A 60,948-nucleotide genomic window follows, 5' to 3' on the forward strand; every position below is an offset into this window, starting at 1 on the left:
GGAACATTGTTGAACTAACTCAGCAAGATTGTGGCGCAGGGCCATAAGCTTTCAGAGGAAAACTAACAGTTTAAACTGGATGCAGCTGGCCACAGGAAGCCAGTGAAGTTGGTTGAGGATGAGTGATGGACAGATTTTATCCAGGAATGACAGCCAAGGTGGCAACAACCAGCTCAACCCTACTTTACGCGGTCGCAACTCCTTTTAGAATCCTATGGGTCAGTCATCACGGCCATTTTTCTTCTTTACAGTCTAGTGTTGCAACAGGCCTAAACCTACAAATGACTGGAGCAAAATACCAGTCCCCACACAGGCCAGTAATAAAAGCCATTTTGTGGAGCATATTTGAACAGTCAAATCATGCAACGTGGCTAGATATGTTTAGTATTGTGCCAATAAAGACAAGACACAAACCTATAAAGAGCATATTTTATTAAATTATACTGCACTTCCAGTTACTTTTTGGCCATAGTCCTTAACATTGATGGGGCCGACAGATGCCTTTTCCCATCGTAGATCTGAGAAGAAACAAAGGGTTCGTGAGAACTAAAGCCATGAAAGCGACAAGAAAAAGTTAGAGTTAGTCCATACCCGTAAGCAGCCGATCACTTCCACTTCTGACGCTACAAGTGGAGTCACAGCAGCCGCACACCTGGTCAGAGTCATCTGCGGACACCCAACTGACAAGAAACACCCTCAGGTAAGTTGATGGCAACCAGTTTACCTGTACACCCATCTAGCAGGCAACATACCCATTAGCAGAGAATGAACAAGCTTTTTGCTCAAAACTTGGGGTTGCTGCAGCCGCCTTCAAAACACATGTGATGTAGACCTGCAAAGACAGTTATTAGTACACCATGGTAGCAGATCATACAAAGAGTTGCACAACTAACACATACCAGTCCACTGTCTGCTTGCTGGAACCTGAACGCCTCTAATTGAAACCGCAGCTTATCACCTTGAGTCCGAGGCATAAAGTGAGATGTGGAGCCTGTGAGCTTGGCATCAACCAGGCACCTGTAAACCAAACCCAGTTAGAAGACCTGCAACCTTACTGGAAGCCAGTATACGCGAGGTAGCGCCTCTTACCCATTATTCTCAATAAAGGAGTATCTGGGGACAGAAGCAACATCAGGGACAGCAGTAGCCACGCAGCTGTCCACAAACACACGGACGGGAACATGGCTGTACAAACGCACTGATGCTTCAAGATTTATCACGTCACCCAGGAAGTACTGGTTAGAAGGTCGCTCAAACAGCCAGTCATCTGCAAAGAAAGGGTCTTAGCACAGGTTCACAAGCATGTTACAAATGTGTTTGGGATACACCAACCAGTCATGAGCCTGAGGGAGAAGACAAAGATGTCCTCCGCAACCTTAGTTGAGGCATATGGGATCCAAGTGGGCAATAAGGCGTCGCTGCTCACATTATGTGCTCTGTAGGAGTTAAACAAGCAGTCATTTAGTGTCCATAAATGTGGGATCAGCAGATCCAGCGGGTCTCAAATCATTTAATCCTCACCTTGGATAATGACACTCGATACCAACCACTGCACTACGGCCCCTGACAATAGGAACACCATTAACTGCTTGTGGGGTGTAGATAATGTTGAACGAATAGACAAGCTCATCCCCAGTCACCTAAAAAGAAAGGTTAATGGAATCAATCACGGATATTTTCTGTGAGTAACACCAAAATAAAATATTACCATTGATGTGCTGCTACATCCATGCAGTTCAGACTCAAAGATGAGCACTTGAGCAGAAGGATCCTCTCCAGTTGCAGTGCAGCCTCCCAGTGTAAAAGCAGAGGACGACAGTGGGTGTCCAGTCCCAAAGAAGTCCTTCATCACTTCCACATATACTGAATTCTCTCCACACTGAGCAGCTACACTGTTGGCAGGGACAGGACGCGGCAACTCAAAAGGAACGGCGGGTGGCTGCGGTTCCTCTGGTAGACTTGGAAAGCTCCACGTCAGTTTTGCTACTGGACCCTGCAACAGCTCTTTTGACTGAACACCCATGAAATCTTGAGATTGCTTTCCGATGTCAGTCCTGACTGGTGTCTGGAGAGGAAACTGAGCGGGGAATGTTTGTGGCGCAAACACAGGTTTACTGGAAACCACAGACATCCTGGAATCAGCCTGTTGAGAAGCTTGAGCTAATGCCCTAGGCCTAAGCTCACTTGGACTGCGATTATGGGCTGCTCTTGCTCGCCATTGTGCATCAGAAAATCCAAGAGCAAGAATAACCACCAATCCAACTCCAACCTGCCAAAACCCCATTATTGCCAAGCTTGTTTCAACAACACTTTAGGGTGCTACCATCCAAATTTATACAGATGTAAATCAGCATGGCTCCTCCTTTCTCATGAGGAGCATATTTTTTCTCTGCACCTGCCAATTTACTCAATCAATATGTCACAGGTGAAAATCATTAATTCTTCATTACTCGGGATTGCATGAAGTACCAAATAAGAGCAGGTTATTGGTAGCTAACCAAAAGCTATCTAAAACTCCGGTTATAAAAATACCCCGTGTTCCGTGTGGACTAGGCCTCAAATAATAAAGTTGAGTATGTTGATAGTCAGGGCCCGTATTTATCATGCCTCTGAGAATTCCTCACAAGAACACTGCTAAAGTCACGTTCACACCAACGCGAATAGAGCGTCTGAAGTGAATGATTTCCATGTTAAGTCAATGGAAAGGAGCGTTGACGCGTGTCTGGAGGTCCTGTGGCGAGATGGATGCGTTTGGCGCGATGGACGCGAATGACGCAAATTTGCCGCGAACTGAGCGTCTTGCGCGATGCGCACGTTTTGCGCGAGTGTTGTGTTTTGTGCATTCACGCGTTTGAAGCGAATTCGCGTCTGATGCCCAGAGTCGAAAAATCTGAACTTTGGCATCAATTTGGCGGCGAGTTAACCAATCTGGAGCCTGCTTGCTGCTGTCACGTGGTAAAGTGACGTGATCAGAAACCCTGCATCATTTAAAAATACTATATTTTTGTCACTAAAATGTAGTTTTAATGCTTCTCAGTTGATAATGTAGTTGTTTAAAGCTAAAATATGTGATTTATTTAAAGAGAGCTCCTATTTAAAAAAAAAAAAAAAAAAAAAAAATCTTGCGTTTTTGGAGTTGTGAGATCAGTTCCAAAACTCAGCGCTCGTTAACCCCGGCGAGAGCAGCCTTTCCTCAGCCAGTCCTTCTGGCGTTTGCCGCTGGCTCGGATGTCTCTGTAGTGGTTAAACACGAGATATAATCTGTCTTGTGAACATCTAATGGGCGATCTTTGGTCCAATTAATCTATTGTTGCCTACCAAATCATTTCGACTGAGGGCAAAGGGAAGTTTCTTAACGTTATTTTTTTTTAAGGATATGCACGAAGTGAAGATATTTCCAGGTAGTGCGTTGGCTGAACCAAATTTGTGTGGCTGTTAATGCTTAATATATATATTTTTTTTTGAAAATGAAAAGAGGCAGAGTGGTGTTTTAGGACAGATTTCTCCTGGAACGCCTTCGACGCGCATCTATTTCGCTTCAAATGCTCGATTTCTACGCGCGTCCAAATAGCTGCAAATGGATTCAAAATGTTCACGCGTCAAACTACACGTGGTAGAAGTGATTTTAATGCTCAATTTGCGTGTGGTGTGAACGTAGCGTAAGGCCTTTAGCCCCACTCTACCCTACGTCTAATTTTGCCCTTCATGACAACTGTGAGGGGGTGAATCTTTTTATAACTCATTCACTTACATTAAAGCCTTGAAGTTCGGCATAATTAAGGGCATGGCCACTTGGAGTGACAGGTGAATTGTTGTTTGTCTGTTAGGCCCCATTTACACTGCATGGTTCAAGTGACCCAATTACGATTTTTTTCCTCTCATGTGGCACAGATCGGATATGACATGTGAACTTGTAAGCAGTAAAAAAACGGATGAATTCCAATATCCTCAGATCGAATTCATATGTGGTAATAAATCCGATATGATTCGGATGCGTGCATTAGCGTCTGCCATGTAAGCGGTCAAATCGGATATTCCCCAGTAAATGCGAGTCGTACGTCATTGAAAAAAGGACGGAGGCGAATGACGTCAACTCAGGTGGACACAAACTGCGATCCAGTGTTGCCAAGTCTGCGGTTTTCATGCAGAATTGGGCTACTTTAACACAGTTTTGATTTGCAATTGGGCAGCTTTTGTTGTGAAAACCTGGCAACCCCGTCAAGGGCTCTCCTCTTTTTCTCCGCATTAAGAGAGAAATGTTTTGCCAAACTAGGATGTGTGGAACAGTGCAGAGAGCAAAACATTGTGCAATCATTTTGTCTGCGTCCATTGCATATTGCGCTGTTTTACTTCCTTTCACCGATTAAGAACGTCTTGGGCTGTTTTGCCAGTGTACAGTGTAAATGCAAATATCGGATACGGGTCGCTTTTGAAAAGATGATGTAAGCGGGTCTTCAAAAAAAATCAGATATAGTCACCAAATGGGAATTGTGCCTCAAGACCTGCAATGTAATTGCAGCCTTAGTCATCACATTAGCTCCACCCACATCCTGCCTTTTTGCCCATTTTCAGTCTAAATAAAAGTTTGTTTTTTAATAGTACATTTCAAGAACCCACAGTCACTTTACAATGGAATTCAAGAGTACAATCAAAAGACAGTCAGCCTGCTCATTATAACAAACAACTCCAGATAGACGTTATACAGTCAAAGAGAAGAATAAACAGCAACTAGTCATGTAGCATGACAGAGGTGAGAGATCACTTGAAGGCAGTGGCAGTACAAGAAACATTTACTGCCCAGAGAAAATGAGTGAGTTTTGGGATCTATAAAGCATCTGAAGTGTTGGTGCATTACGGATAGCCAAGAGCAGCTTATTCCATAATTTTAGGGCCAGTGACACTAAGCCCTTCCTGCCATAGTAGAGCATTTAAACTTGGGTACAAGCAGATTGTCACTGCTGGACCTGAGGGTCTGGGCAGGAACATTGTTGAACTAACTCAGCAAGATTGTGGCGCAGGGCCATAAGCTTTCAGAGGAAAACTAACAGTTTAAACTGGATGCAGCTGGCCACAGGAAGCCAGTGAAGTTGGTTGAGGAGGAGTGATGGACAGATTTTATCCAGGAATGACAGCCAAGGTGGCAACAACCAGCTCAACCCTACTTTACGCGGTCGCAACTCCTTTTAGAATCCTATGGGTCAGTCATCACGGCCATTTTTCTTCTTTACAGTCTAGTGTTGCAACAGGCCTAAACCTACAAATGACTGGAGCAAAATACCAGTCCCCACACAGGCCAGTAATAAAAGCCATTTTGTGGAGCATATTTGAACAGTCAAATCATGCAACGTGGCTAGATATGTTTAGTATTGTGCCAATAAAGACAAGACACAAACCTATAAAGAGCATATTTTATTAAATTATACTGCACTTCCAGTTACTTTTTGGCCATAGTCCTTAACATTGATGGGGCCGACAGATGCCTTTTCCCATCGTAGATCTGAGAAGAAACAAAGGGTTCGTGAGAACTAAAGCCATGAAAGCGACAAGAAAAAGTTAGAGTTAGTCCATACCCGTAAGCAGCCGATCACTTCCACTTCTGACGCTACAAGTGGAGTCACAGCAGCCGCACACCTGGTCAGAGTCATCTGCGGACACCCAACTGACAAGAAACACCCTCAGGTAAGTTGATGGCAACCAGTTTACCTGTACACCCATCTAGCAGGCAACATACCCATTAGCAGAGAATGAACAAGCTTTTTGCTCAAAACTTGGGGTTGCTGCAGCCGCCTTCAAAACACATGTGATGTAGACCTGCAAAGACAGTTATTAGTACACCATGGTAGCAGATCATACAAAGAGTTGCACAACTAACACATACCAGTCCACTGTCTGCTTGCTGGAACCTGAACGCCTCTAATTGAAACCGCAGCTTATCACCTTGAGTCCGAGGCATAAAGTGAGATGTGGAGCCTGTGAGCTTGGCATCAACCAGGCACCTGTAAACCAAACCCAGTTAGAAGACCTGCAACCTTACTGGAAGCCAGTATACGCGAGGTAGCGCCTCTTACCCATTATTCTCAATAAAGGAGTATCTGGGGACAGAAGCAACATCAGGGACAGCAGTAGCCACGCAGCTGTCCACAAACACACGGACGGGAACATGGCTGTACAAACGCACTGATGCTTCAAGATTTATCACGTCACCCAGGAAGTACTGGTTAGAAGGTCGCTCAAACAGCCAGTCATCTGCAAAGAAAGGGTCTTAGCACAGGTTCACAAGCATGTTACAAATGTGTTTGGGATACACCAACCAGTCATGAGCCTGAGGGAGAAGACAAAGATGTCCTCCGCAACCTTAGTTGAGGCATATGGGATCCAAGTGGGCAATAAGGCGTCGCTGCTCACATTATGTGCTCTGTAGGAGTTAAACAAGCAGTCATTTAGTGTCCATAAATGTGGGATCAGCAGATCCAGCGGGTCTCAAATCATTTAATCCTCACCTTGGATAATGACACTCGATACCAACCACTGCACTACGGCTCCTGACAATAGGAACACCATTAACTGCTTGTGGGGTGTAGATAATGTTGAACGAATAGACAAGCTCATCCCCAGTCACCTAAAAAGAAAGGTTAATGGAATCAATCACGGATATTTTCTGTGAGTAACACCAAAATAAAATCTTACCATTGATGTGCTGCTACATCCATGCAGTTCAGACTCAAAGATGAGCACTTGAGCAGAAGGATCCTCTCCAGTTGCAGTGCAGCCTCCCAGTGTAAAAGCAGAGGACGACAGTGGGTGTCCAGTCCCAAAGAAGTCCTTCATCACTTCCACATATACTGAATTCTCTCCACACTGAGCAGCTACACTGTTGGCAGGGACAGGACGCGGCAACTCAAAAGGAACGGCGGGTGGCTGCGGTTCCTCTGGTAGACTTGGAAAGCTCCACGTCAGTTTTGCTACTGGACCCTGCAACAGCTCTTTTGACTGAACACCCATGAAATCTTGAGATTGCTTTCCGATGTCAGTCCTGACTGGTGTCTGGAGAGGAAACTGAGCGGGGAATGTTTGTGGCGCAAACACAGGTTTACTGGAAACCACAGACATCCTGGAATCAGCCTGTTGAGAAGCTTGAGCTAATGCCCTAGGCCTAAGCTCACTTGGACTGCGATTATGGGCTGCTCTTGCTCGCCATTGTGCATCAGAAAATCCAAGAGCAAGAATAACCACCAATCCAACTCCAACCTGCCAAAACCCCATTATTGCCAAGCTTGTTTCAACAACACTTTAGGGTGCTACCATCCAAATTTATACAGATGTAAATCAGCATGGCTCCTCCTTTCTCATGAGGAGCATATTTTTTCTCTGCACCTGCCAATTTACTCAATCAATATGTCACAGGTGAAAATCATTAATTCTTCATTACTCGGGATTGCATGAAGTACCAAATAAGAGCAGGTTATTGGTAGCTAAACCAAAAGCTATCTAAAACTCCGGTTATAAAAATACCCCGTGTTCCGTGTGGACTAGGCCTCAAATAATAAAGTTGAGTATGTTGATAGTCAGGGCCCGTATTTATCATGCCTCTGAGAATTCCTCACAAGAACACTGCTAAAGTCACGTTCACACCAACGCGAATAGAGCGTCTGAAGTGAATGATTTCCATGTTAAGTCAATGGAAAGGAGCGTTGACGCGTGTCTGGAGGTCCTGTGGCGAGATGGATGCGTTTGGCGCGATGGACGCGAATGACGCAAATTTGCCGCGAACTGAGCGTCTTGCGCGATGCGCACATTTTGCGCGAGTGTTGTGTTTTGTGCATTCACGCGTTTGAAGCGAATTCGCGTCTGATGCCCAGAGTCGAAAAATCTGAACTTTGGCATCAATTTGGCGGCGAGTTAACCAATCTGGAGCCTGCTTGCTGCTGTCACGTGGTAAAGTGACGTGATCAGAAACCCTGCATCATTTAAAAATACTATATTTTTGTCACTAAAATGTAGTTTTAATGCTTCTCAGTTGATAATGTAGTTGTTTAAAGCTAAAATATGTGATTTATTTAAAGAGAGCTCCTATTTAAAAAAAAAAAAAAATCTTGCGTTTTTGGAGTTGTGAGATCAGCTCCAAAACTCAGCGCTCGTTAACCCCGGCGAGAGCAGCCTTTCCTCAGCCAGTCCTTCTGGCGTTTGCCGCTGGCTCGGATGTCTCTGTAGTGGTTAAACACGAGATATAATCTGTCTTGTGAACATCTAATGGGCGATCTTTGGTCCAATTAATCTATTGTTGCCTACCAAATCATTTCGACTGAGGGCAAAGGGAAGTTTCTTAACGTTATTTTTTTTTAAGGATATGCACGAAGTGAAGATATTTCCAGGTAGTGCGTTGGCTGAACCAAATTTGTGTGGCTGTTAATGCTTAATATATATATATTTTTTTGAAAATGAAAAGAGGCAGAGTGGTGTTTTAGGACAGATTTCTCCTGGAACGCCTTCGACGCGCATCTATTTCGCTTCAAATGCTCGATTTCTACGCGCGTCCAAATAGCTGCAAATGGATTCAAAATGTTCACGCGTCAAACTACACGTGGTAGAAGTGATTTTAATGCTCAATTTGCGTGTGGTGTGAACGTAGCGTAAGGCCTTTAGCCCCACTCTACCCTACGTCTAATTTTGCCCTTCATGACAACTGTGAGGGGGTGAATCTTTTTATAACTCATTCACTTACATTAAAGCCTTGAAGTTCGGCATAATTAAGGGCATGGCCACTTGGAGTGACAGGTGAATTGTTGTTTGTCTGTTAGGCCCCATTTACACTGCATGGTTCAAGTGACCCAATTACGATTTTTTTCCTCTCATGTGGCACAGATCGGATATGACATGTGAACTTGTAAGCAGTAAAAAAACGGATGAATTCCAATATCCTCAGATCGAATTCATATGTGGTAATAAATCCGATATGATTCGGATGCGTGCATTAGCGTCTGCCATGTAAGCGGTCAAATCGGATATTCCCCAGTAAATGCGAGTCGTACGTCATTGAAAAAAGGACGGAGGCGAATGACGTCAACTCAGGTGGACACAAACTGCGATCCAGTGTTGCCAAGTCTGCGGTTTTCATGCAGAATTGGGCTACTTTAACACAGTTTTGATTTGCAATTGGGCAGCTTTTGTTGTGAAAACCTGGCAACCCCGTCAAGGGCTCTCCTCTTTTTCTCCGCATTAAGAGAGAAATGTTTTGCCAAACTAGGATGTGTGGAACAGTGCAGAGAGCAAAACATTGTGCAATCATTTTGTCTGCGTCCATTGCATATTGCGCTGTTTTACTTCCTTTCACCGATTAAGAACGTCTTGGGCTGTTTTGCCAGTGTACAGTGTAAATGCAAATATCGGATACGGGTCGCTTTTGAAAAGATGATGTAAGCGGGTCTTCAAAAAAAATCAGATATAGTCACCAAATGGGAATTGTGCCTCAAGACCTGCAATGTAATTGCAGCCTTAGTCATCACATTAGCTCCACCCACATCCTGCCTTTTTGCCCATTTTCAGTCTAAATAAAAGTTTGTTTTTTAATAGTACATTTCAAGAACCCACAGTCACTTTACAATGGAATTCAAGAGTACAATCAAAAGACAGTCAGCCTGCTCATTATAACAAACAACTCCAGATAGACGTTATACAGTCAAAGAGAAGAATAAACAGCAACTAGTCATGTAGCATGACAGAGGTGAGAGATCACTTGAAGGCAGTGGCAGTACAAGAAACATTTACTGCCCAGAGAAAATGAGTGAGTTTTGGGATCTATAAAGCATCTGAAGTGTTGGTGCATTATGGATAGCCAAGAGCAGCTTATTCCATAATTTTAGGGCCAGTGACACTAAGCCCTTCCTGCCATAGTAGAGCATTTAAACTTGGGTACAAGCAGATTGTCACTGCTGGACCTGAGGGTCTGGGCAGGAACATTGTTGAACTAACTCAGCAAGATTGTGGCGCAGGGCCATAAGCTTTCAAAGGAAAACTAACAGTTTAAACTGGATGCAGCTGGCCACAGGAAGCCAGTGAAGTTGGTTGAGGATGAGTGATGGACAGATTTTATCCAGGAATGACAGCCAAGGTGGCAACAACCAGCTCAACCCTACTTTACGCGGTCGCAACTCCTTTTAGAATCCTATGGGTCAGTCATCACGGCCATTTTTCTTCTTTACAGTCTAGTGTTGCAACAGGCCTAAACCTACAAATGACTGGAGCAAAATACCAGTCCCCACACAGGCCAGTAATAAAAGCCATTTTGTGGAGCATATTTGAACAGTCAAATCATGCAACGTGGCTAGATATGTTTAGTATTGTGCCAATAAAGACAAGACACAAACCTATAAAGAGCATATTTTATTAAATTATACTGCACTTCCAGTTACTTTTTGGCCATAGTCCTTAACATTGATGGGGCCGACAGATGCCTTTTCCCATCGTAGATCTGAGAAGAAACAAAGGGTTCGTGAGAACTAAAGCCATGAAAGCGACAAGAAAAAGTTAGAGTTAGTCCATACCCGTAAGCAGCCGATCACTTCCACTTCTGACGCTACAAGTGGAGTCACAGCAGCCGCACACCTGGTCAGAGTCATCTGCGGACACCCAACTGACAAGAAACACCCTCAGGTAAGTTGATGGCAACCAGTTTACCTGTACACCCATCTAGCAGGCAACATACCCATTAGCAGAGAATGAACAAGCTTTTTGCTCAAAACTTGGGGTTGCTGCAGCCGCCTTCAAAACACATGTGATGTAGACCTGCAAAGACAGTTATTAGTACACCATGGTAGCAGATCATACAAAGAGTTGCACAACTAACACATACCAGTCCACTGTCTGCTTGCTGGAACCTGAACGCCTCTAATTGAAACCGCAGCTTATCACCTTGAGTCCGAGGCATAAAGTGAGATGTGGAGCCTGTGAGCTTGGCATCAACCAGGCACCTGTAAACCAAACCCAGTTAGAAGACCTGCAACCTTACTGGAAGCCAGTATACGCGAGGTAGCGCCTCTTACCCATTATTCTCAATAAAGGAGTATCTGGGGACAGAAGCAACATCAGGGACAGCAGTAGCCACGCAGCTGTCCACAAACACACGGACGGGAACATGGCTGTACAAACGCACTGATGCTTCAAGATTTATCACGTCACCCAGGAAGTACTGGTTAGAAGGTCGCTCAAACAGCCAGTCATCTGCAAAGAAAGGGTCTTAGCACAGGTTCACAAGCATGTTACAAATGTGTTTGGGATACACCAACCAGTCATGAGCCTGAGGGAGAAGACAAAGATGTCCTCCGCAACCTTAGTTGAGGCATATGGGATCCAAGTGGGCAATAAGGCGTCGCTGCTCACATTATGTGCTCTGTAGGAGTTAAACAAGCAGTCATTTAGTGTCCATAAATGTGGGATCAGCAGATCCAGCGGGTCTCAAATCATTTAATCCTCACCTTGGATAATGACACTCGATACCAACCACTGCACTACGGCTCCTGACAATAGGAACACCATTAACTGCTTGTGGGGTGTAGATAATGTTGAACGAATAGACAAGCTCATCCCCAGTCACCTAAAAAGAAAGGTTAATGGAATCAATCACGGATATTTTCTGTGAGTAACACCAAAATAAAATCTTACCATTGATGTGCTGCTACATCCATGCAGTTCAGACTCAAAGATGAGCACTTGAGCAGAAGGATCCTCTCCAGTTGCAGTGCAGCCTCCCAGTGTAAAAGCAGAGGACGACAGTGGGTGTCCAGTCCCAAAGAAGTCCTTCATCACTTCCACATATACTGAATTCTCTCCACACTGAGCAGCTACACTGTTGGCAGGGACAGGACGCGGCAACTCAAAAGGAACGGCGGGTGGCTGCGGTTCCTCTGGTAGACTTGGAAAGCTCCACGTCAGTTTTGCTACTGGACCCTGCAACAGCTCTTTTGACTGAACACCCATGAAATCTTGAGATTGCTTTCCGATGTCAGTCCTGACTGGTGTCTGGAGAGGAAACTGAGCGGGGAATGTTTGTGGCGCAAACACAGGTTTACTGGAAACCACAGACATCCTGGAATCAGCCTGTTGAGAAGCTTGAGCTAATGCCCTAGGCCTAAGCTCACTTGGACTGCGATTATGGGCTGCTCTTGCTCGCCATTGTGCATCAGAAAATCCAAGAGCAAGAATAACCACCAATCCAACTCCAACCTGCCAAAACCCCATTATTGCCAAGCTTGTTTCAACAACACTTTAGGGTGCTACCATCCAAATTTATACAGATGTAAATCAGCATGGCTCCTCCTTTCTCATGAGGAGCATATTTTTTCTCTGCACCTGCCAATTTACTCAATCAATATGTCACAGGTGAAAATCATTAATTCTTCATTACTCGGGATTGCATGAAGTACCAAATAAGAGCAGGTTATTGGTAGCTAAACCAAAAGCTATCTAAAACTCCGGTTATAAAAATACCCCGTGTTCCGTGTGGACTAGGCCTCAAATAATAAAGTTGAGTATGTTGATAGTCAGGGCCCGTATTTATCATGCCTCTGAGAATTCCTCACAAGAACACTGCTAAAGTCACGTTCACACCAACGCGAATAGAGCGTCTGAAGTGAATGATTTCCATGTTAAGTCAATGGAAAGGAGCGTTGACGCGTGTCTGGAGGTCCTGTGGCGAGATGGATGCGTTTGGCGCGATGGACGCGAATGACGCAAATTTGCCGCGAACTGAGCGTCTTGCGCGATGCGCACGTTTTGCGCGAGTGTTGTGTTTTGTGCATTCACGCGTTTGAAGCGAATTCGCGTCTGATGCCCAGAGTCGAAAAATCTGAACTTTGGCATCAATTTGGCGGCGAGTTAACCAATCTGGAGCCTGCTTGCTGCTGTCACGTGGTAAAGTGACGTGATCAGAAACCCTGCATCATTTAAAAATACTATATTTTTGTCACTAAAATGTAGTTTTAATGCTTCTCAGTTGATAATGTAGTTGTTTAAAGCTAAAATATGTGATTTATTTAAAGAGAGCTCCTATTTAAAAAAAAAAAAAAAAAAAAAAAATCTTGCGTTTTTGGAGTTGTGAGATCAGCTCCAAAACTCAGCGCTCGTTAACCCCGGCGAGAGCAGCCTTTCCTCAGCCAGTCCTTCTGGCGTTTGCCGCTGGCTCGGATGTCTCTGTAGTGGTTAAACACGAGATATAATCTGTCTTGTGAACATCTAATGGGCGATCTTTGGTCCAATTAATCTATTGTTGCCTACCAAATCATTTCGACTGAGGGCAAAGGGAAGTTTCTTAACGTTATTTTTTTTTAAGGATATGCACGAAGTGAAGATATTTCCAGGTAGTGCGTTGGCTGAACCAAATTTGTGTGGCTGTTAATGCTTAATATATATATATTTTTTTGAAAATGAAAAGAGGCAGAGTGGTGTTTTAGGACAGATTTCTCCTGGAACGCCTTCGACGCGCATCTATTTCGCTTCAAATGCTCGATTTCTACGCGCGTCCAAATAGCTGCAAATGGATTCAAAATGTTCACGCGTCAAACTACACGTGGTAGAAGTGATTTTAATGCTCAATTTGCGTGTGGTGTGAACGTAGCGTAAGGCCTTTAGCCCCACTCTACCCTACGTCTAATTTTGCCCTTCATGACAACTGTGAGGGGGTGAATCTTTTTATAACTCATTCACTTACATTAAAGCCTTGAAGTTCGGCATAATTAAGGGCATGGCCACTTGGAGTGACAGGTGAATTGTTGTTTGTCTGTTATGCCCCATTTACACTGCATGGTTCAAGTGACCCAATTACGATTTTTTTCCTCTCATGTGGCACAGATCGGATATGACATGTGAACTTGTAAGCAGTAAAAAAACGGATGAATTCCAATATCCTCAGATCGAATTCATATGTGGTAATAAATCCGATATGATTCGGATGCGTGCATTAGCGTCTGCCATGTAAGCGGTCAAATCGGATATTCCCCAGTAAATGCGAGTCGTACGTCATTGAAAAAAGGACGGAGGCGAATGACGTCAACTCAGGTGGACACAAACTGCGATCCAGTGTTGCCAAGTCTGCGGTTTTCATGCAGAATTGGGCTACTTTAACACAGTTTTGATTTGCAATTGGGCAGCTTTTGTTGTGAAAACCTGGCAACCCCGTCAAGGGCTCTCCTCTTTTTCTCCGCATTAAGAGAGAAATGTTTTGCCAAACTAGGATGTGTGGAACAGTGCAGAGAGCAAAACATTGTGCAATCATTTTGTCTGCGTCCATTGCATATTGCGCTGTTTTACTTCCTTTCACCGATTAAGAACGTCTTGGGCTGTTTTGCCAGCGTACAGTGTAAATGCAAATATCGGATACGGGTCGCTTTTGAAAAGATGATGTAAGCGGGTCTTCAAAAAAATCTGATATAGTCACCAAATGGGAATTGTGCCTCAAGACCTGCAATGTAAATGCAGCCTTAGTCATCACATTAGCTCCACCCACATCCTGCCTTTTTGCCCATTTTCAGTCTAAATAAAAGTTTGTTTTTTAATAGTACATTTCAAGAACCCACAGTCACTTTACAATGGAATTCAAGAGTACAATCAAAAGACAGTCAGCCTGCTCATTATAACAAACAACTCCAGATAGACGTTATACAGTCAAAGAGAAGAATAAACAGCAACTAGTCATGTAGCATGACAGAGGTGAGAGATCACTTGAAGGCAGTGGCAGTACAAGAAACATTTACTGCCCAGAGAAAATGAGTGAGTTTTGGGATCTATAAAGCATCTGAAGTGTTGGTGCATTACGGATAGCCAAGAGCAGCTTATTCCATAATTTTAGGGCCAGTGACACTAAGCCCTTCCTGCCATAGTAGAGCATTTAAACTTGGGTACAAGCAGATTGTCACTGCTGGACCTGAGGGTCTGGGCAGGAACATTGTTGAACTAACTCAGCAAGATTGTGGCGCAGGGCCATAAGCTTTCAGAGGAAAACTAACAGTTTAAACTGGATGCAGCTGGCCACAGGAAGCCAGTGAAGTTGGTTGAGGATGAGTGATGGACAGATTTTATCCAGGAATGACAGCCAAGGTGGCAACAACCAGCTCAACCCTACTTTACGCGGTCTCAACTCCTTTTAGAATCCTATGGGTCAGTCATCACGGCCATTTTTCTTCTTTACAGTCTAGTGTTGCAACAGGCCTAAACCTACAAATGACTGGAGCAAAATACCAGTCCCCACACAGGCCAGTAATAAAAGCCATTTTGTGGAGCATATTTGAACAGTCAAATCATGCAACGTGGCTAGATATGTTTAGTATTGTGCCAATAAAGACAAGACACAAACCTATAAAGAGCATATTTTATTAAATTATACTGCACTTCCAGTTACTTTTTGGCCATAGTCCTTAACATTGATGGGGCCGACAGATGCCTTTTCCCATCGTAGATCTGAGAAGAAACAAAGGGTTCGTGAGAACTAAAGCCATGAAAGCGACAAGAAAAAGTTAGAGTTAGTCCATACCCGTAAGCAGCCGATCACTTCCACTTCTGACGCTACAAGTGGAGTCACAGCAGCCGCACACCTGGTCAGAGTCATCTGCGGACACCCAACTGACAAGAAACACCCTCAGGTAAGTTGATGGCAACCAGTTTACCTGTACACCCATCTAGCAGGCAACATACCCATTAGCAGAGAATGAACAAGCTTTTTGCTCAAAACTTGGGGTTGCTGCAGCCGCCTTCAAAACACATGTGATGTAGACCTGCAAAGACAGTTATTAGTACACCATGGTAGCAGATCATACAAAGAGTTGCACAACTAACACATACCAGTCCACTGTCTGCTTGCTGGAACCTGAACGCCTCTAATTGAAACCGCAGCTTATCACCTTGAGTCCGAGGCATAAAGTGAGATGTGGAGCCTGTGAGCTTGGCATCAACCAGGCACCTGTAAACCAAACCCAGTTAGAAGACCTGCAACCTTACTGGAAGCCAGTATACGCGAGGTAGCGGCTCTTACCCATTATTCTCAATAAAGGAGTATCTGGGGACAGAAGCAACATCAGGGACAGCAGTAGCCACGCAGCTGTCCACAAACACACGGACGGGAACATGGCTGTACAAACGCACTGATGCTTCAAGATTTATCACGTCACCCAGGAAGTACTGGTTAGAAGGTCGCTCAAACAGCCAGTCATCTGCAAAGAAAGGGTCTTAGCACAGGTTCACAAGCATGTTACAAATGTGTTTGGGATACACCAACCAGTCATGAGCCTGAGGGAGAAGACAAAGATGTCCTCCGCAACCTTAGTTGAGGCATATGGGATCCAAGTGGGCAATAAGGCGTCGCTGCTCACATTATGTGCTCTGTAGGAGTTAAACAAGCAGTCATTTAGTGTCCATAAATGTGGGATCAGCAGATCCAGCGGGTCTCAAATCATTTAATCCTCACCTTGGATAATGACACTCGATACCAACCACTGCACTACGGCTCCTGACAATAGGAACACCATTAACTGCTTGTGGGGTGTAGATAATGTTGAACGAATAGACAAGCTCATCCCCAGTCACCTAAAAAGAAAGGTTAATGGAATCAATCACGGATATTTTCTGTGAGTAACACCAAAATAAAATCTTACCATTGATGTGCTGCTACATCCATGCAGTTCAGACTCAAAGATGAGCACTTGAGCAGAAGGATCCTCTCCAGTTGCAGTGCAGCCTCCCAGTGTAAAAGCAGAGGACGACAGTGGGTGTCCAGTCCCAAAGAAGTCCTTCATCACTTCCACATATACTGAATTCTCTCCACACTGAGCAGCTACACTGTTGGCAGGGACAGGACGCGGCAACTCAAAAGGAACGGCGGGTGGCTGCGGTTCCTCTGGTAGACTTGGAAAGCTCCACGTCAGTTTTGCTACTTGACCCTGCAACAGCTCTTTTGACTGAACACCCATGAAATCTTGAGATTGCTTTCCGATGTCAGTCCTGACTGGTGTCTGGAGAGGAAACTGAGCGGGGAATGTTTGTGGCGCAAACACAGGTTTACTGGAAACCACAGACATCCTGGAATCAGCCTGTTGAGAAGCTTGAGCTAATGCCCTAGGCCTAAGCTCACTTGGACTGCGATTATGGGCTGCTCTTGCTCGCCATTGTGCATCAGAAAATCCAAGAGCAAGAATAACCACCAATCCAACTCCAACCTGCCAAAACCCCATTATTGCCAAGCTTGTTTCAACAACACTTTAGGGTGCTACCATCCAAATTTATACAGATGTAAATCAGCATGGCTCCTCCTTTCTCATGAGGAGCATATTTTTTCTCTGCACCTGCCAATTTACTCAATCAATATGTCACAGGTGAAAATCATTAATTCTTCATTACTCGGGATTGCATGAAGTACCAAATAAGAGCAGGTTATTGGTAGCTAAACCAAAAGCTATCTAAAACTCCGGTTATAAAAATACCCCGTGTTCCGTGTGGACTAGGCCTCAAATAATAAAGTTGAGTATGTTGATAGTCAGGGCCCGTATTTATCATGCCTCTGAGAATTCCTCACAAGAACACTGCTAAAGTCACGTTCACACCAACGCGAATAGAGCGTCTGAAGTGAATGATTTCCATGTTAAGTCAATGGAAAGGAGCGTTGACGCGTGTCTGGAGGTCCTGTGGCGAGATGGATGCGTTTGGCGCGATGGACGCGAATGACGCAAATTTGCCGCGAACTGAGCGTCTTGCGCGATGCGCACGTTTTGCGCGAGTGTTGTGTTTTGTGCATTCACGCGTTTGAAGCGAATTCGCGTCTGATGCCCAGAGTCGAAAAATCTGAACTTTGGCATCAATTTGGCGGCGAGTTAACCAATCTGGAGCCTGCTTGCTGCTGTCACGTGGTAAAGTGACGTGATCAGAAACCCTGCATCATTTAAAAATACTATATTTTTGTCACTAAAATGTAGTTTTAATGCTTCTCAGTTGATAATGTAGTTGTTTAAAGCTAAAATATGTGATTTATTTAAAGAGAGCTCCTATTTAAAAAAAAAAAAAAAAAAAATATAGCTGCAAGCAGCCATTATCGGGGCCAAGCGCAAAGAAGAAGACAAGACATGCCAGCATGGCTGGAAGTCTCAAGCCAACTGCAACAATGAGCCATTAAGGACCTATTAAGTTGATTTTAGGCAAAATAGCAGTCAAATTTTAAATACAGTCAATAATAATGGTTTAATGGTTTATCACTTTCGACCAATAGGTGTCACTGTTACGAAACTGATGTGGTTTAGTCAGATTGAGATGACAATGACACATGCAAAGTTTGGTGTCAATATGTCAAAGCATTGCAGAGATACAGCCTCAAGAGTAATTTTTGCATCATGGCTCAACTCTGTTGCAGTGGTATATGAAAACTGTTTTGTCTATCAATCCGAAATCCATAAGTATTTGTCAGCATGGTCTGAAGACGATACGGATCAATTTTGGTGAAAATCGGACAAACGGTCTAGGATGAGTTTGAAAAAGTAGGTTTTTAACAAATAACAAGACGGAGGACAGATAGGTTTGCAAAATATGGCACAATTGGTATCCATGTTCTCGGCATGAGCCATTGACTGTATTATGACCAGTTTCATTACAATGGGTTAATTTAATCAAAAGTTATTCGCATTTCTGTACATTTTATTACAACTTTTGACCACAAGGTGGCGCTACCCCGAAACTTTTTGAGTATCTTCAGGACATGGAGCGGAAGACACATACCGAGTTTTGTAACGATACGCTAATGCATTCTTAAATTATAGCATTAGCATTTTAAACCATAATACTGCATTGAAGTCAATGGGAATTTCATGTTTTGTTTTATTATAGCGCCACCAAGAGGCACAATCCCACCAATTTTTTTATGTGTCCTCATAGTGAGCCCATACATATGTGTGTCAAGTTTGGTGAAAAAATCTCATTTTGTTTTGGAGTTATAGACATTTATATGAAAAAACACGTAAAAAAGGACTGACACCTGACTTTGATTGGATTTTACTACCCCTTACTATCAATATTTTGAGATTTGGGCATTAGCGTATAGCTATCGACCTATGTTTCCGAACTTCTGAGGCTGGTTTCGTCTCGATCGGACTAGCGGTTTCGAAGATATCAGCAAATGTTTTTTAAGCACTAAATTACAACTCTGCGCAAACCATATGCCGAAACCTGGCAAGTCTGGTATCGTTGGAGTCGGCAAGGATTCAGGAGACCAAAAAACACACTCCCATCAAAATATGTCAACCACACCCAAAGTTATAAGCGTTTGAAAAAAAAAATTCTCCACTAGGTGGCGCTGTTTCGAAACTTCTCAGGCTACTTCAGGGCATCGTGGTGATGACCCATACCAAGTTTCATAACAATCTGTTCATGCGTTCATAAAATACAGCATTTTTGCACATAATTCAAAATGGCCGACATCCAAAATGGCCGACATGGTAAAATTGGATATCAGTCGACTCGGCATGACGCCCTGAATCTAATGAGACCAATTTTATGATTTTTGGATAAACGGTTCAGAAGTTATAAGCCAAAATAGGCATTTTTCGTATCTCCGGACAGGTAGGTGGCGCTGCGCCGAAACGCTGCATGTTGCTTCAAGTCATGCTTGTGATGACATGTACCAAGGTTGGTTTGAATACGATAAAGCGTTGCGGAGATATAGCCTTTAGTGTGTTTTTGCAACCTCCACGTAAAATTTGTTTGTGCGTTTATTGAAAACGATTGGACGAATCAACTTGAATTCCATAACTTTTTGTCAACATGCTCTGAAGATGATCTGTTTCAATTTTCGTGAAAATCGGAGCAACGGCCTAGGAGGAGTTCGAAAAAGTAGGTTTTTCAGAAAATTCAAAATGGCGGGAAAATTTGCATACCGGAAAATGACATCATAGGGTGAAATCGAATCGGCTTGAGCCAAGGAATCCGATGAAAAAAGAATTTTGTTTCTAGCCCTTAGGGGTCAAAAGTTATAAGCATAAATATGAGTGAAACTTTGGACAGGTGGTGGCGCTAGAGGGATTGAGTTAGAGGCACCAAATTTGCTATAGTGACAGCTCAGACTGGCCTCTATGAGTGTGCCAAATTTCACAACTTTTTACCATACGGTTCTATGGGCTGCCAGAGACTCCTATGGCGGAAGAAGAAGAAGAAGAAGAAGAAGAAGAAGAAGAAGAAGAAGAAGAAGAAGAAGCAGAATAATAATAATAGGAACACTAACGATTTCAATAGGTGCCTCCGCACCTTCGGTGCTTGGCCCCTAAAAATCTTGCGTTTTTGGAGTTGTGAGATCAGCTCCAAAACTCAGCGCTCGTTAACCCCGGCGAGAGCAGCCTTTCCTCAGCCAGTCCTTCTGGCGTTTGCCGCTGGCTCGGATGTCTCTGTAGTGGTTAAACACGAGATATAATCTGTCTTGTGAACATCTAATGGGCGATCTTTGGTCCAATTAATCTATTGTTGCCTACCAAATCATTTCGACTGAGGGCAAAGGGAAGTTTCTTAACGTTATTTTTTTTTAAGGATATGCACGAAGTGAAGATATTTCCAGGTAGTGCGTTGGCTGAACCAAATTTGTGTGGCTGTTAATGCTTAATATATATATTTTTTTGAAAATGAAAAGAGGCAGAGTGGTGTTTTAGGACAGATTTCTCCTGGAACGCCTTCGACGCGCATCTATTTCGCTTCAAATGCTCGATTTCTACGCGCGTCCAAATAGCTGCAAATGGATTCAAAATGTTCACGCGTCAAACTACACGTGGTAGAAGTGATTTTAATGCTCAATTTGCGTGTGGTGTGAACGTAGCGTAAGGCCTTTAGCCCCACTCTACCCTACGTCTAATTTTGCCCTTCATGACAACTGTGAGGGGGTGAATCTTTTTATAACTCATTCACTTACATTAAAGCCTTGAAGTTCGGCATAATTAAGGGCATGGCCACTTGGAGTGACAGGTGAATTGTTGTTTGTCTGTTAGGCCCCATTTACACTGCATGGTTCAAGTGACCCAATTACGATTTTTTTCCTCTCATGTGGCACAGATCGGATATGACATGTGAACTTGTAAGCAGTAAAAAAACGGATGAATTCCAATATCCTCAGATCGAATTCATATGTGGTAATAAATCCGATATGATTCGGATGCGTGCATTAGCGTCTGCCATGTAAGCGGTCAAATCGGATATTCCCCAGTAAATGCGAGTCGTACGTCATTGAAAAAAGGACGGAGGCGAATGACGTCAACTCAGGTGGACACAAACTGCGATCCAGTGTTGCACAGTCTGCGGTTTTCATGCAGAATTGGGCTACTTTAACACAGTTTTGATTTGCAATTGGGCAGCTTTTGTTGTGAAAACCTGGCAACCCCGTCAAGGGCTCTCCTCTTTTTCTCCGCATTAAGAGAGAAATGTTTTGCCAAACTAGGATGTGTGGAACAGTGCAGAGAGCAAAACATTGTGCAATCATTTTGTCTGCGTCCATTGCATATTGCGCTGTTTTACTTCCTTTCACCGATTAAGAACGTCTTGGGCTGTTTTGCCAGTGTACAGTGTAAATGCAAATATCGGATACGGGTCGCTTTTGAAAAGATGATGTAAGCGGGTCTTCAAAAAAAATCAGATATAGTCACCAAATCGGAATTGTGCCTCAAGACCTGCAATGTAATTGCAGCCTTAGTCATCACATTAGCTCCACCCACATCCTGCCTTTTTGCCCATTTTCAGTCTAAATAAAAGTTTGTTTTTTAATAGTACATTTCAAGAACCCACAGTCACTTTACAATGGAATTCAAGAGTACAATCAAAAGACAGTCAGCCTGCTCATTATAACAAACAACTCCAGATAGACGTTATACAGTCAAAGAGAAGAATAAACAGCAACTAGTCATGTAGCATGACAGAGGTGAGAGATCACTTGAAGGCAGTGGCAGTACAAGAAACATTTACTGCCCAGAGAAAATGAGTGAGTTTTGGGATCTATAAAGCATCTGAAGTGTTGGTGCATTACGGATAGCCAAGAGCAGCTTATTCCATAATTTTAGGGCCAGTGACACTAAGCCCTTCCTGCCATAGTAGAGCATTTAAATTTGGGTACAAGCAGATTGTCACTGCTGGACCTGAGGGTCTGGGCAGGAACATTGTTGAACTAACTCAGCAAGATTGTGGCGCAGGGCCATAAGCTTTCAGAGGAAAACTAACAGTTTAAACTGGATGCAGCTGGCCACAGGAAGCCAGTGAAGTTGGTTGAGGATGAGTGATGGACAGATTTTATCCAGGAATGACAGCCAAGGTGGCAACAACCAGCTCAACCCTACTTTACGCGGTCTCAACTCCTTTTAGAATCCTATGGGTCAGTCATCACGGCCATTTTTCTTCTTTACAGTCTAGTGTTGCAACAGGCCTAAACCTACAAATGACTGGAGCAAAATACCAGTCCCCACACAGGCCAGTAATAAAAGCCATTTTGTGGAGCATATTTGAACAGTCAAATCATGCAACGTGGCTAGATATGTTTAGTATTGTGCCAATAAAGACAAGACACAAACCTATAAAGAGCATATTTTATTAAATTATACTGCACTTCCAGTTACTTTTTGGCCATAGTCCTTAACATTGATGGGGCCGACAGATGCCTTTTCCCATCGTAGATCTGAGAAGAAACAAAGGGTTCGTGAGAACTAAAGCCATGAAAGCGACAAGAAAAAGTTAGAGTTAGTCCATACCCGTAAGCAGCCGATCACTTCCACTTCTGACGCTACAAGTGGAGTCACAGCAGCCGCACACCTGGTCAGAGTCATCTGCGGACACCCAACTGACAAGAAACACCCTCAGGTAAGTTGATGGCAACCAGTTTACCTGTACACCCATCTAGCAGGCAACATACCCATTAGCAGAGAATGAACAAGCTTTTTGCTCAAAACTTGGGGTTGCTGCAGCCGCCTTCAAAACACATGTGATGTAGACCTGCAAAGACAGTTATTAGTACACCATGGTAGCAGATCATACAAAGAGTTGCACAACTAACACATACCAGTCCACTGTCTGCTTGCTGGAACCTGAACGCCTCTAATTGAAACCGCAGCTTATCACCTTGAGTCCGAGGCATAAAGGGAGATGTGGAGCCTGTGAGCTTGGCATCAACCAGGCACCTGTAAACCAAACCCAGTTAGAAGACCTGCAACCTTACTGGAAGCCAGTATACGCGAGGTAGCGCCTCTTACCCATTATTCTCAATAAAGGAGTATCTGGGGACAGAAGCAACATCAGGGACAGCAGTAGCCACGCAGCTGTCCACAAACACACGGACGGGAACATGGCTGTACAAACGCACTGATGCTTCAAGATTTATCACGTCACCCAGGAAGTACTGGTTAGAAGGTCGCTCAAACAGCCAGTCATCTGCAAAGAAAGGGTCTTAGCACAGGTTCACAAGCATGTTACAAATGTGTTTGGGATACACCAACCAGTCATGAGCCTGAGGGAGAAGACAAAGATGTCCTCCGCAACCTTAGTTGAGGCATATGGGATCCAAGTGGGCAATAAGGCGTCGCTGCTCACATTATGTGCTCTGTAGGAGTTAAACAAGCAGTCATTTAGTGTCCATAAATGTGGGATCAGCAGATCCAGCGGGTCTCAAATCATTTAATCCTCACCTTGGATAATGACACTCGATACCAACCACTGCACTACGGCTCCTGACAATAGGAACACCATTAACTGCTTGTGGGGTGTAGATAATGTTGAACGAATAGACAAGCTCATCCCCAGTCACCTAAAAAGAAAGGTTAATGGAATCAATCACGGATATTTTCTGTGAGTAACACCAAAATAAAATCTTACCATTGATGTGCTGCTACATCCATGCAGTTCAGACTCAAAGATGAGCACTTGAGCAGAAGGATCCTCTCCAGTTGCAGTGCAGCCTCCCAGTGTAAAAGCAGAGGACGACAGTGGGTGTCCAGTCCCAAAGAAGTCCTTCATCACTTCCACATATACTGAATTCTCTCCACACTGAGCAGCTACACTGTTGGCGGGGACAGGACGCGGCAACTCAAAAGGAACGGCGGGTGGCTGCGGTTCCTCTGGTAGACTTGGAAAGCTCCACGTCAGTTTTGCTACTGGACCCTGCAACAGCTCTTTTGATTGAACGCCCATGAAATCTTGAGATTGCTTTCCGATGTCAGTCCTGACTGGTGTCTGGAGAGGAAACTGAGCGGGGAATGTTTGTGGCGCAAACACAGGTTTATTGGAAACCACAGACATCCTGGAATCAGCCTGTTGAGATGCTTGAGCTAATGCCCTAGGCCTAAGCTCACTTGGACTGCGATTATGGGCTGCTCTTGCTCGCCATTGTGCATCAGAAAATCCAAGAGCAAGAATAACCACCAATCCAACTCCAACCTGCCAAAACCCCATTATTGCCAAGCTTGTTTCAACAACACTTTAGGGTGCTACCATCCAAATTTATACAGATGTAAATCAGCATGGCTCCTCCTTTCTCATGCCGAGCGTAATTTTTCTCTGCACCTGCCAATTTACTCAATCAATATGTCACAGGTGAAAATCATTAATTCTTTATTATTCAGGGCCCGTATTTATCAAACACCTAAGAATTACTCACAAGAACACTGCTAAGAATTTACTTAAGAGTAAAAAAAATCTTGGCTCAAAGCTGCGCTTGAAAGTTAGTTATCAAGCATCCCAATCGTACTTTAAGTAAAGTGTAGGACTAAATCTTAAGTGCTAGTCTTAGAGATGATTTACGATACTTTGCTTTGCCACATACAGGATTTTGGATGATGTCATAGGCATGAACCAATCACTGAATAGATGTCCTTATTTAAGAATATTCTCAGATAAATTCACATTGAATGGTGAAATTCCTAAGAGGAGTTTACATCCAACACACATTTGACAATAAAGAGTTTTCGAGAATACATTATAATATACACATTTTAAATGCAAGATAAACATGTTTTCATCCATTTAATTAAAAATGTTAAACTGGGCCCGTATTTATCAAGCTTCTCAAAGTGCTATTTTAGTCTTAAGTGCTGAGAATTCATGAAATTTTCTCCTACTTTCAAACTTAAGTATAAAAGCAAGTTATCAAATTTCTTAAAGCTAAGAATCACTCTTACTCTCCCAGTTATTTAAGACAGCTCGAGAGGTCTCTCAGTGGTCAGGAGTTGCCATTAGGGGCTGAGATGGTGCTGAGGAGACAGAGACGTGCGCAAATCTTTCAATAGCGGGAGAATGTGTTCGAAATCTTTGACGACAAGCAGTTAATCAAACGGTATCGTTTGGACAGAGCAGGCATCAGCTTTTTCAGCGCTGGTTAATGTTGGGTTTTATAAATAAATAAAATCAAAAACACTGTTCGAGTAATTCAGCAAGCAGCAGCGATCGCTTCTTCCTCCTGCCATGTCGGTTTTCTTTTGGAATCCATGGTGGCTGATTATATATTAAAAAAATCTAGGCTATATATAGGCAGGTCATTTAACAGCACACCAGTTTAAAACATTTAATTAAATGGATGAAAACATGTTTATCTTTTTATTTAAAATGTGTATATTATAAGGTATTCTCTTGAAAACTCTATATTGTCAAATGTGTGTTGGATGTAAACTCCTCTTAGGAATTTCACCATTCAATGTGAATTTATCTGAGGATATTCTTAAATAAGGACATCTATTCAGTGATTGGTTCATGCCTATGACATCATCCAAAATTCCATTTGTGGCACAGCAAAGTGTCGTAAATCATCTCTAAGACTAGCACTTAAGATTTAGTCCTACACTTTACTTAAAGTACGATTGGGATGCTTGATAACTAACTTTTAAGCGCAGCTTTGAGCCAAGAATTTTTTTACTCTTAAGTCAATTCTTAGCAGTGTTCTTGTGAGTAATTCTAAGATATTTGATAAATACGGGCCCTGGTGTGCTGTTAACTGACCTGCCTTTATATAGCCTAGTTTTTTTTTAATATATAATCAAATCAGCCACCATGGATTCCAAAAGAAAACAAACTGGCAGGAGGAAGAAGTGATCACTACTGATCGTGACTGTTTTATTTATTTTTTATTTTTAAGTCGCTTTGGATAAAAGCGTCTGCTAAATGATTAAATGTAAATGATTAAATGTACTGCTTCCTGAGTTACTCGAACAACGTTTTTTATTTTAATTATTTTTTTATAAAACCCAACATTAACCAGCGCTGAAAAAGCTGATGCCTGCTCTGTCCAAACGATACCGTTTGATTAACTGCTTGTCATCAAACATTTCGGACACATTCTCCCGCTATTGAAAGATTTGCTCACGTCTCTGTCTCCTCAGCGCCATCTCAAGCCCCTACTGGCAACTCCTGACCACTGAGAGACCTCTCGAGCTGTCTTAAATATTAAATATAAAATATTAGATGTTTTTATGAAAATTTTTACAATTATTTCTCCCATTATTACACTTATTTTGTCATTGCATGTTGCTCCAAGAACATATTATTATTCAAATTAGATCCAGTGTATAGACATTGTATTGTATAGTACTAGCCATTTAACCCACATATTGCATAATTGTATATCAATTCATGTTTGTCTTTCCTAAACTAGTTAAGTTTTCATAACATATAAAGTTTAGTTTAAAAAATATAATATCAAATATTAATCTCAAATTAAATGATCACTTAATTCATCACAATATCCCAACTGTAAAACAAGCAGTTTATTATGAAATATCCATATTTTATTTATTATATAATATCAAATGATATTATTTAGTTTTAACCCATATTTAGTGAAATAAATAGGCATTGCTTTTAAATATAAGACTAGTAGATTTAATATAATTTGTCATTTTCATGCATGCTTGCATGTGGTGTATTGTTTTCACGAGAATCACAAAAATAAGGCTTCTGTCAGAGTTGGGGAATGTTACTTTTAAAGGTTTTGTGTTACAATATTGCATCTGGGTATTTTCAATACAATATATATATATTTAAAGGATAAAGGGATATTCGAAGATCAGCAGCAAAGACATTTGTTAATAAACCGAGATTAAACACATAAAGTGTATTTGTGTTAACATATTTAATTATGCAGGTTTGCATAATATTGTGACTGCATTTCACAGATTTTATTCATTTTTGAGGAATACTAAATCTGCTTTTGTGCAAGTGAGATAAGTTAATGCTTGCTCATGTTTAGTCTGGAACTACAATAACTCATGTTTACACACACGCTTCTGCACTTACCTTTGAGATCTCTCAACAAGGGACAAGAGAGCTGTGAGTCAATAAATGGGAAAACAAAGTAACTTGTATTTGAAAAAGTAACTCAGAAATGTTGTGGTATGCAAAAAAAGTAATTTGTGCATTACTTTATTAAATACTTGAGCAACGTAATCTGATTAGGTAACTTGTGTTACCCCAACACTGGGTAGTTTGTGTAGTTTGTATAGTTTGGCACCTCCAGCTGTTTCTGGGATGGATGTCTATCAAGGGTGCGTATGCATATGCATGAAGTATGAAAGATGAAAGATGAAAATCAAGAAAAAGAGTCCAAATGTTCAAATACAAGTGTCACCATATGTTGTTTATCATATTCTAATGAATCCATTAACCCAAATATACTGCAAAGTACTGATCCTTAAAAAGAAAAATGTTGAATATTGCACTAATAGTTTACTTAAATTGTTTCTCCATCTAAATGAGTTTGTGTTTTGAGAGCATCTACATCCAGTTGTTTCTGACCAGTTACACAGTCAATATTTTAACTGGAATTAGAATAGCTCTAATAGTTTGTTTTAACTGAAAGGCATGCTTATATCAAGGCATCTATAGTGTAAAACACTAAATGAGCTCCGGTGTCTCGACAGCATCTATATCCAGTTGTTTTGACCAGTTGCAGAGTTTCTCAGCCTCTTCCTCCCATTCAGACTCAGATGAGTTGTCCTCATAGTCTTCAGTCTCAACTGATGGCAGAACTATCTTAATGCCCCATTTCTCAGTCGTCCCGTTCTGTTTCTTCATGTCATGGTTATTAATGCTGTCCATATGTTCATCTAACACCTGGAAATGGAGAGTAACTCGGGTTTGGTCGCATAGTACATTGAAATTAATCATCTAATTTCTGGCATGACAACTCTCTTAGTGTTTGGCATGGTAATGGATGAGAAAATATTGATATGTTTTGGTGGAATAGATGATACATGAATACATGAATTACCCATAGCAAATCTATACAGGTGGAGCTGGGGAAGGTGGAAGGAGTAAGCTCATTGGCTACTGATACAGCAGGAACCAATCAGCAGTGCCCTGTAGGGAATGATGTGATTGCTAGCAGATTGAGTTAAAGTGCCCACTGAAGTGTCTTGAAACATGCAGCATTATTTAATGTGTTGATGTTATTTCCACTGAAACAGGAGGGCAGGGCGGGACATATTGAACAGCTCCTCCCTTTTTGTAGAAAACAGTAAATGTGTGAACGAGTAAATGACTTTCAGCTGCAGCTTCAGCGGCTGTCTATAATGTAGTGGGCGGGGCTTCAGATTCTAGAGAGCATTTGATTGGACAGAACATCTGAAAAGAAGCCGAAGTGCAGAGTGATGTCATCGAAATCATGGATCCATATTGGCGGAAACAAGAGACTGTTATTTTTAACGCTTACATCTTCTAAATGCATGTTGTCTTTGAGGAGTTTTGTGAGTGTAAAGCACTTTGGTCAACTTGTGTTGTTTTTAAATGTGTATGCGCTATAGAAATAAATGTAGTTTTTGTAGTTGTGTTACTTGCGGAGAAAATTAATTGTGAAATTATAGCAGTTAAAATCGTTTCTTCAACTATTTTTTCAGTGTACAGTTGGTTGACATTATAATGGGGAACCTTGTATGTTTAGACAGACTCAAAAATAATATCTTAAAGGAATAAAGCGTAACATACTTCGTCAGTCTCAGTCAGGCCGTAGAGGCGTCTCTTGCGAGCTGCAGTGTTTTGAGCGCGGGCAGAGCGTCGCGTAGAGCTCAGAAAACCTCTGGACACATCAGAATCATTTTAGGCACAGGTTAAAAGAGTATACTGAGTTATATATAAGAAATATTGTTCTTTAAAGGGATAGTCTACCGCTTTTTCATATTAAACTATGTTATTTCCTTAACTAAGACGAGTTGATACATCCCTCTGTCGTCTCAGTGCGTGCTCTTAATCTCTCTGACGCGCGGTGACGATCTGATAGCATTTAGCTTAGCCCACTAAGCCCAGTTCATTCACTATGGTACCAAACAGAGATCAAGTTAGAAGCGACAAAACACCTCCACGTTTTCACTATTTAAATACAGTTGCACCAATAGTTGAACGATCAAGGATGGTGACAAGACAGAGCGATTAAGAGCACGCACTGAGATGAGAGAGGTATGTATCAACTTGTCTTAGTTAAGGGACGTTTAATATGAAAAAGTGGTGAAGTATCCCTTTAACTATGACATTTGTTTTGTGTGGGGTCTGACAGTGAGACATTTGTTAGAGACGAATGCGAGATGAAACTGAATACCTGTGCGAGAGCTGCTGTCCGGCCAAATCAGAGCGGGCAAGATGTCTACCTACTCCATAACATCTGGCTCCAGGCTTCACACCCTTTTTGAGCGTAACGTCCCGGGACAGCGCTTTTAGAGACAGGAACCTCCATCCGTTTTCTCTGCCTCCGAGACGTGCCGGAAGCTCATCCATGTGGCTGGAATACTGAGTGTGAGAAAAGGATGAACACAAATGCACGACCACTTCACAGAAATCCAGCTGTGCAATAATCGAACAGGGTTTTTTTTTCTCCACCTGCATATAGTCTCTCATGCAAATCACGTCTTGTGGTTCAAAAGCAGCTTTATGAATCTCGTTCACTGAAATGAGGTCCATAAATGCTCTATTTCCCATCATTCTGCAGGAGTCTGCTGTGGCCTGTGGATGTAGACACACAATAATATGCAATCATTCAAATGCATGTTTTTTTTTTTTTGCCTTTTGCTCTCATAGAAAACTATGGGAGCACATTTCTGCCAAAACATGTTAATGCTATAGTAATACAATGTCAAAAGTATAGACCCTTTTACAGCCCACACGATCAAATAGTTGCGTACGCATACATACACATATATATATATCCAGCCACGGTATATTTGGCCATCTGCTTATGCCTTTTATCCACTCCAATATAGTAAATGGATCTGGTAGCCGATTACCATTTGATAAAGTCAACTGCTCGAGTAGCTTGACATGCTGCTGATTCTTGGCATAGTTTGTTGCCAAAATGTGCGCGCATACAGTACAGGCCTAAAGTTTGGACACATTACTATTTGTAATGTTTTTGAAAGAAGTTTCTTCTGCTCATCGGGCCTGCATTTATTTGATCAAAAATACAGAAAAATATAATGTGATATATTATTACAATTTAAAATAATTGTTTTTCAATTTATTCTACTTTAAATGATCATTTATTTCTGTGATAAAGCTGAATGTTCAGGATGGTTCCTCCAGTCTTCAGTGATCACGATCCTTCAGAAATCATTCTCAGATGAGGATTTATTATGAGTGTTGGAAACAGTTCTGCTGCTTAATATTTTTTCATAACCTGTGATACTTTTTTAGGATACTTTGATGAATAAAAAATAAAAAATTAAAAAGGAAGCAAATGTTTTAAAAACAGAAATCTTTTGTAACAACAATATACACTACTGGTCAGTCATTTGGGGTCAGTCTTTTGTTTTCTTTCTTTTTTTGAAATAAATCAATAATTTTATTCAGCAAGGATGTGTTAAATTGATCAAAAGTGATAGTAAAGGAGATTTATATTATTTGAAAATATGTTTTTATTTTGAATAAATGCAGTTATTTTGAACCTTTTATTCATCAAATATATTAGTCAGCAGAACTGTTTCCAACACTCATAATAAATCCTCATCTGAGAATGATTTCTGAAGGATCATGATCACTGAAGACTGGAGGAACCATCCTGAACATTCAGCTTTGATCACAGAAATAATGATCATCTGAAGTATAAAAAATTGAAAACCAAATATTTTAAATTGTAATAATATTTCACAATATTACATTTTTTCTGTATTTTTGATCAAATAAATGCAGGCTTGATAAGCAAAAGAAACTTCTTTCAAAAACATTACAAATAGTAAATGGACTGCATTTATATATGGCGATGTCAGCCATGTAAGGCGCCATCCAGCTCGTCGGGAGCAGCTGGGGTTAGGTGTCTTGCTCATGGACACCTCAACACTTGATCAGATGGAACCGGAGATTAAACCACCAACCTTCCGGTTTGTAGACAACCTTCATGAACCACTGAGCCACTGTGTCCAAACGTTTGGCCTGTACTGTTGCTACGCCATCATTGTGTACAAACAGTAAACGGGTCTATGGTCTTAATTATTATTCGAACTTATGACTAGTATATCAGTTTATACTTTTATCTCATAATTCTGACTGTAATAATTTTGATTTTTTAATCTCATAATTATGATTTTTGACTTAGTATGTCAATTTCAACCGAGTATAAGTCTGAATAATGAAATTATGTCAATTAGTTTTAATCTTATATTGAATCTGATATATTAATGACACAATTTCATTTTTTTCATACATTTATTTTCATCTCATTGTTTTTGTTTTGTTTTTGTTTTTTAGAAAAAGAAAAGAAAAAAAAGCATTGCTGTTACTTGAAATAAACTGGAATAATAATAAAAAAAATGTCAACAACTTGGCAAAGCAAGATTTCTTACTTTAATTTAGTTTAACTTGATGTACTATACGCATTTAAATGTATTAAAAAAAAGTCAAAATGCAACAAAAAAAAACCTAAAAATTACTACAACTTCAACTAAAATTAAAGCTAAATTCGTTTAAAAAAATAATTTGTATTACTTGAAATAAACAGTAATTAAAATAAATACATTATTATTTGAATGGTTGCCAAGGCTAAATTTATCATTTTAGTTTAACTTAAATAACCTAAACTAAAATAAAATTAATAATAAATATATTGAAAAACAAAAACTACTAAAAATGACAAATGAAATGACAAAAAAAACCGAACCCATTATATGATTAAAAACTCAGTATCTGTAAACTGACTAAAAACAGTATCTTTACTAAAATGGAATCATGACCTGGTTGGAGAAAGCAAAGGCTTTTTGTCCGGACAGATAGTGTCCTCGTCCTCCGATGTGGAAAATCTTGAACACGACTGAAGGTGGAAATCGAGGACCTGCAAACCTGAACAGAAATTTGATATAAAAGAGAGACCGGGGCAAGTTGTCACATTTTATTCCAGTAAATATTGGGTTTATTTTTGAAAGTCGGACAAACAATAAAGTCTACAGAAAACCTACTGAACATTTGAACACTCATTGCTTTATTAAAAATGAAGAAATTATGTTATATGTGACCCTGGAGCACAAAACCAATCCTCATGGTTATATTTGTGGCAATAGTCAACAATTTGTCTTTAATGCAAAAAGTCATTAGGATATTAAGTAAAGATCATACTCCATGAAGATATTTTGTAAATTTCATACACACATATATATATATATACTATTAGTAGTAATATGCATTGCTAAGGACTTAATTTGGACAACTTTAAAATAGATTTTCTCAATATTTAGATTTTTTGGCACCCACAGGTTCCAGATTTCTTAAATAGTTGTATCTCTTCTAAATATTGTCCTGTCCTAACAAACCATACATCAATGGAAAGCTTATGTATTCAGCTTTCAGATGATGTATAAGTCTCAATGGACCCTTATGACTGGTTTTTCTTCGGTCACACATTTTCTATCCTGCAGCAAACAGTTTGCAGTTATGATTTTGATAACTGATGGACAGGCAATCTGATGCAATGTATGCAAGACACATTCTGGACAACAGAGAAGTCTTTTTTTTAAATATACACTGCCTCATAATACTGCTTGATAATCGTTTGTATGAAATACACCTGAACCGGAGCTTGCACTTCAGACTGGGGTCTTTCAGGAGTTGGGCTTCTCTGGGACTGAGCTGATGCAGAACTGTGGAAGCTGGACACTGTTCCTGTGATACACACACACACATACACACACACACACACACACACACACACACACACACACACACACACACACACACACACACACACACACACACACACACAATAAAGTTTATTGCAAAAAAGACAGGTGCATATTTCCACATACAAAGATGTATTTTTAAGGGAACTACCCCAGTGACAAGCTGCTGTACTAAAGCCATACTTTTAACACACTTTTTCTCTGTGTGAAGTTACATGCACCATTCAAGTATATCACATTTTTCTCATGGTTTCTCAATATAATTAATAAAAGTATAGAATACAATATCATCGTTCTGATAGCGGCTCATTGTGACAACATGCCCCGCCTGCACTGCTCTTGTCTTCTGCTCGTTAGATCAGCATTAAAGAACTATCTCAACTCTTAAATAACAGATATAAGAATAAAATAATAGAAGATTTGTCTAATTTTATATAAACAAAAAACAGATGAAAAATGAATGCATGTAGGAAGATTACTTTTGGTATGGTTAAATAAATGTTCAGTCATATAATTTTTTTAAATGTTTTCTCTATATAGTGTGTTGATATGGCAACGAATAAATACATTTATTTTTGTCATCCAGGCATGTGAGGAAAGTTTTAAACCGTGCGTGCTACAATTAACCCCGCATTAAATTGTGCCCCGCACTCCCCTGCATTAAATTTTGGTTTGTTTTTCACCTGACCCCATTTTATACCTCCATAACATGTGGGATATATATCACGTGTTGCCCCAAATCAATCTTCCATACTTTTGTTTTGCGTGTATTTTAAAAGCGTGATGTTGGTCGAGGGCGAGCAGGCCCGTTTTTTTTTTTTTTTTGTGGTCCACAAAAGAAAGAAAGAAGGGCATACTTTGTAACTATCTGTGAAAATGTACCAGCAATTTTTTTAGAGTAAAAATTGTTTTAATTCTGCACCAGTTGATGACGTGACGCACTGAACGTTGATGACGTGACGTACTGAACTTTGATGACGCAATGAACATTGATGACATGAGGCACTGAACGTTCTAATCGCACCAGTGTGATCTTATCGGCTACTCTTGAAATGCGTCATTTAAATGTAAAAAATATAACTATTATTATTTATTTTGGAAGCCGCATTTAAATCCAATTGGCACAATATCTGACAGGAACTCACAGCCAAGCGCACAGAATTCATCAGGAGTCTGAAGATCCGTCTGTCCCGACACGATCTCCAGTATGACTGAATTCTTCTGGCACAATTCTCATAATTCTTCATGCTAAATGAAAAAAGGATACTTCTGCATATTAATAATCGATGTTCTCCGATTTTATTAGGCATTTGCGACGCGAAAAAGTATTAATTTCCCCTCACCTCTCCTCCATAACAATCACACACACTTCCTGACTGACACACACACACAGACAGAAGTGCCACGGTAAAACTGGCCTTAATGTTTGTTGTCAGACACTTGTAGTGGTTGCTAGGAAACAAGTTGAAGAGTTTCAGCTAAGTTGCAAAATCTATATTTTCAGTATGAAAACTTTCCTTCTTACAAACATATTAATATATAATAAATATATGTGTAAGTGGTAAACCATTTATGGATATGATTAAAACATCCGATTAGTCAACAAATTGTTTTAACTGCAATACGCTTCCTGAACACTAGATGGGGGGACAATGCTGCGAATGACTGAAATTGTAAAACATAATTGTGTTTATGGCCTATTTTGAATCACTTGGTACGTAAACTGTGATGTTGATTAAGATTGGACTGTGGTCAAAGTTTTAATAATTATTATTAAGCTTAAAAAGCTATTTTTTTAGACAAACCATGCACATACATCAACAAAAAAAAGTATTATTACTCCTTAACTTGATCGATAATCGACTATGAATACCATAGAATAATTGAAAACACATGGATTGCACAACAAAATGCAATGAAATTTAAAATCAATTAATTCATTAATTAATTAAAAAAAATTAAATGAATCGAAGAAGAGCTTGCACAGCAACAAACAATTTTCTCCATACTTAATCATTAATTAACTAAATAATTGCAATTAATCGCATCTAACATAAAAGTTTGTTATATAATATGTTTTATATATAAAATATAAAAAGTGTGTGTGTGTGTGTGTGTGTGTGTGTGTGTGTGTGTGTGTGTGTGTGTGTGTGTGTGTGTGTGTGTGTGTGTGTGTGTGTGTGTGTGTGTGTGTGTGTGTGTGTGTGTGTGTGAGAGTGCGTGCGTGCGTGCGTGCGTGCGTGTGTGTGTGTGATACAAACTCTATATATATATATATAATTTTTAAAAACGTCATGTTACATGTGATTAATAATCACTTTTAATCGATTTGACAGCACTAAAATAAATACATAGGCCTACATAGATTAAAAATATAGAGAGAGAGCACAGCTATCTAACACACAGCCATATATTTAAAATAAACATTATATAACAAACTTTATGTTAGATGTGATTATATTCGCTATTAATCGATTTGATAGCACTAAAATAAATACATACATAAATAATAAAAAAAAATTCCATTGCAAAATTATTATTTGAAATTATTTGTAATTTATACAGTATGCCCTAGTGCTGTTGATAAGTCTTGAAATTTGCCAAGAATAAGTATTTTTGAAGACTGTAGTTGCGTGGCATGAACTGTAGATGGCGCTCTGCACTCAAGAGTCTGGTCGCAGCGCTCAATGGAGCAGCAGCAGAAGAAGAAGAAAAAGAAGAAGACGGGAACATGTACAAGGTGAGAATGAAAAACTTCAGCCGATCCTTCATTTCGAGCCTGTGACCCTGCGAATAAACTCATAACGCGTTTAATACACTCATAACATGCGCTTCATTCTTAAACACACATGTGCTATGATTTCAGATCCGTTCAATTTATTATAAAAATTATCCTGCTTCTTTTTGAGCTTTAAAGAGGCTTTTGAGGACAGGAAACACAAGGACACTACAGAATATATAAAACAAAAATAATTATTAAACTTGTTTGAATAAATAAAGATATTATTCTATCTACTATTTTAAGATGCTGTAATTCTGTAGCCTGGGTTTATTGTATAAAAACTGATAGTTTTCTTAGTGTTAGATCATCAGTAGAAGTTCAATCTCTTTTGTCTTTATTGACTGTGACACTGTTTGTGCAGAAAGAGTAAGATGATATTAGAGGTTATAACGCTTTACAAACCTCACATTTATAGCAGTTCGCCGATTTTATCCGAATATTAAGATATAAGATTGGACACTAGATGGGAATAAAACACCGTTCAATCCGAGAAAGAAACTGAAAGCGAAGTTTTGATGGTGATTTATCTCTGAGAGCACCGCTGATATATATACATAGACAGTAAAATATATACCGGGCTAAATTTTAGAAACATTTCTATTATTTAGCTTTTAAGATTTTTCAGGATTTATTAATGAACAAAAAGTTAAAAAGAACAGCATTTCTTCAGAATATAAATATTTGCTATAATGTTTCCATTTAACACATCCTTGCTGAATAAACAAGTTACCTTATTATCTTTAAATAAAATAAATGACTGATTGTTTCAAAATATTTAATTTAAAATATTTTAAATAAATGCTTTTCTTTTTTCTTTTCTTTTTAAACTTTTAATCATCAAATAATTCTGAAAACAAGTATCACAGGTTATATATATATATATATATATATATATATATATATATATATATATATATATATATATAAAATATTAAGCAGCAAACTGTTTCCAACATTGATAATAAATCATCGTATCAGAATGATTTCTGAAGGATCATGTGACACTGAAGAATGGAGGAACGATACTGAAAATTCAGCTTTGATCACAGGAATAAATTATATTTTAAAGTATATTAAAATAGAAAACCATTATTTTAAATTCTAATAATATTTCACAATAATACTGTTTTTGTCTGTAATTGTGATCAAATAACTTGCATACGTTTGACCAGTACTGAATATACAGTATAAATAATTTAAATAGATTAGTATATGAGAGCCATAATATATTGATTAGGAATATTTCCCTTTGATAATATGAACCTAAAAATAGTATATATATATTTTTAAAATATGTTTTAGTATTTTTAAACAATGTTTCTTTTTAGTTTTATTTTTTATTTCAGTGTTAGTTTTAGCAGTTTTACTTCTTCAACTTTAACTAATTTTAGTTTAGTAAGTTACCAAGGCAGCATTTCTATTATTATTTTTTAAGTTTTTCATCTATTTATACTATTAGCATAACTTGAATTGGTTTTAGTTAACAACAACACTGATTACACTGACTGAATATGTAACAAACACCAATTGCTACAGAAACAGAATGACCTAGGGATAGTTCACCAAAAATAATGTATTCACCCTCAAGTTGTTCCAAACCTGTAGGATTTTCTTTCTTCTGCTGCACACACGAAAGAAGATATTTCAGGTATCGGATATTTTATATATTTTGGGAAGAATACGAGTAATCAGTAAACAGTTGATGGACTCCATTGACTTTAATAGTATGAAAGAAGAACAAGAAGAACATGTAACAGTGTTATTAGTTTCTCATATTCATCCTGAGTGTGCTAAGGGAATATCCAGAGAAACAAAATGTAACCCGTTTGTGTCGTCAACACCATGTCCGTATGTATGAAATGATTTGACCTCCACTTTCTGATATTGTCAGTTTCAGACACATGAGGGACCTTGAATGTGTTGAAAACAACTGTGTGTGGGTTTGAGTAAATATGTGACTGTGTGCAAGAAACATTGTGTGTGTGTTGAGTGAGTACAGAGCGGACTGTCTGCAGATAAAGAAGCCGTTGTGAAGTCTGCAGTGTTTTGTGTTTAAGCGTGGGGGTTTGTGTATCAGGACATTCCCTCTGACCCGTTCATTATGCTCTCTGTTCTGCTGTGATAGGTTGCAGGGGTTGCAGGACTCTCTGGAACTCTGGGATTGATCTCAGCCTCTGTTCTGGCCGCCGCCGCTGATGACAAGCCCAGCTCTACTTTGAGTGTAGATGAGGTACTTTTTATAGGCTTCTCAGGTTTAACCCTAAAATCAACAACAAAAAAATAAGGGGGGGGGGAAATGTGGGGTTTTTTACATAAAGACATTTTTTGTTTTCATTACAATAAAAATAAAAATATTTGAACATCATAGTATTTATTGTACTGCCTTTAATTCGATTTTGATTCAATAAAAACAGTGTATTGCAGTATTTTTAATGACAGTAATGAGAATCTAATGAGGATGAGAATCAGCATAGCATTTAGAAAAGCTCAGGCAATGAGAATTTGGGGTGAATTGCCATAAAAATAATTAAAATAAATAAATAATAATAATAGTCAATATTTGGCATTGGTTTTCTTCATGCTAAATATAATTTCATTTTTTTTTGCTTTGACTTTGGCAGAACCTGATTGATCTCTCCTCTTTTTTAAATGCCTGCTGTTAAGGAAACAGTGGTCATTTTAACTAACTCTATAACAACATTGCTTTCGTGTAGATGAGGTATTTTTTAAGACCTCAGGGTCACATTTTAACCATAAAATCAACTAGAAAAAAAGAACGAATTTTGTTTTAAATTAACGCAAATAAAGCTAAAATGTTTGCCTTTTCATGTCAATTAAAGGTGCAGTGTGTGAATTTTAGCAGCATCTAGAGATGAGGTTGTGAATTGCAACTGCCCACCCTTTATACCTCTCCTTTTCGAAGCACATAGAGAAGCTACGGTGGCCAGCACAGGACAAAGATTGTGTCGCCTGAAACAGCAGAGAGTAGCTAGCGCTCTGTAATGAAGTTTGTCCCTTTAGGGCTACTGTAGAAACATGACGGCGCAAAACAAGCTCATTCTAAGATAATAAAAACATAACGGTTGATTATGTAAGGTCTTTATACACCACTAAAAACATAGTTATGTTTATTATAATACATTTCTGTCAATAGATCCTCATAAATATTACTCATTGTTTCTTTAAGATATAAGTATTTAAATATAGTATGTCTTAATGTTAAAATGTTAAATTTAAATCACAAAAAAACATTGTATTGTGGTAGTAATGTGAATGATAAATCGTCAAAAAATAGTCCTGAAGAAGGCACAATTTTCTTTATGGAAAAATATAATTTCATAGTTTTTCCTTTGACTTTGGGATGAAATTTGACCCAGATGTTCCTCAGAACCTGAATGATCAGCATTACAAACCACAGTTTAAAGGGATAGTTCACCCAAAAAATGAAAATGTGATGTTTATCTGTTTACCCCAGGTCATCCAAGATGTAGGTGTGTTTGTTTCTTCAGTGGAACACAAATGAAGATTTTTAACTCAACCGTTGCTCGTATAATGTGTGTCAATGGGGCCTATTTCTATGACGGTAAAAAACACACAGATATACGAATCCATATTAAACCCTGTGGCTCGTGGCGACACATTAATGTCTTAAGACACGAAATGATCAGTTTCTGCAAGAAACACAACAGTATTTGTCATTTTTTACCTAGTATTCCCAACGCCATTACTTCTGTTGAAGGTCAAAATCCTGGCACGATCATAAATATATTTATGTAGATGCCTCATTTAACCAATCCACGCAGGCACTAAGGAGGATTCTATATCTATATTCGTACCGTGATTTTTACCTTCTTCGACTGAAGTAATGGCGTTGGGAATACTAGATGAGATTTGTCTGATATGAGGTAAAATATAACATAAATACTGTTGTTTTTCTCACAGAAACCGATTGTTTTGTGTCTTCAGACATCAATGTGTCTCCACGAGCCGCAGGGTTTAATATGGATTTGTATGTCTGTGTGTTTTTTTACTCTCATAGAAATACACCCCATTGACATGCATTATATGAGCAACGGTTGAGTTAAAAATCTTCATTTGTATTCTCCTGAAGAAACAAACACACCTACATCTTGGATGCCCTAGGGGTCAGCAGATAAACATCAAATTCTTTTTGGATGAACTAACCCTTTAATGTTTTCTGACACATAACAACGTTGCTTTCGTAGCTGTCTCTGTACACGAGGCCGCCGCAGCAGAAGATCCAGTATGTGGAGCCTGAGAAAGGGTCGGTGGAGGAGAGCATTTCCAGTCTGAGAACGCTGGTGGAGCCGTATGCCAGCTGGTGCCAGGTACAGCCCCCGCTAGATTAACACACCTCACCTCACCTCGCCTCTCACACTGAGCTGCTTTTGTGCACCGATTAACTGTAATCAAGATAGATAGATAGATAGATAGATAGATAGATAGATAGATAGATAGATAGATAGATAGATAGATAGATAGATAGATAGATAGATAGATAGATAGATAGATAGATAGATAGATAGATAGAAATAATGACGGACGGACGGACAGACAGATAGATAGATAGAAATAATGACAGACGGATAGATGGATGGACGGACGGACAGACGGACAGACGGACAGAATGATAGATAGAAATAATGACGGACGGACAGACAGACAGACAGATAGATAGAAATAATTACGGACGGACGGACGGACGGACGGACGGACGGACGGACTGACTGACTGACTGACTGACTGACTGACTGACTGACTGACTGACTGACTGACTGACTGACAGACAGACAGACAGACAGACAGATAGATAGATAGATAGATAGATAGATAGATAGATAGATAGATAGAAATAATGACGGACGGACAGACAGACAGACAGATAGATAGATAGAAATAATGACGGACGGACGGACGGACGGACGGACGGACAGACAGACAGACAGATAGATAGAAATAATGACGGACGGACGGACGGACGGACGGACGGACGGACAGATAGATAGAAATAATGACGGACGGACGGACGGACGGACGGACGGACGGACTGACTGACTGACTGACTGACTGACTGACTGACTGACTGACTGACTGACTGACTGACTGACTGACTGACAGACAGACAGACAGACAGACAGACAGACAGATAGATAGATAGATAGATAGATAGATAGATAGATAGATAGATAGATAGAAATAATGACGGACGGACGGACATACAGATAGATAGAAATAATGACGGACGGACGGACGGACTGACTGACTGACTGACTGACTGACTGACTGACTGACTGACTGACTGACAGACAGACAGACAGACAGACAGACAGACAGACAGACAGACAGATAGATAGATAGATAGATAGATAGATAGATAGATAGATAGATAGATAGATAGATAGATAGATAGAAATAATGACGGACGGACGGACGGACAGACAGACAGACAGATAGATAGAAATAATGACGGACGGACGGACGGACGGACGGACGGACGGACGGACGGACGGACGGACAGACAGACAGATAGATAGAAATAATGACGGACGGACGGACAGACAGATAGATAGAAATAATGACGGACTGACTGACTGACTGACTGACTGACTGACTGACTGACTGACTGAGTGACTGACTGAGTGACTGACTGACTGACTGACTGACTGACTGAGTGACTGACTGACTGACTGACTGACTGACTGACTGACTGACTGACTGAGTGACTGACTGACTGACTGACTGAGTGACTGACTGACTGACTGACTGACTGACTGACTGACTGACTGAGTGACTGACTGACTGACTGACTGACTGACTGACTGAGTGACTGACAGACTGAGTGACTGACTGACTGACTGACTGACTGACTGAGTGACTGACTGACTGACTGACTGACTGAGTGACTGACTGAGTGACTGACTGACTGACTGACTGAGTGACTGACTGACTGACTGACTGAGTGACTGACTGACTGACTGACTGACTGACTGACTGAGTGACTGACTGACTGACTGACTGACTGAGTGACTGACTGACTGACTGACTGACTGACTGAGTGACTGACTGACTGACTGACTGACTGACTGACTGAGTGACTGACTGACTGACTGACTGACTGAGTGACTGACTGACTGACTGACTGACTGACTGACTGACAGACAGACAGACAGACAGACAGACAGACAGACAGACAGATAGATAATTAACTAGTCTCTGTCCTAGTATTAAACTTGTGTACGTGCCAAAACAATATTTCTATAATTAAATCAGATTGCACTTGTATATTTATGCATTAAACTCAGCATGAGCGTGCAGTAGTTCCAGCATGTTGCCTAATCTGCTCTGCATGGCTTTTCTACCTCTCCATTTCATGACGGACTATGTTCCTAATTATTATCCACAACACCAGAAACGCTTTACAATCATCTACAATCATTCGAATTATAATAAAATTATTTACAAGAGCTGAAAACCAACAATCAGCCAAGATATCTCACAAAATCCAGTCCAAATATTATATATATATATATACATTTTTTTGATGAAATATATTTGTCCCCATAAAGAAAAGGCCTGTTTTGTTAAACAATAATGTAATGTCACAATGTAATAGAACTGTTTTTCTAGTCTATTTTAGGATGGAATGAGATGCAAATATGTTTAACTCAACTAAAATAATTTATAACACTCGTTTGATTATAATATTGGTAGAAAAATTGGTAACTTTACAATAAGGTTTGATTTGTTAATTTATTAACTAACATGATTAACTAATTTAGTTAACTAATTAAACCTTATTGTAAAGTGTTACTTAAAAATTGTTGAGCCAAAAAACTAGTACATAAATCTAATTGACTAATAAATCTGTCTAGGCTCATTGACTTGATATTTCTAAACACTCGAAATTCGTCCTCTGTTTCTGTTTTTTTACTTTTGTCTGAATTAGAGCTGCATTCTATACAATTGTTGTGCATTTGAAAGCTTTTAGTTTATTAGGAAGAGAAATAGATACTTTTTCCCCTCTTCTTGTACATGTTGTTCAAAACTCTGTCAGACACAGCTGGTCACAGTGTTTTGAATGTGATTTTGAAAGCAAGGAATGTCCCGGGGTCAAAGGTTAAAGCTCCATGTGCAGCGTCTGTGACCTGCTGTCTATTACCACAGAGAAGAAGAATAAATAGTCTCTCACAAGCAAAAATCATGTGTACAATGAATCCATAACTTCCGTCTGGAACATACAAGGGTACAAGTAAGGGACTGTTTACAGGGAGAACAGGATTTTGTTTGTTTTTACAAATTGAAATGAAAGTTCAGGCTGTTTTCTGTGCTAATCAACATCATGTCACAGATGTTTTCAGTAGAGCTGAATCTGGAACATTACTTGAAGAGAAAAAATATGTTACATATGAAACTGACATATGAAAACGAATGTTGAGAGATGAATTGTGGAATGCAGCTCTTACTCTTAATCCGTGACTCTTTACATTGTGATTTATAATCATTTGAAATTCATGCTGTTGATTTGGTTCCTCTTCATTGCGCTTCTGATTTTGCCGTCTGGTCCTGGTTGCTGGTGGTCTGATCCGCGTCCAGCAAACGGCCAGCTCGGCTAAACAGACAGTCCAGGTACCCATGAGCCCTTGCACACGTCATCACGCATGCTGCACGCAGATCTGCCTATGTTCAGACTAGCTTACTACGTTCAAAAGAGGTTTCACATACTATTTTTATAATAGTTGGCAGTATTCAGTGTACACTGCAGTATGCTAGTATGCTACATTTCCGAACACTACACTATATTGCCAAAAGTATTGGGACACCCCTCGAAATCACTGAATTCAGGTGTTCAATCATTTCCATGGCCACAGGTGTATAAATCAAGCTCTAGGCACTGCAGACGCTTCTACATACATTAGTGAAAGAATGGGTCGCTCTCAGGAGCTCAGTGAACCGTGGGCTATGGTACCGTGATAGGTTGCCAGCTGTGCAATAAGTCCAGTCTTGAAATTTCCTCACTACTAAATATGCCAATCCGATGGACAAGTCTGGGTTTGGCGGTTGCCAGGAGAACGGTACTTGCCTGACTGCATTGTGCCACGTGTAAAGTTTGGTGTAGGGTTGTTTTTCAGGGGTTGGGTTTAGCTTCTTAGTTCCAGTGAAAGGAACTCTGAATGCTTCAGCATACCAAGATATTTTTGACAATTTCATGCTCCCAACTTTGTGGGAAAAGTTTGGGGACGAACCCTTTCTATTCCAAAATGACTGCGCACCAGTGCACAAAGCATCGGTCCATAAAGACATGGATGAGCGAGTTTGGTGTGGAGGAACTGACCTCAAACCGATAGATCACCTTTGAGATGAATTAGAGCAGAGACTGAGAGCCAGGACTTCTCCTTCAATATCAGTGCCTGACCTCAAACGACTCCAAATTAAACCCTACGGATTAAGAATGGGATGGCATTAAAATTCATGCATGTTAAGGCAGGCGTCCCAAAACTTTTAACAATAGTGTAAAGCCATTGTGTTTGCTTGTGCCAAGAACAGATGTTTGCTCTTATGTGGCCCAGATACTGAACATCTGTCTTTTAAAAGTGAAATATGTCACTTTTACACTACTAGCACCCTTGAGGACTATTGCATCAGCAACGAAAGTTTTAAACCTTCTCGCTTTAGCACTTATTAAGTCTCATTTCTGTCAGTGCTGCAGTGTTGGGCTCATTGGGATAATCATAAATCATGCATTTACAACATTTTCAAATTTTCATTTTCAGCCTAAATTATGCAGTGCCATTATAATGTTTCTATTTAGCTTTAATGTATTCTTATTTCAGCTTTAGATGAGTACTTTTAGTACTTTAAATTTAGTTGCCAATGCAACATTTGTGTTTTTTACATTCAGTCTAATATTTATATTGTATTTTATTTACAAAAACTAATTTTAATCCTTTTAGTTTTGATTAACAATAACAACACTGATGTTTATTTTACCTGAGGCCTGTTGCCAGTTTCAGTTTCTACCCAGCAGTTTTTGATTAATTTAAGCAAATTCATTTTTTTTTTTTGGACCCAAGAAGCTGAACTGGTAACTTGAGCTACACGGCTAACCGGATCCAAAGCAGGTTTTATTCTAAGTTTGAGATCGCAAACCAAAAGCTGGACCAATCAGCTGTGAGTAAAGTGGCATGTTTTTGATGCAATAAAGCCACTCCCACACACATTTTACATAATGATGCATTTAAAGGTTAATGGTGAAATAGATCTTAATACATTTTCATGTTGTTGCAGATGAAATATAACACAGGTAACATTAAATAAATATTTTTATCTGGTTAAATGTTGATTATTAGTCACTCAAACCCATTCTCTCTACTTAACTGCTGGTCGTGCACATCCACCATGTTTGTAGTTTAACACTTTGTAGTTCTAAACCGATTTCTCCTCCAAAGTGCAATGGTTTGTGGGCAATATTAGCACTTAGAGTGTGCACGGATCCACACTTTGAAAATCTCTCAGAAATAGTAAACCATCTGGGGAATTTTGGCATACTCTTTTCAAATATACAACGCTTTAGGACACATTTGGATGGATAGTATGGATATGTGAAACTCAAAGTTTGAGTAGCTTCAAGCAACAGGCCTCCGATGGGAAACACTGCAGGACATTCAGAAAGTCTGCTTTTAGTGCACAGAATGGATCTGTCCAGAAAGACATCTGATGGTACAGTGTGTGAATAAAGAGCCCCCACTAACGTCATAAAGTGGAAAAATTGTCTTATGCAATATCATAATGAAATTTATGCTGACACAACCCTTACAGCAGCTGATAAAGCATTTGACACATTGCCAGTCTTGCCCTGTCACTCTGCCCTCACTATAAAACACATGAGGAGGAACGGACACATTGACCCACATCTGAAAGCAGAAGGGAAATTCTGCTGAATGTCTTGAAATATTTCAGCGTGTTAACCTCAGCCTTTCCCAGTGGTGTGAGTTTGAGGCAGGACTCTATATTTGTCGGAGCAATCGCACACAGCGGGACCTGTTTGAGAACAGTCATTACTTTTGCAATCCCATTTGGTAAAGCCACATGAAATCACACAACTTGAAACATGCTAATATGTCTGAAGGTGCTACATTCATTTCTTTGCTTAAAACAATGCAATTCGACAATTATAGTATTTAATATAGTGCTGTCAAACAATGAATTACATCCAAAATAAGTGTTTACATAATATATGTGTGTACTGTGCATAATTATATATATATATATATATATATATATATATATATATATATATATATATATTGTGTGTGTGTGTGTGTGTGTGTGTGTGTGTGTGTGTGTGTGTGTGTGTGTGTGTGTGTGTGTGTGTGTGTGTGTGTGTAATGTGTGTGTGTGTGTGTGTGTGTGTTTATAATACACACACACATGTATGTATATATTTAAGAAAAAAACGCAAATATATATATACATTTTTTGTAATTATTTTTTATTTTAAATACATACATGTATGTGTGTGTATTTAAATACACATTATAATTATGCACAGTACACATATATATTACATATACACAAACTTGTATTATACATAACTTTTAATTAAAATTATTTGTATGTAACTTTCCAATGTTAATTTATTGTTATTTTGTTTTTAGTTTTAGTATTTTTTGTACTTCTACTTAATTCTTCAGCTAGTTACCAATGCAACACCCCCCCCCCCCCCCCCTATTGTTTCATTTGTTTCATTTGCATTTTTAATTTGTATTTATTTAACCGTTGTCCTTATTTAACCATTGGCTTCACTTTTGCATATTCATATATCTGCCTGTCTATCAATCTCTCTATCTATGTCCTCTTATCTCTTATAGCAGACTATCTGATAGGATATAGATACTCTTATATCTCTGTCGGTCATGCATTATGGGTTTATGACTACTGATAAAGATTTGCCCAGTAGGTGCATTTACCAAATATCAAAATATAACCTAGACATTATAAAGTAAAGTAATAAACCTTTGGACTCTAAATCAGAATCTAAATAAGATAACTGAAGAATTATGTAAAGTATTACCATTTTTTAAAGCCTTTATGTATAATGCGTTTTAAAGATATTCATAATGTACGTTATCATGCATTATATATTTTCATAAATAATTGTAATGCATAATAACATTTGCAAATTCCTTGTTACACCTGAAATTGGTTGTTTGTCATGCATTTTAATGCATTATACTTTCTAAAGATGTTGCAATATATATGCATTATAACTGTGCTTACAATTATTAATGAGACCATACAATGCATTACAAGGCATAATTAATGCATACAAATATTTTAATAATGCATTATATATATATATATATATATATATATATATATATATATATATATATATATATATATATATATATATATATATATATATATATATATATATATATATATATATAACAGTTGCAAGTAGTGTTACCAAACATTCATCTTACTTGTTAATTAAAAATAATGAGTTAAACTTGCTGCATAGCCACATGTTCTTCAGTCAGACCTGGTCTTTTCTCACGGAGTAGCATTTCATGTTCACAGTGATTTTAATAAAGTAAAAGCAACTAGTGTCTCATTCTGTCTCAGGGCGTCTATGGGACGGTGAAACCCAAGGTTGACGGCACTGTACAGTTTGGGCAGAGTAAGCGAAACACTCACCTACACGAACACAAAGAAAACAAGCTTTTTAAACGTTATTATCGATGAAGTGAATCTTCTGCCCTGTTATCCAGACAGTTATGCCTACTTGAAGGACCCTCCGCCAGAGTTTTACCCCAGAGCCGGAGTCATCGGCTTTGCCGGGATCCTGGGACTTTTCCTTGGAAGAGGTACTAGAAGATTTATTGATGTATTTTTGTATCTCAACTGACCTTAAACATTTATTTGCAGTCTCACATGCACTGATATTTCAAATACACAACCATTCACAAGTTTGGGGTCATTAAGTTTTTTAATGTTTTTGAAAGAAGTCTTCTGCTCAACCGAGACTGCATTAATTTGATCAAAAATACATTAAAAATTGTGAAATATTATTACAACTCAATAAACATGTGTTTTATTTGAATGCATATTAAAATATAATGTATTCCTGTATTCAAAGCTGTATTTTCAGCGTATACTCCAGTCTTCAGTGTCAGATGATCCTTCAGAAATCATTTTAATGAGCTGATTTGCCAACACAATCACATAAAAGTGCGAATCTATAGCACGAATTGTGCAATATATACACAAAAACTAATTTTTGCTTGTATTTTGCAAAATTTCAAAGCTATAGATGCACACTTTCGTGAGATGGGGTTGGATATGCTGTTCAATAAACATTTCTGATTATTATCAATGTTGAAGACAGTTGTGCTGCTTCATATTTTTGTGCATTTTTCCGAATTCTTCAGTCAATAGAAATTGATCTTTATTCTTCTAATGTAATGTGTCCTATTACATTTCTTTCAAAATAAATTAATAAAATCTGACTGACCTCAAACTTTTTGTACGTTAGGCTCCCGGCTGAAGAGACTGATCTACCCTACTGGTCTAATGGCTGTGGGAGCGTCCATGTATTATCCAAAAGAGGCAGTGACCGTCGCAAAGGTAGGTGTCTCAAGTTCCTGTGTGCCTTTTATTTATTTGGCTCTCGATGTTATCATCAGGGGCCTGTACCATGAAGCTGGTTAAGCTGGCTAACCAGATATGTTTAAGCTTAGTTTGTGCCAATCCTGGATTTTAGGCGCTATTAAAGTGGTTTGGCTTTTAGCTGTGTTCATCTCCATAGTAAATTACACTCCACGGTAAACCTGCTCCAGAGCAGGTTATGTTCTGGATTAGAGATCTCAAACTGAAATTGGACCAATCAGTTGTGTGCAAACGATCACACTTCTGATGCAATAAAGTCACTCCCCCGTTTCTGCTCCAAATTAAAGGTCACTACATAACAAATGGCTTTTGAAGACTAAAGCGTCTGGCTTTTAGCAATGCTTATTTATAATAATAATAATAATTATGAATGATTTAGATATAATGTATGTAACCCCTAATTAATTAAACATGTATCATTTTAGTTAATCAGTCATTAATAGGCACTTAGTTCAAATAAATATAAATAGCCTATATAAAGGTCAAATTTGCTGGCCTTTACGAATTTAAAATCAATAAATAAAGCTATAAAAATGACTACATGTGAGCTTAAATGTTCAATTCTCTCTATATATCAACTAAACTAACTTTAACTTGCATTGACATATACGATTTTTCTTTAAGTTGCCCTCTTTTATAGGAAATTTGTTTAAATTTGTACTATTTTTCAATCATGTAATATTCTGCAGAAGAGAGTCTCAGTGTCACCGATTCAGAGCGTGTGATTGGCTGTTCACTTCTGATGTCACAGCTAAACTCCTAAACTCAGGATCAAAGCCTGAGTTGACAGAGAAAGCTGATGATCAGCATCATGGGACCAACAAAGCCTGAATAGATTCACACAGAAAAATAGGGTGTCAAAATTGTACCTTTAGGGGTACAACAGCTTGTCGCTGGGGCAGTACCCTTAAAAGGACAATTTTGTATCTTTTTTACTCCTAAAAGGTGCATATTAGTACCGTTGAGTACAAATGCGTACCTTAAGGTGCTACTTTGAACCTTTTTGTGGTAAAAATGGTACAAAGTTGTCCTTTTAAGGGTACTGCCCCAGCGACAAGCTGTTGTACCCCTAAAGGTACAATTTTGACACCCTATTTTTCTGTGTTGGCTTGGTTTTGTCAACTCAAAACTAATCCTGTAACCCTGAGTTTGTTTAACGACCATCATGGTACAGGCCCCTGCGACTGTTTTTAAGCGTCCATGCACTGCCGAGACAGACATCAAAGCGAGAAGGTGGCGAGGTTACGATCTGTAACTTTCCATCACCACAGCCCAGCTAAAAAACAGCAGATGGAACACATTCCTAACAACTCCCAAGGACACACACCGAACCTCACGCTGGGATGTGCATCAACACTGCGGTTATTATCAGCCGTTTGTCTGTTTTGATAGTAACTAATATGGTTTTTGCAGTGGAAAGTGTTCTGAACCTCTCTTGCTATCTCTCGCCATCACACACGTCCTGCTGAATCCCTGTCAACACGCATCACAGCACAAGCGAGCGCTTTTAGATTTGAATCTCTCTAAAGAGCTGTTTCAGCGCTGCATGCCCTCGTTCTGTCAGATGTGCTGATTGATACGTCCTAAAGGGGTCACTGGTTAAAAACATAAAACGGCCCCAAATGGGTAGGTACCAGAATTAGGCTGTTTTTACACTGATGGCCCCTCAGGTCACATGATGTGATCAAGGTTAAGCTGGATTATTGCATAGATCAGCTTGCTACACCATCTGGCCCCAAAATGCATTGCACTCTCACCATCGATGGCTATCTGAACATAGCTGTGCATTCTGATCAAATCATTTTTGCAAGTATCTAATAAATTGGAGATATTTAACTCACTGCAACTACAACAGAATATCGTACTTAGCAGTTTTATCTCGTTTTCCAGCACTAACATCTAAGCATTCTTAAATCAAGATAGATTTACTTGAGAAGCAAAATTAGATCAGAAATTCAGTATTTTGAAAAATGTATCAATTAAAGACCCCCTGTGGTGAAGTTTTTAATGTTGTTTATACAACAATCAGGCATAAAATTATGACGTGAACACTGATGATCCCTTCATCACGGCTCCTGTTAGTGGGTGGGATATATTAGGCAGCAAGTGAACATTTTGTCCTCAGAGTAGATGTGTTAGAAGCAGGAAAAATGGGCAAGCGTAAGGATTTGAGCGAGTTTGACAAGGGCCAGATTGTGACGGCTAGACGACTGGGTCAGAGCATCTCCAAAACTGCAGCTCTTGTGGGCTGTTCCCGGTCTGCAGTGGTCAGTATCTATCAAAAGTGCTCCAAGCAAGGAACAGTGGAGAACCGGCCACAGGGTCATGGGCGGCCAAGGCTCATTGATGACCGTGGGGAGCGAAGGCTGTCCCGTGTGGTCCGATCAAACAGACGAGCTACTGGAGCTCAAACTGCTCCAGAAGTTAATGCTGGTTCTGATAGAAAGGTGTCAGAATACACAGAGCATCTCAGTTTGTTGCGTATGGGGCGGCATAGCCGCTGACCAGTCAGGGTGCCCATGCTGACCCCTGACCCCGCCGAAAGCTCCAACAGTGGCACGTGAGCATCAGAACTGGACCACGGAGCAATGGAAGAAGTTGGCCTGGTCTGATGAATCACGTTTTCTTTTACATCACGTGGATGGCCGTGTGTGTGCGTGGCTTACCTGGGGAACACATGGCCCCAGGATGCACTATGGGAAGAAGGCGAGCCGGCGGAGGCAGTGTGATGCTTTGGCCAATGTTCTGCTGGGAAACCTTGGGTCCTCCATCCATGTGGATGTTACTTTGACACGCTCCACCTACCTAAGCATTGTTGCAGACCATGTTCACCTGACCTGGTAATCCCTACGTTATGGGGACAAAATGTGCGTGCGTGCGTGCGTGCGTCCGTGCGTGCATGTGTGAGAGAGTGTGTGAGAGAATGACTCATTACACTGAAGTGATTCTTTCTAATCTCTCCACATCAGAACACCGGCGACTCCATATACGACCTGGCGCTTCAGGCTTATGTTGCAGTGGAGAAGCTGATCAAAGACACACCAGCCTCAAAGAAGGTGAGTCAATCTCTTCCCACACATTTATAAATATACTTTTTTTTATTACATCATGCATTCCCTGGGAATCAATGTGACCTTGTCATGCTGTGCTGTTTGGGCTACAGATATTTGCCCAGTTTCACAGACAAGGCTTAAGCTAGTCACGGACTAAAATGCAAGTTTAACTGATTGCAACGTGCACTGATATATCTCAAAACACGTCACTGCCATTGTTTTGTCTCAAGATGTACAACACTCATGTTTTTTTATAAGGCACAAAAAAGCTACTTAAAGCTGCACTATGTAATTTTTCCGTCCGCTAGAAGTTGCCTATTAAAAACAAAGGCGTAGTTTGATGACGCCAAGTTTGAGCGCAGCATCTTGGGACATGTGGTCTTCACCTCACAGCCGATGGGAAAGAATCGGGATAGGACTCGGCAGAAATCATGTTGATGGATGTGATTATTAACGTTACTGTAGCGTGAAGCAGAGCAGGAGCGAGTGTTGAGGAGCTGAGCGAGGCCGCTGGAGCGATTGTTAATGAGATGAACGTAACACACGGCTCGTGAGCAGCAGGATTTTTAATATGTCACAGTCGCCCGCGCCATTTCCGTTTTTCCAGTCATGAGTGTGTGAGAGCGCAGCTCTGTTTATCATATTAGACACATCTGAGTGTGTTGAAGTTGATGTTCTGACGTTACTCTGTGTGTTCACTCGGCAGGAAACAAAGATTAACGCAGACGCATCGACAGGCTTAAAAATACCAATTTATTTATTAACGTTATTAATTATGATTTACAAATAGTTGGAAACATTTGGGATATTGTAAGTACTCAACTAAACAAAATGTATAACATTGGCCTAGTGGTTTTTGGAACAAATGTTACATAGTGCACTTTTAAATGCCCTAACTGAACTAATGCCTAATACTGTCTGTGAAACCAGGCCTGTGTTTGGGAACAAACTGAGCTTTCACTTCACTTTGTATTTTAATAGGTTCAAGCGGAAAAGAGTTCCAGCGGGGAGACCAAAGCTTAGGTACAACACATTAAACATTGTAAACAGCCTGGAAACACAACACAGCCGCACAAAAAGGACAAACAACATTTATGAAGTCATACAAAGCCCTTTTCCATATGGCATTTTTTACATATTAAACATTAAATGGCATTAAATTACTTTATTAAGTGAATATCCACCACTAAAATCGACTTGTTTGCACTTCAGTGGTTGTTAGTAAATGTATGAAGTAATTTCACACAGGTATAGCATCAGCCAATCACAAAATACATTTTTTGGCCTGTCTATAAATGATTTGCTTTAAAGGGACAGGTCACCCAAAAAATGATTTACCCTTAAGTTGTTCAAAACCTTTATGAGTTTCATTCTTCTGTTGAACAGCTGATGGCACCCATTGACCTTTCATAGTAGGCAAACAAATACTATAGAGGTCAATAGCTATCGTCGAATGTTTGATTTCTTTAAAATGTCTTGTTTTCAACAGAAGAATGAAACTCATACAGATTTGATGGTGAATAAATTACAGAATTTTCACTTTTGGGTAAACTATCCCTTTAAGAGCTTTATTTCAAATAAATGCTTAGTGTAATATGTTGCTATCTAATGCAATGCCATTCAGGCCTGTTTAAGTGTGCATTTTGTTCCAGCCGTGTCGTTTTTCACAGTACTACTATATCTTCACTTTCTCAGAAGTTAGCGTGACTCTCTCACTGTGCTGTGTTTACAGGCTCATCATCACCTCTCAAGGTTGTTGCGGTACGGCTGATACGGGATCGTTCGCTCACTTTAATGACCTGCTTTTGCACTAGCCACTTTCTCTTTCATCTGTCAATCATCAGAGAGGAGTTAGTGGTCTGTCTGGAACGTTTTTAAACTGACTGGGATTGTGTTAATACACTGGTGTACCATAATAAATTATATATATATATACACACACACACATTGTGATGGTGTGATTTCCGACATATATATATATATATATATATATATATATATATATATATATATATATATATATACACACACACACACACAGAGAGAGAGGATAGATAGATAGATAGATAGATAGATAGATAGATAGATAGATAGATAGATAGATAGATAGATAGATAGATAGATAGATAGATAGATAGATAGATAGATAGATAGATAGAGTTGACGTTAAAGAGGAAACATCATATTTGGGGTTGACATGTTACGGTTTGAGTCGGAACACTCTGTACTTCCTCTTTCTACAAAAACTGGAAGCACTAAAACAAACTCTAAACTGGTTTAATCTTGATTTAGAGGTATACTTGTTTCCAAACAGCATCACATGAATGTAAAAACCACGTCATTAGGTGTGTCCGACTTGTGTTATGACATCAAAAGCATACGGAAGTGCTCTTGTAATCGCTCTTGCGGTACTGTCATAGTCAAACACGCCTATTTTTTTACCTGTTAGAAGTTAGAGAACACTTTAGAATAATGGTCATTAGTTAACATGAACTAATAATGAACTACACTTTTCTTTGTTAACATTAATTTCAAAATGTACTAATACATTATTAAAGTCTTGTTAATATTAATGCACCATGAACGAACATGAACAGTTGTATTTTTATTAACAAATACAGTAACACATGTACTGCTCATGGTTAGTGAATACATTAAATAATGACTATTATTCTAAAGTGTTACTGAACGTTTCTTTCAACATGTCAAGATGAACATCAAATTTGATATAACCACAAAATTAACCAAACCATAAGGGTTGCTAGTGTTTCTGTTTGACAGCAGCTGATCCAGAAACAGCTTTACTTGGACCAATCAGTGATCACTGACTCAAGTCTCATAAAGTATAAGCTTTATTTTGAATTATACATTGCATGTGTATTAACTAGCGTCATCTACTCCAATATTTCCCAACTCTGCTCCTGGAGGCACACCAACAGTGCACATGTTAGATGTCCCTTTTCTACTTATGGAGTCTCTATGAGCGAGGTGAATTGTGTGTGTGTTTGTTTTTGTGAAATATCAGGACACAAATGTGTAAAGTGACATGGGTATTACAAGAAGAGGGTGAAATATGAGGACATTACCCATGTCCCCACTTTTCAAAATGCTTATAAATCATACAGGATGAGTTTGAGAAAGTAAAAACGTTTTGTTTCCTGTGATGGTGAGGTTTAGGGGCAGTGTGTGTGTTGGGTAGGGGCAGTGTATGGGGATAGAAAATACAGTTTGTATGGTATAAAAACCATTACACCTATGGAATGTCCCCACATTTCACAAAAACAAACGTGTGTGTGTGAGTGTGGTGTTCGATTAGGGGGAGTTCGTGCTGGTGTGCCTCCACGAACTGGGTTAGGAATCATGGATCTACTCTATAGCTGTCGAAATCCTCCTTTATATCGAACACTCTCCTCTGCGCTGGCGTCTACTTGGATGACATCTTGAGTAGGTTGCACTTGTCGATCTCGTACAGACGCCATCCCTCCTCGTGGGAGAGATCTGAAGCGCCGCGCCGCTTGTAAAACTCGATGGATGACGTGTTCCACTCGGCTACGATGAAGTGCATACCGCTGCATCGAGTCTTCACTGCCGTCTGCAGACACAAATAGTTTAATAAATGAGTTTAAATGGATTTAACCCTAACCCTAATGCATAAGAAAAATATCTAAAAAAGGTCCTTATGTGTGTTATGTATACCTCACTCAGCATCTTCAGGATCTCAGAGCCCATTCCATAACCTGAAATAGCAGGGAAATAATAGATTTTAAATATAATTACAACGTCAAAGCAATTCTTCATACATGCAATGTATTTGAATATGTAATTGGCAGACCCACACAGAATCTGTGGCACTGCACATTTCAGTGCCCGTCATTGGGAAGCATACACTATTGGGCGATTGTGAGGGGTAGTAGACTGTGCGGATTGACATTATTTCTCTTTTGAGAGAGAGAATGAGATGTCTAAAATAAAACTGACCGCAGAGGCGTCAAGGAAACGCCACTTGTCTGCAAAAATTACTTATAGCTATTAAAAAATAGTTTATTTATTTAAGTAGGTATTTATTTAGCCCTATTGTTTAGAAATTATCAATTGTGTTGTACACATCATTAAATAAAACAATAATTGATCTGTCTTTTAATGGATGTACTGTAAGAGAGATCTAGCTTTGTTTAAAATACAAATTATGTTTGAATTAGCATTTTAAGCCTTACATAAGAGTTACGAATTGAATATTTTATTTGGAATGTTTTCAGTTTCAATACTCTTAGATCTTTTCAAAACCATTCCGATTTCTTCAAAAATTCAGCGCAGAAATCGAAAAAAAAAAAAAAATGTAAATAAAAAGTCCCTAGATGTTGTGTGGCCCTGGTAATGGGGTACAAATACAACAATACAATACCTCTGAATTCCTTCATCACATAGAAGTCTTCCAGATAAAGCAGCTTCCCAATCCAGGGGTCATAGGTGAAGTAGTACATAGCAAAGCCAACCACTGTATAACCTGAAGTGAAACAGTAAGCCAGGGTTAAAAAGGAACAGAAAGTAACGGGCCGCTGATTTAGCGGGTCTGACGTCACTTCCAACGCATGACGCAGAAGACAAATTGTAACCATTCCATCATAAATGGAAACTTGCCAGTAAAACGTATACACAACAACAAATGTGTAGTTCGTGGATAATGTGGGAATAAAAGCACTTATGTTGATAACTTGCCTTCTACAGACTGTTTATCCTTCGGTACTTCAGCGACGACGCAGTGATAAAACGGATGATCTCCAAAACCGTCCTCGAGCAACTCTAAAAAATACAAAATAGGTCTAAATAAGCATCATACACTCAAATATCATGTACTTTTAATCGAACAGAAATATAAAATATGTACCTTTCTCGGTCAGGACGACCTGTTCCTCCATTTCCTCAAATTTCGCAAGTTCCTAAAATGTATTAAATAGCGTAAATTACCCCACCATCGACTTAATCCAAACGTTATAACATAATAATGATGATGATAATGCGCATGCGCCGCAGCTCGGTTTTTTTTACCTTTATGAGTCGCAGTATGTCAGACACGTCCTTGGGCTCGGCCTTTCGTAATATAAACTTGTCCATTTTCTTCTTTTACTCTTTTTCCCTTTTCTTACTAGTCCTCGGTATGTGAAGTGCAGTAAGATTTGTTTCTTCATTCGGTTCCAAGGGGGCTACCCTCAGCAGAAAGTCTGGGTTTCTCACCCTGTGAGTGAAGAGATTACATGAAGTCGTCGCCGGAAGCGCTTTGTCTCGAGCTCGAGCTCCAGCGTTATTTATACGCGGGTTGCTGACGTCAGCAACAGGAAGTACTGAGTTGACTTACATCGGTACAGCAGGATAACCAGTATGAACCAGATATACGGAGCAGTATGGCAAGCCGGTTTAACATTTAATTATTAAATCGTAATATAGGATCTACTTTCATGCTACCAGTACTTATTTTTTAGATACTCCTAGTATCTATTCCATTACTATTCCTTATCCATTAGCCACTAGTGCCTATTCTTTAGGTACTAGTCTCTTTTTTAAATATATATTTTTTTAATTTAAAAGATGTTTATTTAAAAGATGTTACTAGTTACAATTAAAAAATATACTAGTGTCTAATAAATACGTATTAGTATCTACTGAATAAGTACTAGTGTCTATTTAAAAACTGGTAGCATCTAATAAATAAGTACTAGTATTTAATAATAATTAATAGTATCTAATTAATAAGTACTAGCATCTAGTTTCTATTTAAAACTGCTATCATCTAATAAATAAGTACTAGTATTTAATAATAATTAATAGTATCTAATGAATAAGTACTAGTATCTACTGAATAAGTACTAGTATCTATTTAAAAACTGCTAGCATCTAATAAATAAGTACTAGTATCTAATAATAAATAATAGTATCTAATAATAAGTACTAGTTTCTAATGAATAAGTAATATTATCTATTTAAACACTGCTAGCATCTAATAAATAAGTACTAATATCTAATAATAATTAATAGTATCTAATAATAAGTACTAGTTTCTAATGAATAAGTAATAGTATCTATTTAAACACTGCTAGCATCTAATGAATAAGTACTAGTATCTAATAATAAGTACTAGTATCTATTTAAACACTGCTATCATCTAATAAATAAGTCCTAGTATCTAATAATAAGTACTAGTATCTACTAAATAAGTACTAGTATCTATTTAAACACTGCTAGCATCTAATAAATAAGTACTAGTATCTAATAATAATTAATAGTATCTAATGAATAAGTACTAGTATCTACTGAATAAGTACTAGTATCTATTTAAACACTGCTAGCATCTAATAAATAAGTACTAGTATCTAATAATAATTACTAGTATCTAATAATAAGTACTAGTATCTACTGAATAAGTACTAGTATCTACAGAATATGTACTAGTATCTAATAATAAGTACTAGTTTCTATTTAAACACTGTTAGCATCTAATATATAAGTACTAGTATCTATTGGATAAGTACTAGAATCTAATAAATAAGTACTAGTATTTATTAAGTACTAGTATCTAGTAATAGGTAGTAGTATCTAAAAACACAAGTACTAGTACCTAATGAATAACTAAAAGATACTAGTTCATTAGCTACTAATGTTTATCCTTTAGGTACTAGTACCTTTTTAAAAGATACTTGTTGTTATTTATTAGCAGCGATGGGAATAACAGCGTTAAAGATAAATAGCATTACTAATTTTACTAAGAATTTGTTTTTTCACTAATGAGTTTCCCCCATTTACAAAGCCATTACCGTTACCGAGAAAAAAATGTAGTGTTATTATAATTGAGTAGCCTGACGTGTTCATACTCACTTCTAGTCAGAACACAGAGTACTTACCAACACGATCATCATTTCTGAGAGAAATAGTGAAGGTGAAAGCATATACGAACAAGTTCTCAGTTTAGGATTAGAACAAATTCAACCAAGCGCTTTTGATGATGTGGATGATTACGTTACTGTTTATCAACTGTACCCCATCGTCTAAAGCCCGCCCTGACAATTTCATTGGTCCAAACAGTTTCTGTTCAGGCATAATTACTCCTCTATGGATCAAGTCCAGATCGAACTGCCAAAGCTCAGTTGTTATGGGTGGGGCTGAGCTAGGCTGGCATCCAGGCTAATAAATGAGCTCATTGAAGTGGTTTTCACCCGAACAGACATGCTCTCTGTCAGCTAGGAATGGGCGTATCGATATGAAGTATCGATACTGATGTGAGCATCGAAAAGTATCGATACTCAAATAAAATATTGATACTAAGGTGTTTTTTTTTTTACCAGTAATTTTGTTTATTTGTGTAGTATAGGACTATTTTCCTGCTCATCTGAACGCACACAAATGCTGCAAGACAGAACCAATCGATCACAGAGAGCTCGCTCACTGATGACACTGTTCAAACAGAGCTGCGTTTCCAAAACTATCATAAGAAAGAAACCATTGATGTTTTCGGATACGCAGCTCAGAACAATGCTCATCAAAAGACAGAAAAACATACGTTAATTCACAATATACAATTAGAAATTGTAGCCTACATAGTGCATTTAGACTCTTTAAATTTAATGTTAAACGTTGATAGTGATCATGTTTTATTATGTAATGTTAATATAAATCATACTCTACCAGAATAAAAGGATGCATTTTATGGGTGGAACTGGCAGTCCACTTTACCACTATAAAGTAAAAATGACCAAGTGTAAAAAAAAATATGATCTAATTTATACATTTAACACATTTACATTTAATAATTAAAAAGTTCAGTTTAGAAGTATTGGTATCGGTGATACTGGCCTCGAAAGTGAAAGTATCGCTATCGCGAAAACAAAATTAGTGGTATTGCCCATCCCTACTGTCAGCCAGACCTGCCAAAAAAAAATTTCTGGTTAGTTGGTGTGTTTGCGTGCGTGCACATGTGTTGCGGGGTGGGTGGGGTGCACATAACTGATGATGATTGGTGGGTGGGAGACAACCACAACTGGTGATGATTTGGTGGAGAGACACACACACACACACACACACACACACGAGTCAGAGTGATGGCAAGTCCAACGTTTTTAAAGGTAGCTTTTGCAAACTGGAAGTATAAGCACTACTTTTCCCTCGTTGAGGTGAAATGTAAGAATCTTTATGTAATGTGCAGGTCAGTGGCAAGTAATTCTAATCTAATGAAGCACCTCACCTTGCCACAAAATTATTGGCTAAGAATGTGAGCTCCACAACCAAAGAAGTAGTATAGTACTGACTATATTTACACTATAGTATTGATAATATTTACAATAGTGTATTGCGTTTGATAGGTGTCTCCCGCATTGTCTCAGCAACATTATAATAGTGTAGTAGATTAATGTACAATGTTTTATAATAATAATTTATTCTGTTGGACATGGACATGTCCAAATCATTCATTTAGCATATTTAATATTGGGGGCATCCAAGTTATTTGACATATTTGAACAGTTAATAAAAAGAGTAACACAGTAGTTCATTACACTGATCATGGTTCATTAGATCATGGTTCACCCAACACTGTTCATTAAATACTAGTTTGTATTTTTTAGATAGATAATTAGTTACTATTACTTATTATTAGATACTAGTACTTATTCATCAGTTACTAGTACTTATTTTTTAGATGCTAGTACTTATTCATACTAGTACTTATTATTAGATAGTTATAACGGTGGCTACCTTAACTATATAAATAAAATTATTTGTTTTGGGTGCCAGGTAAAGTCTAAAAGTCTACCAAGGATTCAAGTTAATACATTTTACCCAGAATAACTCAAACCACCTGTTACGAAAATGTTATCAATCACAGTAAGTAATGAAATTCTTAATTAAATATATTCCACACAATTTCAAATGCCAAAAGTTATGTACTGTATAGCAAACAAGAAACACAAAAAAACAATTTTCAAATATTTTTTTTGTAAAAAAATATTTACAAAAAACAATGTAAATATTATGCACAAATCAAACAAAGTCTTGAATCTTAGTGTTCAGTGTTTAAGAGTTAATGTTGCCACTAAAGGAAAAAAACAAAAAAATGTTGCCACAAAACACAAAAAACTAAAACATTTCACAATCAGTTTCTCTTAAAACTAAATCGAAAGTAAATCAACAAAATTTAATCAACAACAACTGTTTGTGTGCGCGAGTGTGCGAGTGTGCGTGTGTGCGTGTGTGTGTGTGTGTGTGGTATGGAGGACCAACATAAATTAAAAATAAATAAATGAAGGAATAAGTAAATAAGTGA

General features: G+C 39.1%; 8 protein-coding genes across 10 annotated transcripts; 1 reads left to right on the forward strand and 7 right to left on the reverse strand.

Annotated features, from left to right (window-relative positions):
• Positions 1-415: 415 nt before the first annotated feature.
• LOC137072120 (zona pellucida sperm-binding protein 3-like) lies at positions 416-2,319 on the reverse strand. The gene is made up of 8 exons (XM_067440335.1): positions 1,709-2,319; positions 1,522-1,640; positions 1,333-1,436; positions 1,090-1,267; positions 900-1,017; positions 753-832; positions 592-680; positions 416-518 (listed from the first exon to the last, which is right to left on the reverse strand). The coding sequence occupies exons 1-8, from the start codon at positions 2,282-2,284 to the stop codon at positions 439-441; spliced, it is 1,344 nt and encodes a 447-aa protein (XP_067296436.1). The 5' UTR covers positions 2,285-2,319; the 3' UTR covers positions 416-438.
• A 3,075-nt stretch (positions 2,320-5,394) lies between these two features.
• On the reverse strand, positions 5,395-7,298 carry LOC137072121 (zona pellucida sperm-binding protein 3-like). The gene is made up of 8 exons (XM_067440336.1): positions 6,688-7,298; positions 6,501-6,619; positions 6,312-6,415; positions 6,069-6,246; positions 5,879-5,996; positions 5,732-5,811; positions 5,571-5,659; positions 5,395-5,497 (listed from the first exon to the last, which is right to left on the reverse strand). The coding sequence occupies exons 1-8, from the start codon at positions 7,261-7,263 to the stop codon at positions 5,418-5,420; spliced, it is 1,344 nt and encodes a 447-aa protein (XP_067296437.1). The 5' UTR covers positions 7,264-7,298; the 3' UTR covers positions 5,395-5,417.
• Positions 7,299-10,365: 3,067 nt separating this feature from the next.
• On the reverse strand, positions 10,366-12,269 carry LOC137072123 (zona pellucida sperm-binding protein 3-like). Its single transcript, XM_067440337.1, has 8 exons — positions 11,659-12,269; positions 11,472-11,590; positions 11,283-11,386; positions 11,040-11,217; positions 10,850-10,967; positions 10,703-10,782; positions 10,542-10,630; positions 10,366-10,468 (listed from the first exon to the last, which is right to left on the reverse strand). Exons 1-8 carry the CDS (start codon positions 12,232-12,234, stop codon positions 10,389-10,391), a joined length of 1,344 nt encoding a protein of 447 aa, XP_067296438.1. The 5' UTR covers positions 12,235-12,269; the 3' UTR covers positions 10,366-10,388.
• Positions 12,270-15,344: 3,075 nt separating this feature from the next.
• Positions 15,345-17,249, reverse strand: LOC137072124 (zona pellucida sperm-binding protein 3-like). Its single transcript, XM_067440338.1, has 8 exons — positions 16,638-17,249; positions 16,451-16,569; positions 16,262-16,365; positions 16,019-16,196; positions 15,829-15,946; positions 15,682-15,761; positions 15,521-15,609; positions 15,345-15,447 (listed from the first exon to the last, which is right to left on the reverse strand). The coding sequence occupies exons 1-8, from the start codon at positions 17,211-17,213 to the stop codon at positions 15,368-15,370; spliced, it is 1,344 nt and encodes a 447-aa protein (XP_067296439.1). The 5' UTR covers positions 17,214-17,249; the 3' UTR covers positions 15,345-15,367.
• A 5,311-nt stretch (positions 17,250-22,560) lies between these two features.
• LOC137072125 (zona pellucida sperm-binding protein 3-like) lies at positions 22,561-24,472 on the reverse strand. The gene is made up of 8 exons (XM_067440339.1): positions 23,854-24,472; positions 23,667-23,785; positions 23,478-23,581; positions 23,235-23,412; positions 23,045-23,162; positions 22,898-22,977; positions 22,737-22,825; positions 22,561-22,663 (listed from the first exon to the last, which is right to left on the reverse strand). Exons 1-8 carry the CDS (start codon positions 24,427-24,429, stop codon positions 22,584-22,586), a joined length of 1,344 nt encoding a protein of 447 aa, XP_067296440.1. The 5' UTR covers positions 24,430-24,472; the 3' UTR covers positions 22,561-22,583.
• Positions 24,473-27,327: 2,855 nt separating this feature from the next.
• Positions 27,328-34,525, reverse strand: c3hxorf58 (chromosome 3 CXorf58 homolog). 2 transcript variants are annotated; one of them, XM_067440342.1, is made up of 8 exons: positions 34,457-34,525; positions 34,259-34,361; positions 33,002-33,096; positions 32,175-32,280; positions 29,833-29,955; positions 29,555-29,742; positions 28,948-29,038; positions 27,328-28,077 (listed from the first exon to the last, which is right to left on the reverse strand). In XM_067440342.1, the coding sequence occupies exons 1-8, from the start codon at positions 34,465-34,467 to the stop codon at positions 27,859-27,861; spliced, it is 936 nt and encodes a 311-aa protein (XP_067296443.1). In that variant the 5' UTR covers positions 34,468-34,525; the 3' UTR covers positions 27,328-27,858. The 2 variants fall into 2 exon arrangements, with proteins under 2 accessions (XP_067296443.1, XP_067296442.1); XM_067440341.1 differs by having other exon boundaries at positions 34,259-34,499.
• A 1,246-nt stretch (positions 34,526-35,771) lies between these two features.
• apooa (apolipoprotein O, a) lies at positions 35,772-53,584 on the forward strand. Of its 2 annotated transcripts, XM_067439676.1 has the most exons (10): positions 35,772-35,853; positions 38,021-38,125; positions 40,122-40,244; positions 43,510-43,542; positions 47,545-47,599; positions 47,691-47,786; positions 48,455-48,546; positions 51,558-51,644; positions 52,623-52,664; positions 53,374-53,584. In XM_067439676.1, the coding sequence occupies exons 1-9, from the start codon at positions 35,845-35,847 to the stop codon at positions 52,662-52,664; spliced, it is 642 nt and encodes a 213-aa protein (XP_067295777.1). In that variant the 5' UTR covers positions 35,772-35,844; the 3' UTR covers positions 53,374-53,584. The 2 variants fall into 2 exon arrangements, with proteins under 2 accessions (XP_067295777.1, XP_067295778.1); XM_067439677.1 differs by lacking the exon at positions 43,510-43,542.
• An 891-nt stretch (positions 53,585-54,475) lies between these two features.
• sat1a.2 (spermidine/spermine N1-acetyltransferase 1a, duplicate 2) lies at positions 54,476-56,933 on the reverse strand. The gene is made up of 6 exons (XM_067439678.1): positions 56,688-56,933; positions 56,527-56,578; positions 56,358-56,441; positions 56,044-56,145; positions 55,338-55,378; positions 54,476-55,233 (listed from the first exon to the last, which is right to left on the reverse strand). Exons 1-6 carry the CDS (start codon positions 56,751-56,753, stop codon positions 55,066-55,068), a joined length of 513 nt encoding a protein of 170 aa, XP_067295779.1. The 5' UTR covers positions 56,754-56,933; the 3' UTR covers positions 54,476-55,065.
• Positions 56,934-60,948: the final 4,015 nt, after the last annotated feature.

This window comes from Pseudorasbora parva, chromosome 3 (genome assembly GCF_024679245.1).
Source record: "Pseudorasbora parva isolate DD20220531a chromosome 3, ASM2467924v1, whole genome shotgun sequence".
Lineage (NCBI taxonomy): Eukaryota > Metazoa > Chordata > Actinopteri > Cypriniformes > Gobionidae > Pseudorasbora > Pseudorasbora parva.

What these genes read in the sequence shown, in the direction of transcription:
- LOC137072120 (XM_067440335.1), bottom strand. Translation starts at nt 2,284, where the DNA reads ATGGGGTTTTGGCAGGTTGGAGTTGGATTGGTGGTTATTCTTGCTCTT. An exon ending in GATGTAGCAGCACATCAATG is followed by an intron (nt 1,641 to 1,708) that starts GTAATATTTTAT and finishes CTTTCTTTTTAG; the next exon opens with GTGACTGGGGATGAGCTTGT. An exon ending in ATCGAGTGTCATTATCCAAG is followed by an intron (nt 1,437 to 1,521) that starts GTGAGGATTAAA and finishes TAACTCCTACAG; the next exon opens with AGCACATAATGTGAGCAGCG.
- LOC137072121 (XM_067440336.1), bottom strand. Translation starts at nt 7,263, where the DNA reads ATGGGGTTTTGGCAGGTTGGAGTTGGATTGGTGGTTATTCTTGCTCTT. An exon ending in CTCCCTCAGGCTCATGACTG is followed by an intron (nt 6,247 to 6,311) that starts GTTGGTGTATCC and finishes CTTTCTTTGCAG; the next exon opens with ATGACTGGCTGTTTGAGCGA. An exon ending in TGTTCATTCTCTGCTAATGG is followed by an intron (nt 5,660 to 5,731) that starts GTATGTTGCCTG and finishes GTTTCTTGTCAG; the next exon opens with TTGGGTGTCCGCAGATGACT.
- LOC137072123 (XM_067440337.1), bottom strand. Translation starts at nt 12,234, where the DNA reads ATGGGGTTTTGGCAGGTTGGAGTTGGATTGGTGGTTATTCTTGCTCTT. An exon ending in CTCCCTCAGGCTCATGACTG is followed by an intron (nt 11,218 to 11,282) that starts GTTGGTGTATCC and finishes CTTTCTTTGCAG; the next exon opens with ATGACTGGCTGTTTGAGCGA. An exon ending in TGTTCATTCTCTGCTAATGG is followed by an intron (nt 10,631 to 10,702) that starts GTATGTTGCCTG and finishes GTTTCTTGTCAG; the next exon opens with TTGGGTGTCCGCAGATGACT.
- LOC137072124 (XM_067440338.1), bottom strand. Translation starts at nt 17,213, where the DNA reads ATGGGGTTTTGGCAGGTTGGAGTTGGATTGGTGGTTATTCTTGCTCTT. An exon ending in ATCGAGTGTCATTATCCAAG is followed by an intron (nt 16,366 to 16,450) that starts GTGAGGATTAAA and finishes TAACTCCTACAG; the next exon opens with AGCACATAATGTGAGCAGCG. An exon ending in TGTTCATTCTCTGCTAATGG is followed by an intron (nt 15,610 to 15,681) that starts GTATGTTGCCTG and finishes GTTTCTTGTCAG; the next exon opens with TTGGGTGTCCGCAGATGACT.
- LOC137072125 (XM_067440339.1), bottom strand. Translation starts at nt 24,429, where the DNA reads ATGGGGTTTTGGCAGGTTGGAGTTGGATTGGTGGTTATTCTTGCTCTT. An exon ending in GATGTAGCAGCACATCAATG is followed by an intron (nt 23,786 to 23,853) that starts GTAAGATTTTAT and finishes CTTTCTTTTTAG; the next exon opens with GTGACTGGGGATGAGCTTGT. An exon ending in TCCTTTATTGAGAATAATGG is followed by an intron (nt 23,163 to 23,234) that starts GTAAGAGGCGCT and finishes TTTGGTTTACAG; the next exon opens with GTGCCTGGTTGATGCCAAGC.
- c3hxorf58 (XM_067440341.1), bottom strand. Translation starts at nt 34,423, where the DNA reads ATGCCTAATAAAATCGGAGAACATCGATTATTAATATGCAGAAGTATC. An exon ending in CCTTTGCTTTCTCCAACCAG is followed by an intron (nt 29,956 to 32,174) that starts GTCATGATTCCA and finishes CTACATCCACAG; the next exon opens with GCCACAGCAGACTCCTGCAG. An exon ending in GGACAGCAGCTCTCGCACAG is followed by an intron (nt 29,039 to 29,554) that starts GTATTCAGTTTC and finishes TGATGTGTCCAG; the next exon opens with AGGTTTTCTGAGCTCTACGC.
- apooa (XM_067439676.1), top strand. An exon ending in CGGCTAAACAGACAGTCCAG is followed by an intron (nt 43,543 to 47,544) that starts GTACCCATGAGC and finishes ATTCTGTCTCAG; the next exon opens with GGCGTCTATGGGACGGTGAA. An exon ending in CACTGTACAGTTTGGGCAGA is followed by an intron (nt 47,600 to 47,690) that starts GTAAGCGAAACA and finishes CCTGTTATCCAG; the next exon opens with ACAGTTATGCCTACTTGAAG.
- sat1a.2 (XM_067439678.1), bottom strand. Translation starts at nt 56,753, where the DNA reads ATGGACAAGTTTATATTACGAAAGGCCGAGCCCAAGGACGTGTCTGAC. An exon ending in ACATACTGCGACTCATAAAG is followed by an intron (nt 56,579 to 56,687) that starts GTAAAAAAAACC and finishes AATACATTTTAG; the next exon opens with GAACTTGCGAAATTTGAGGA. An exon ending in TCCTGAAGATGCTGAGTGAG is followed by an intron (nt 55,234 to 55,337) that starts GTATACATAACA and finishes TTGTGTCTGCAG; the next exon opens with ACGGCAGTGAAGACTCGATG.